This window comes from Brachionichthys hirsutus, chromosome 1 (assembly GCF_040956055.1).
Source record: "Brachionichthys hirsutus isolate HB-005 chromosome 1, CSIRO-AGI_Bhir_v1, whole genome shotgun sequence".
In the NCBI taxonomy this organism is placed as follows: domain Eukaryota; kingdom Metazoa; phylum Chordata; class Actinopteri; order Lophiiformes; family Brachionichthyidae; genus Brachionichthys; species Brachionichthys hirsutus.
This window is the reverse complement of record NC_090897.1, coordinates 13857996-13929705: the sequence shown is the minus strand read 5'-3', so window position 1 is coordinate 13929705 and position 71710 is coordinate 13857996. Positions and strand designations below refer to the sequence as shown.

The 71710-nt window shown below is 43.0% G+C and overlaps 6 protein-coding genes across 6 annotated transcripts; 2 read left to right on the top strand and 4 right to left on the bottom strand.

Moving 5' to 3' along the window:
- Positions 1 to 9104: 9104 nt before the first annotated feature.
- On the bottom strand, positions 9105 to 12670 carry LOC137900854 (COUP transcription factor 2-like). Its single transcript, XM_068745035.1, has 3 exons — positions 12181 to 12670; positions 10886 to 11410; positions 9105 to 9379 (listed from the first exon to the last, which is right to left on the bottom strand). Exons 1-3 carry the CDS (start codon positions 12668 to 12670, stop codon positions 9105 to 9107), a joined length of 1290 nt encoding a protein of 429 aa, XP_068601136.1.
- A 10763-nt stretch (positions 12671 to 23433) lies between these two features.
- Positions 23434 to 39090, bottom strand: LOC137896120 (solute carrier organic anion transporter family member 3A1-like). The gene is made up of 10 exons (XM_068741651.1): positions 38932 to 39090; positions 36468 to 36927; positions 26903 to 27001; positions 26424 to 26693; positions 26133 to 26297; positions 25756 to 25954; positions 24800 to 24935; positions 24528 to 24700; positions 24056 to 24120; positions 23434 to 23810 (listed from the first exon to the last, which is right to left on the bottom strand). Exons 1-10 carry the CDS (start codon positions 39088 to 39090, stop codon positions 23434 to 23436), a joined length of 2103 nt encoding a protein of 700 aa, XP_068597752.1.
- A 4157-nt stretch (positions 39091 to 43247) lies between these two features.
- LOC137896360 (high choriolytic enzyme 1-like) lies at positions 43248 to 44036 on the bottom strand. Its single transcript, XM_068741807.1, has one exon. It carries the CDS (start codon positions 44034 to 44036, stop codon positions 43248 to 43250), a length of 789 nt encoding a protein of 262 aa, XP_068597908.1.
- A 2686-nt stretch (positions 44037 to 46722) lies between these two features.
- On the top strand, positions 46723 to 47511 carry LOC137896344 (high choriolytic enzyme 1-like). Its single transcript, XM_068741806.1, has one exon. The coding sequence runs from the start codon at positions 46723 to 46725 to the stop codon at positions 47509 to 47511; it is 789 nt and encodes a 262-aa protein (XP_068597907.1).
- Positions 47512 to 50263: 2752 nt separating this feature from the next.
- On the top strand, positions 50264 to 54770 carry arl14ep (ADP-ribosylation factor-like 14 effector protein). Its single transcript, XM_068740565.1, has 5 exons — positions 50264 to 50390; positions 51536 to 51731; positions 51857 to 51985; positions 52404 to 52444; positions 53613 to 54770. Exons 1-5 carry the CDS (start codon positions 50320 to 50322, stop codon positions 53839 to 53841), a joined length of 666 nt encoding a protein of 221 aa, XP_068596666.1. The 5' UTR covers positions 50264 to 50319; the 3' UTR covers positions 53842 to 54770.
- Positions 54771 to 55831: 1061 nt separating this feature from the next.
- LOC137898761 (gonadotropin subunit beta-1-like) lies at positions 55832 to 56830 on the bottom strand. The gene is made up of 2 exons (XM_068742844.1): positions 56672 to 56830; positions 55832 to 56035 (listed from the first exon to the last, which is right to left on the bottom strand). Exons 1-2 carry the CDS (start codon positions 56828 to 56830, stop codon positions 55832 to 55834), a joined length of 363 nt encoding a protein of 120 aa, XP_068598945.1.
- Positions 56831 to 71710: the final 14880 nt, after the last annotated feature.

The window sequence follows — 71710 nt, the reverse complement described above, 5'->3', positions numbered from 1 at the left end:
ATGTGAAATGAATGCTGTCGTTACAGTTGATGCATCTCACAGGGTTAATGCCTGAGTTTGCTCTCAGACACATTTAGAGATGCAGAGATTCGACCCGATTTACTCATCTTACCAAAAGAGATCGTTGCATTTCATTTACCTTCTGTGGCTGCACGAAGCAATCCTTTCCTCTGCATGTCGCTGCAGCAGAGACGTTTGTCACCACTGAAAATAAAGCCGTACCGACTGTCCTAATTTTAATCCAGATAAAGAACCAGTGGGATCACTAGTGAAGAAACCATTCATAAAACTGGTTTTTCAATTCATCTGTTACCCTGACATATTTGATGAAGAGGTCTCTGAGACATTATCACAACAAACAAAATAAGAGGACCGCACTCAGGGTACGAAACTCAACCTGAGCGGCTCAGTTTGGATCAAGTTCAAAGAAGGATTTGACTGATTCTTCCTTAACAGACCCCGCCTTGCTAAAAATGTCACCAATGTTTAAGTTCCTGAGTAATGCTGGAAACACCAGAGGCATGAGGACCTTGTTGGAGGTATTGACGAGACTGACTGAACCAATTGAGGCCTTTGTGATCACTGTGATTGGGAAGCTTTGTGAATCATGACTCTGGAATAATTACGAACCGATTCCTGCGAATGTACGAAGGAGCCGTGATATCTACAAACACACTGACTGCTTATCAAGATAAAAAAAAATAAAGCACCGGAACAATCTGAACCCGCCGACTCAGAGAGCAGAACAGTGGGAATCCTTTAGGATCAAAAATCTCTGTGACTTGGCTTTAATGAAAATGAATTCCTTATGATGCTAGAAATGTCACAAGGAAAAAAGAAAACAAAAACGTTAACCTTTTTGTGCGGTTTTCGGCATTTACGTGATATTAGATGCTCCTGTGTTTTATACCTTCTTAGCTTGCTGCTAATGGTGCAGTGAACCCACACTCCCAACCCCCTCCACCGCAGGCCTCCACACCCATGTTTCATTTCATTTTCTAACCGCTTATTCCGCTACCGGGTCGCGGGACAAGCTGGAGCCAATCCCAGCAGTCAATGGGCGAGAGGCAGGGGACACCCCGGACAAGCCGCCAGTTCATCGCAGGGCAACGCAGAGACATACAACCAGCCACACACACACTCACACCTACGGACAATTTAGCGTCACCAATCAGCCTAGGCTGCACATCTTTGGTGGTGGGAGGAAGCCGGAGAACCCGGAGAGAACCCACGCAGACACGGGGAGAACATACAAACTCCTCACAGAATGGCCACAAGCCGGGGACGAACCCGCGACCATCCCGTTGTGAGGCAACAGTGCTTACCACTGCGCCACCGAGCCACCGGCCTCCACACCCGATCCTCAAAAAAAAAGAGAACATTCGAACAAACTGAAAATGTTTGAATAAAACAAGTGAAACTTGAGGATTCCTGATTGTTCCCTGATCTATTGTTATCAAATATCCTCGATCAGCAAGATTACCAGCAGCGCGCTAGTCAGGAGTTCAAAAGGCCAAAGGTCACAGCACACAGACAATATTCCCGTGACCCGTAAATGATCACAGATGATTAAGAAGTGCTAAGAAGGAAATCATAGTCTTTCTGTCTTTGTTAGAGAAAAGCTACAAACTCAGAGAACAATATAAACCAGAATTCTTCTGTGTCAACCATGCACTGCAGACTTTCGCTCATAGCCAGACAGCTAACGCAGACCGTGCTCTCTTGCCGTTGGTCAATTTATTTCATGGTTGGATATTCAACACATACACCAGATTTCTAAAGGCTTTTTCTTCAAATATCCTCAACTTCAGTCCAACTTCCAAGACAAAACCGACAGGTGGAATTTTAAGAATTTTAAAGAAAGTGGTTTAAAACATTCCTGAACCCGACCTGTAATCTGTGGCCGCTCCTTCTACCAGGATTTGAGGTAGAAGGTTCGGAATTTATGACGTTTTTGTAATTTGTAATCCTGCAAGTCACCCAACGGACACGGAAACTTGATCTCCTTGGTGGAAACAGTCAGACCATATAACCTTCACCTCAATTATCAACGTGCGAAGAAATGGCTCCTGCAACTCGCTATTTCTAAGGAACCATGAAGACATTATGGCTGATCCAGGTGGAGATAGTTGGAGCAACATGTGGCACACAGATTCCCAGGATAAAGGTCCGCTTCTTCTGAATAATCGGCAGACTACTCTGAGTGATCGTTAGATTAACGTTCGGTCAAGCGAGAGAAAACCTTTATTTGAAAATCATTTTTGGTGAAATATTAGATAATTGCAGCACTTTGGGTCTCAAAACAATTATTTAAATGCTCCTCCACAAATCTTATTGGAGTTTGGCTCCATTCCATTAAGTGCTCTTAATTATGAAAATTAGGCTGAGCTAGAAACACACTCAGCAGAACGCATGCCACTGTTCAAGCCCAGAGGCCACAGTGGAACAAAACAGCTGCCAAAAGGTTCAAAATGTGGTAAAGAAAAAAATAAATAAAAAGAGAGAGAGAGAGAGAGACACCAACAACATCAGCCCTTCTGCCAAATTTCATTAAAAACTATCACAATGTTCACAATGTGAAATAAAGAGAAATAATTCAAAAGGCTTCTGAAACAATGTTAAAGACGATTTAATGGGCCACATATTCAATAGTCCCAGCAGGTTGCAGGGAAATTATACTTTGGAGACAAATTAGTTGCTACAGCTGCCAGATGAAAATGAAAAGTACATTTGGAATTGTAATGATGTAATATACACAGTACCATAAAATCAAAATACTCAAGTAAAATACAAGAAAGTAAAAACTATACTCATATACGTCTTTCAATGGAGGGAAATATCAATGTGGTTGGGCATTCTGGGAGCTTCCTTTGATCTGCTTTACCCCAGAGACAATTTGCTGCTGCCTGTTTCCCCTCTGCTCTCATCAGATTGTGACATAACGTCTGATCTATATGTGATTTTTCATTTTAGCCCCAGCTGCCATTTCACTTTCAAAAAGCCTCCTAAAAGAAAGCTGCGCATTACTCTGTGTGTACTTCCGCAGCAACGGGCATCATTAAAACAGACACACTATTTAACATGTCAGATTACGATCCATTTCTGGAGGCCTGTTTCGGTCCTTCTTAATGAACAGATCACTGATAGCAGTGTATTAGTGGGAGGATTAACATGATTTCACCCTCCTTTCCTTGCACAATGAAGCTTTAATCTCAGCTCTGACTGGGAGGCCGTGCTGCCGGGCCGGGCCAATAGCATGCCTTGGCGTCTCTAGCATGTCCCCGCCCGTGGGTGTCTCCTGTGGTGTCGGTGTCGGTGGTGGTGCCTCGGCCGGGCCTGGCAACAGACACGGTGACAGACGTGCCCCTGGGATTCCACCTGTCAGCTGCACAGGCACTAATCGACAGGCCTCATACAAACTGAACTCTCTGTCACCTCCCTGTCAAACCATCATCTTCACATTCGGCTGACGGATTCCCTCTGCCCACCCCCCCACCTTCTTCTCATCCGTCCTAAGCTCCGCCCATCCTCCAGCTCCTCTGAAACACACTGGCATCAGCCTGATTCACTCTCTCATGCAGAAAACAGGCCAGTGTTTGTTTTAAGGAATAATCTGAAATTCTCTGCTCTGCTTCTTACAGCTGCTGAAATAAAAAACACCCCCCCCCCCTCCGCCCCCGCTTCTCCCCCCATCCACCTCCCTGCCTTTCAGCTCTAATGTGACAGAGGTAGGTTTTAATGTTCTCTAGTAATTGGGTACGAGAGGGAGAGACTACTTGGAGGGAGGAGGAGGAGGAGGAAGGGTCATGGTCAGGTTTCTCTTGGAGGTTATTCTGCATCTGTCTCTTAGCAACGGCAGAACACTCTTTGTACAGTCCTTTAGTTGATTGGTGTGTGTGTGTGTGTTTTCATTCTTGCTTGCTGAAATGTTTTGGGAGGGGGCTCCTCGGGAGACGGACCTCCTCCCAGTCTTCATAGAATTTTTTCCCCCTGAGCATCAGATGAGAAAGTTGAGGCGTGGCGTTCTCTGTAGCAGAGTCTGTGTTGCAAGCCAAATGTGCATTATCTTCAGATCAGCAGTCTTTAATAGATGATGTTTGGGGCTGTGGCTCATCCTGTCTGAGCATCTTATCAATATCATATTCCTTGTTTCGTCTCTCAAAGTAAGTAGTGTCAAGGAAAGGGCAGTTTCAAGGTCAAAGGTCAGTGGATGGAGCCAAAGAATCCTCCTGATTCACACCATCAGTTTGAAGATATCAGAGCATGGAGAGATTAGATAACTATAGATGATAAACAGATACATAGATAGTTAAATGGATCACCTGAAAGAGATTAATATGTTGGGGTTTTCAAGATGAATCACTTTAAAGGGTTAATTGAACAAAATGTTAAACTGGTTCTCAGATGTTTTTGCTTCCAGACAGGTGGAGCTTCATGTCTTCAGTGAAAAACGCTTTTTATTCTCCCAGGCGCACAATAACAAAACTGCTCAGGGACTTCAGAGCAACTGCACTTTTATTGATTTATACAATTTAATGCACTCACGTGTGTAGAGTCTTTTACTTAAAGGATCTCAGTATAGAATATGTCTGGGTGTGTTTTTGAGAAAGGATTCCACTCCGAGATGTTGAGTTGCGAACTGCATACAATTATTAAAAGAATTGAAACTGTTGTGCTTTCAAACATTTGTATTCACCACCTACCCAATAAATAAATCAATGAATAAATAAAAGCAATTAAATACATTAATTAATTGATTACTAAATAAAGTTTATGAAACTCGATCTTGGTGAATGTAATAATGACGTGCACATTTTTAAGAGCGTATTTCTCCTAGTTTAAATAAAAATATTTTGCTATATGAAAAATATTTTGTCATCCAGACTTTCCCCTACATATACTTGATAAATACGGTTTTAGAAAATTTACAAAAACTCATTAGTGACAAAAGAAACACGAGATAAAATCATAGTCTGACAAGAAATATTAAAAGTTTGACATTTTGAGGAGAAAAAAGAAGTTGCAGAAAAGCTAAAGAACCGAGAAAAAGGAACGAAAATAGTTTTACATACGACTGAGGGATAAGAGGTAAATAGTGACTGCATCATTTGACTATCTAAAGGAATAAATTAAACAATCTGAATTATTCAACCTGAAGTAGATTAAATATCAAATGTTAAACACTTTCAGCTCATTAGAGGTGAGTTTATTTAGATGTTCGACTGTGGAGATTATTTAGCGACAGAATCCTCCAGAAAAATTTAACTCACTGACACTATCAGCTCTTATAAATAATAACAACGAAAAGTGGCAACAACAAAATAAGATGTTTCCCCGTCATCGTGGAGTTACGTCACTCTAACGTGTTCGGTGCGGATAAAAGCGTCATACGTTTTAATTTATCTTATTTTACATTTTACCCGTCAGTAAACATTACAGGTTAAATTTACTCGTTCCCCCTCACCCGATTTACCGACTCCATACCTGCTTTATTTGATTTTTAATGATATTTATTTAATTGCAGATTTTTTTTGTCTGGATTAATAACAATTTTTATATTTTTATTACAGTTAAACATTAAAAAACACAGACAGTTACGACAAATGAAACTACGTTTTTTTAAGATCATTGAGAGTCAGTGAAAATTTAACACGCGTCACAGAAACGGCTTCCACGCCAGACACCAGTGACTCGATAGATAATCTGTTGAATTCAAATCTATTTATTTTATTTTATTTTATTGTATTTTGTTTTTTGTTATTGCACCGTTTTAGCCATTTATAACCTATAATATTGATAAATATCTGCCAGATTTTGGAAACTTGTATTTCTCCCGGAAAAAGAGGCAAATTATTGGCAAAAAAGGGACATATAGTCTCCATTTATTGAGGAAAACAAGACAAGAAAGTCAAATGGTTAAACGCTGCACTTAAAGACGATTTAACATGGATTAGTGTGACAACTCTATTATAAAAGCTAAAACGTATAAACGTTAAAAAACACACAACCAGAAGTCTCCGGTGCTCCAACTCAAAATTAACGGAGGACGGCAGGATAACAACGGGCCCAAAAAAGGCAATAAACATGTGAAGTGCGATATTCTGACAAAGCCTGATTATGTTGAATATACTAGTGGCATAAGGATAATATTTTTAACTAATTTTTAACCCACGCGTCTTCATTTCAAACACTTCACAGTTTTTAGCCGTTTTCCTACAAGCATCCATTAAAGGTGATTTAATGATAATATATATAATATATATATTTATATATCTCATTTGCTCTTCTCCAAAACAATTAGATTTTTGTCGTTATCAACCTAAATTAAATTGCATCAGCCCAATGTCACAGATGGACGTGATTTTTTTCAGTGAATACTATTTGCTGTTAGATTATATTTATAATACTTAAATCTATCAGCCTGATATCAAATCTCACTCAGTCTTCAGGTTGAATAATCTGGCATGATTAATATGAATATATTAGTTACATGGTTGCGAGGATCTGAAGGAGGATCTGATTGGCCGGACTCGCACGTTCCTGCACGCTGATTGGTTGGGACTAATACCCCTGCTCCAGCTTCAGTGCTGATTGGTTGGGACTAATGTCCCGGCTCCAGCTTCGGTTCCGTCCACAGACGCGGCCTCTGATCGCTGCCTCGTCCACGGGAAGCGAGCGGGACTCGGTTTGAGGCTCCTTTCTGTTGCTTCTCCTTCTTAAAATTCAGCCTCAGCTTGAAGAACACATATTTTTTCTCTCCTCCATTTCGCTCTACACCGAGTCCCCCTCCTTGGCATTTTCGTTAATGGACATGTACGTGTGTGGGAAACTCCTCCATTGTTTTACAGCGGCCCTTTGGCCCAGAACACTCGGGGGCACGTCGGGCGCCCAGCCTCACCCTCCTCAGGGTAAACTGTTGTGACAGAGCACTCGGGGGCCCCTCATTAGCTCTCTGTCGCACTAAGAAGCAGAGAAGCTGCTTTAATCCTCTCTGTCTAACTCAATCTGGCAACACAGACACGCGATTATAACTCCATTTTCATTTTGATTTCTGGTCTAATAACATTTAACCACCTTTTTGAATTTATATAATCCGCAATAACAAACAAAACAGCGTTAAACAGCATTCCAATAATAAAAACGACGCACTCATTTGATTTATCACATTTTAAAGCACTATTTTTGTTACTCTGGACACTCACTGGAAGAATAAGTTGATTAGTTTGTGTTTTACACATTTCAAATAATGATTCCGGCACAAAGAACCAATTTAGTCCAGTAACAAATGCTTCTATATATAGCATCTCTTCCTCAGTGTGAGTGTTTGCAGCCTTTTTATTATGTGACTTAACATTTCCCGTATGGAGAAAGGTTCCTTTTGTAGGTCTACAAATGAACTAGACAGCAGAGGAAGATTAGTTCGATTAAAATGTCTGATTAGTGACCAAAAATCAGCTCCAGATACTAATGTTCGGTTTCACTGTGGCTCATAAGCACGTTTGTTTCTTGGGCAGACATTAAAAAAAACAAAAAAAAAACATAGAATTGAAATGGCAAAATAAGCCAAGTACTCTTTATTTATAAATCTTGAGTTATAATTTAATATGGTACCAATATGCTTCACAGTACATCAGAGTGGTTGTCAAAAAAGAAGTAAACAACAATACCCACCCACACACGCACATGCACACACACTTTCAGTAGCGTGATACCCTGCAGTTGTTCTGTTGTGCCATCAAGCAGCATGGGTTCATAAACGCATGGAGGAATGCATGGAACAGAGTCAAAGATGACCCGTGATGTTGTGTACAGTTTGTTTATCCCATGGAGAAGCAGTAAACATGAGGCCCAGCGCTCCTAAAATCTCTCTGAGACAATCAGTGTACAGAATTCAATCACAAATCAGAAGTGGTTGGTAATACAGTAATCATTCATGTGGTAATCTCATTACTTTTTCTGTCAAAAGCTTGACTAATAAAATAAAAATAAAAAGACCAACGTGTGGCTACAGCTAATCTGTCTTTACCATACAGTCATCCATGACAGCGTCTTCTCTTCGGATGAGAAATAACACAATATTTTCAGAGACAAAACGTACTAATGTGCCCGGATGAACTCAAGCCGTTCATGAATTTCTGATTGCCAAACAAAAAAATATTTTTAGCATTGTCAAAAAAAAGAGGAGAAAAGAAGCATTGAGGCAAGAGGAAATCTTTTGATCTGCCTGGAAATGAGACATTTAAGAAAAAATGTATGTGGAAACAAATAATGAAATGATGTGTTAAAAGAGTAACGCATTACATGGTCAAAAAAAATAAATGTTTTTGACATTTACCGGTTCCATTTCATCTCAATCTTTGTTGGTAGATAATGCAAATAAAATGAGGATCCACAATCACCGACTCACAGCATTAATCTCTCTGTACAAATTGGAGCAATACGTTAAAGTCAGACAATCCTAAGATTCAAACACTTGAATTAAAACTTTCTGAAATGTTTATTTCGTCCAAAGTGCCATGTATTGATGGAATAAAACAAAAACAACCCCCCCAAAAAAAATCCAAAACAACAACAACAACAAATCAACACAAGATGGTCCCTGCAGTTTTCTCACTGTCGGGGTCAAAAGTAAGTAAAATATTTAAAAAAGGAGTCAAAACATAATTTACAATCACGATAAATATACACACACGGTCCAATAAATATTGTTTGTTATCCCATAGACTGTGAGTTGTCACCACACTGCAAGGTTGTCCACCATAACCAAGTCATTCAATTAAATACGGTTTCTCTTTCAAAACAAAAACAAAAACATTCTACCAGTTGAATCAGATGTTTACATGTCAATAAAATAATTGATTTCTAGGATCTACAGAAGCACAAATAATAATAAAAATGCTACCAAATTCAAAAATCCCCTCACGGTATGAGACAATGCTGGTTGATGCAAGAAAGATAAGAATGGTCATGTTTGTTTTTTTAATCCTGGGAAATGTAAGCGTCTAATTCCACTGGCAGTTTGCAATTTGACACAACATTGAAATGACTTGATTTGAGGTGTGGGCCTCTTCCTGATCTCAGCTGCACCTCTGCAGCACCTCTCTCTATTGAATAGGCATGTAGGGCCAGTTGAAGCTGCTTCCAGACAGCAGCATGTCCCTTATCAGAGTTTCTATGGGGGTCTTCCCCACCAGACGGATGAAGAACAGCTGCTCAATGACCGAAGAAGAGACGGTGCGGAGGGAAGGTAAGCGGAGCAGCAGCTTCCCAAACCTGTTGGGCTGGTTCGGATACTGGCTCCTCACGTACTCTTCCAAAGCACACTGGGACTTCTCCTGCAGACCTTCTACGTGAGCAACATCCGACAGACCACAGGCATCTGTAGGACGACAGGACCGACAGCCAGGAGAAGAAATGAGCAACACAATCCTAACAAAAAGTATTTTACTGGTATATTTCACTGAATAAGTTAGTACAGTGTGGCTAACAGAACGCGGCAGCATAAGGAATACAAAGCAAATCAGGAGTGTTATGTGTGAAACATACTCAAACACTCAAAAAGCTAAAATAAATAAATAATTAGAATTAAAATCAAACCCAGAAATAAAAAAGAGACAAAAAAATGTGAAACTTACTTTTCACTTTACAACTAACTATATCATGCAAGTTGGTTTATAGCCATTATGAGTGTTGTAGGATGAGAAATAATGGAATGATCAATAAATACATGCTTTATGAATGGTGAATGTGCAGTATTAAACAGTTTGCTCTGTTTTCACTGTACTGCTGCAGGCTGCATGGCAGCAACGGGTTGTGTCCCAGTTTAAAGCCACGTGTCCAGATGTACTTATGGAGACTAAAATAGACCTACTGGAGATTGTTTCTGTTTTTTGTTTTTTTTTACACTGATTCGCTTTTTGGTTCTGTTCAACCTGCCATCTAAATCACACCAAAAGGCTATGAATTAATAATATAGGTGCATTCTGAAATATGCACATTTTCACTTTTTTAAATTGTTGTAAACTCAGTCAAATTCAAACTTAAAATATTACAAGAATAAATACAATAATTTCCAGTTGTTATTATTTGTATTTATTATTTGGAGCAATGGTAAGGATCAGATTAAAATATTTATACTGCATGTTTCAGATGCAGATTTCTGTTTTTTTAAGGGCAAACATCCACATTCACTTTGCTTAATTTAACAGCTTTACATTTTGGGTTTGAAAATAATAGTATTAAAAGGTGGTCAATAAGATACAAAAATCTATGTAGCAACGCTGGAGTAAAATGATTTAACGCTGAGCATCATGTTTATTGTTTATGTGTGATTCATTTATTGGTGGTTTATATTTTAGGGAGTGCAGGATGCAGGCTGTATGCAGTTTGTGCAAACTATCAATAAATACTGATTAACAAGTTCATTTAGACTCGAGGCTGACACGAACTAGTCACATCCTGCTTTAAAAGTTGTTTAAAAAATTCAAAAGGGCACCTTTTTCTGTTTTTTTTGCTTGATTTTGACAACGGAGTTATGACATCTGGACAAAAATATTTTTTTTAACTATAAAAAAAACGTTATTTTCATTACAGCAATCAAAATGAATAGACGAAGATTTGCGATCCTTCACAGTAATTATCTACAAAATATTTATTTTAGTGTTTTTTATTAGTGTTTTTTGAGCTACATACACAGTAAAAACGGAATTTTTTTTTTTTTTTAAGTCTCAGTTTTTTATTTTTTTATCTAAATGTCACTGTTCGCTCATCTTTTGTTTTGAATCTATTTTTAAAGAAAAGGAAGATTTTTAATTTGTTTTTTTAATTAATAAAACTTCGCACTATAGCCATGCCTTCCGCGTGTTTATTGCAGGAAGAGCTTTACCTGTGGAGAACAGCGCGATGGCCTTAATGCAGCTGTACTCCGCTGAATCCACGTGCAGCACCTTGAGCTTCTCCACCTGCTCCTGAAAGACCCGGATGTGGTCCATAAACGCCACCACCCGGTCCGCGGACATCGGAGAAGCGTGAAGACCGGCGGCGGCGAGCAGCGGGGCGACGTGGACGGGCATGGAACACTGCGCGGCGTTCAGCACGAACAGTTCGCTCCAGGTGAGGCGCAGCAGGGCCACCTGGTCCGTCACCTGCAGGTCCGGGAAGAACGGGATGTTGCGCGCCCACTCCACGGCGCTGAAGAGCATCCGGGCCGCCAGCTCGCAGATGTTCTCGATGCCCATGATGCTGTTGCTCTGGAGGCACTGAGAGCCGAACCTGGAGGTCGGGTAGGGCTCGGCGCGCAGCAGCAGAGAGATGTACCCGGACAGGTAGGAATGGCACTGGAGCGGGTCTCCGTTCGTTAGGGAGAACTGGCCGTGGTAAGAGTGGGTAGGCAGTCTCCCTCTCTGGACGGCTGCAACACACACGCACACGCACACGCACACGCAACACACACACACACGCCAAAAAAGAGATGTCAACATAAATACACTTAAAAAAAACAAACCCAAAAACCCGGAAAAAGTCCTATTATGGAGATATTTATTTATCCCAAGGCAGCACGTGAAAGGTTAAAATAATTCCTTGCTTGTTTATATATATATATATATAATATTTAAATTAATGGACAGAACTTCTAAAATCAGCTTCTTTCTGGTGAGGCAAACTGGTTTTAACCAAACTGTTCATTTTGTCATTTGTCATTTTTGGTGCGCGCAACTTTACTCACGATGAGAATAAAACAGTTCAGTGACGCGGTTAGCTTCAATAGGAGGCCACACAGAACGGGCTGCGTGCGTTGGGCCTCCAGAAAGCGCAATAAACGCGTCGACGCACGCACACGGGAAGACATAATTTAACACGCGCGTAAAAACGCCACAATTTAAACGTAGAAAGTTTTCAGATAACCTAAAATGTAACAGAATTGCGTCGAACTTGAGCGCGTGACATTTAAAGGCGCGTTTCGGGCTGTTCGGGGCCGCGCAATGGGCGCGCACAATAGGCTACTAAACATGCTACAGGATGCTAGCTGGAACGCTAATATCACAGGCTGGACGATGATGACGCTGCTGCCGTCTGATAGGCACAGAGGGGAGACAAAGCGTGCGTAAATGTCGGAGCGCACGCAGATGCTATTCTTAAATGTGTGATTTCAGGATGCTCCCACGCAGCATCAGCACCAACCTTCTCTCCGCATGCCGACTTTGAGACACTTCTTGAGGCGGCAGTACTGGCACTGGTTCCGGTGGTGCTGGTCCACGGGGCAGGTCCGGTTGGCCCGGCAGGTGTAGTTCAGGTTCCTCCTGACGCTGCGCTTAAAGAAGCTCTTGCACCCCTCGCACGTGAACTGCCCGTAGTGCTTCCCGCTGGATTTATCCCCGCAGACGATGCACTCGATCTGCTGGCTCTGGTGTTTGTCCGTGGAGGAGGAGGATGAGGAGGAGGAGGAGGAAGACGTGTTGTTGTTGTTGTTGTTGGGAGCGGTGATCGCGGCGGCGGTGCTGGATGGATTGGGCGGCGGGACACCCTGAGATGCCGCCGCCGCCGCCGGTAAATCCAGAGAAGGCACCGAGTTCATGTGTCCCGTCAGTCCCCTGGACAGAGACACGGGGGAGGACAGGGTGCCCGGAGTGTCCCCGACGCCGTCGGTGTTTCTCCACGCCACCATCGCCATATCGACCGTCTCCAAAAGTTTTGCGCGCCCAACTTTCCTGTTTTTACGCTATAATTTACGCACACGGTGTCTCTACATGAACACAGGCTACGCGGTCAGGGGACCTGCGACGCAGGCATCGTCTGACTAATTACAAGTTCAGCCTCAAAACCCCGAATGGAGCAAATTAAATATCGATAATATAATAATCAGTCACCCAGAAACAGCGTCGGCGCCGCGCACATCCAAAAAGCGCGCGTCACAGACCGAGGTTTAATTACTAGAACATCCAGAAGGGGGGGAAAGACGCAAATAACGCCGAGCCGAAATCCAGAGAGGTAAAAAAGATAAAAAGGTCGTCCCATAAATATACGGCCGGATCCTTTCTGTTCTCATCAGATCCCTGCGCGCAGATCCTTCATCAAAGGAGCAAGTTTTATCAGACGCTCCGAATAACTCACAAGATGCATTAGAACGACAACGGAGGAGAGCGCGACGGAGTGATGGATGATGATTCCTGTGACGCGTTGCTCCGGGACGGAGGCGGAGAGCGCTGATTCGACACGTCATGTCTGCGGCTCGGTGACGTCAGTGTTGTGGGCGGGATTAGAGCAGCAGCAGCAGTGAGTGGCTCCAGCTGGATTTCTGTTGATTTGAGTATTTTGTGTTTTCACCTTCCCCCCTCCGCAGGATATTTTCTGGTTGCCTGCTCTCATGTGTGTGTGTGTGTGTGTGTGGGTGTGGGTGTGCGTGGGTGTGTGTGTGTGTGTGTGCGCCCGGGTTCCTTGACTTTAATATTTGCAGCTATTCTGCCCAATCATTGAGTGTCTCGCTCCAAAGCAGGAAATCCTAACCGCAGAAATCTGATGCCACCTAGTGTCACCAGTAAATTACGCATGAAATTATTACATTTCTGCTAAATTTCCAAATAATTTTCCTCAACATGACAGCAATTTTAATGTCCATCAATTAATAATATGTTTGATTCACTGCTCCCACCATCCTTTAATTTAGTAATATATGATTCTTTTTTTTTTTTTTACCATCCCTGTTGTCACAGTAGTTCAAAGTAATGCTTCTTAAATGTAAATCTCAGTCTGCTTTATTCCACCTTGCTACATGCATTGATCCCAATCACTGCGTCTGACGGCTTATAATAAACGCTCCTCTATAGTGTAACTGTTTCATGTGCTTTTCGTGTAGTTGTGTCGCATGGAGCTCTTGCCATGTGAAAGTGTCTGCATGGACGGGCGTTGATTCGTGCCCCAGGAGTCCCGAGGCAGAGTGCGCCATCGCGTTCTTCCACACATCCAGCTCCGCAGACATTTGTGTGACTCTGCTCACACAGAAAACAAGCTGCCAAAAACCAAACCTTGCTGTTAAACAGTGGAAGGTCAAGGCTAAAGTGTTTATTACACTGGATGGGAATGATGCATCCATCCACAGTTAAATAAGCACAACTCTGCCCTCGGTGCTCCGTTTAGTGACAGGTCCAGTTAGCGTTAAAGCGTTAATGCTGATCTGCCGCACTGGACGCAAACTGAGGATGGACCTGCTGTTTGCAGCACAACTAGAAGCAGCGCTAACCGGATGCTCAGACAGGCAGCATTTCTTTAAGCTTCAAGGTGGCTTCATAAACATATATTCATTTGAATTCCAGGTCATTTGAGCTCGTAATGCTTACTTACTCAATAAGATATAGAAGTATTTGAAGCTCCAAATCACTGATAAACATTATGAATTATTAAGAGCAATGTTTGCTTTTCATTGGTTTATTTTCACAGATGATCTCATTATCTCAATGTAGCTATGATACGGAAGAGGCAAACAGTTCAATGTGATACAAAGATGCAAATGTTAGAGGAAAACTGCTACATGGGCGAGACGTTTACACGATCGTGTAATTGCTGCGATTCTTCAGATTCATTTCAGTTTTATTTCTATAGTGCCCGATCACAACAGAAAGTCATCTTAAGGCACTTTACAGGAGTAGCAGGGAAAGACAGAACCCAACTTTACCCACAAGAGCAAGCACTTTGGCAATGGGTGCAAGGAAAAACTTCCCTTTAACAGGCAGAAACCTTGGACAGAACCTAAGGCTCATGGTGGACGGCCATCTGTCTGGACCGGCTGGGGAGAGCGAGAGAGAGAGAGAGGTATGCTAATGCTAATGCTAGCGATATAGGGCCACAGGTCCAGGTTCTGCAGCACCACGGACAGAAGGACCTGCAGACAGAAGCAGAAAGAGGGACAAACAGAGGGAGAGAGAGCACAAGACTACAGGGGAGAGAGAGAGATTACTGACATATATTTATAACATGAATAGATGTCACACGTCCAAGCAGGATGCTGATGTGTTCGGTGCCAGCACACCATAAGTCTGGCATGTACAGTACGAAACACACTCGCGTATCACTGGCTGATTTCTTGCAGTGTTATTGCATAGCTCAGCTGACCTGCTGCTCTTCTACTTCAACTATTACCCGTCCAAAGTCTTACAGTTTACACAAGTTTACCAGACACTAAACAGAACTAGCTGAAGTCACATGGAAGAGCTGGGTCTGCAGTGCCAGAGAGGACGCTGTAGGATATAGGGAGCGCTGAGCTTAAATGCGTTCTGGGAGACTGGCCAGATGCAGCCAGCTGGAGCAGGTGGAAGATGTTTGACTTCAGAGCTCTCTGCCAAAATGCTCTGACGCCGTAACAATCCGCATGTCTGTCTCGTGTTCTAGTTTACCGTCAGAGAGCCAAAGATATCTAAAATCAGGGGAAAGCAATCTGCTGTCTAATGGCAGAGGATCGGCGCCTCAGATGGGGCAGACTTTCACCTAGAAAGGACGTTGCACACTAGTCAGCGCATGAGAAGAACGTCACCATCCAATAATGCCAAAAAAACACGGACAGAGCTCTCACTGGGATCGTCCCATGGGGATGGGATGCTGGCTGGCAAGCTCCGCCCTCGAGGCCTGTCTCCTGCAGGCAGGGACCCAGAAGGGGCTTCTTCTGGGTAAGGTGCTGCTCAGGCTTGATTTGACACCCTTCTTAGGACGGGGGTGTTTTCATCCACAGCAGGTAGCTCGTGTCGTTGCTGCTGCTTCGTTGTCAGACACTGAAACTCAGCCGGACATTCCGGGTGGAGAGCGGCAATAACTTGCCAGTTAGATTAGCACACTTCAGCTGCTGCTGCTGCAAAGCGTTTTTCACCCTTCATAAACCCCAGACTGCTGACCTCTGACTCCTTCAGGGCCACTGCAGAACTCATCATAAGGTAGATTTCATGCTTGAGAGACGCGTGGTGCTGCATGCCAGTGCACTGTCACAATGCACCACCAATGGTTTTGAGCAGAGCCATCCTGGCAATGTGTAGGGATCCTCCTTCAGACTTGCACAGAGCCCTGCTTAACCTCTGACCTCGCGCAGACAAGAACTCATTATCTGTGCACAAGATTAACCCACATGGCCGAGCGAATGTTAAAACATGCGTGTACAACTCCATTTTGAATTGGGGGGAGGGGGGGGGGGGGGATCAACAATCAGAAGTTAGATTTTTGTCATTAGTTCATTTCGACATTGGTTCATTGGTGGACAAATAAAATAAGGGACATTGAAAATTAAGGAATGAGTGAGGAGAAATTCACCTTTTGGAATAAAAAAACCAAACAAAACTGTTTTCCTTTTGCTGGATAGAAATGGTAAACTACAGATGCAATGGCTTTACACCTTGCTGTCATGAGCATTCGAGTCAATATCACTGTTCATGCTGTAATTCCGAGAGACTAACCATTTGCATTTGTCTGTACTGGGAATCATTGTCCAGCAGAATGTATTTGTAGTCCTTAAAAAAACACGTGTGATTAATAAAAAGTTAGAGGATACTGATTTAAATGAGCTTTTACTTTTGCAGGCAGAAACACACCCTAAATGTCTCTCACAGGTTTCTTCTGCCCGACCAAATGTCATTCAAAGCAAAGGCGCTTTCTTCTTTGTCCTCAGCTATTTTGTTTGATCATATATTTGTATCTTTTCAGAGGCCAAATTCATCATTCCAATTTGTCAAGTTGCCGGAGTGCTGAGTTAATTATGTGGGAGAGCCTGAAAAAAGAGGACAACCTCCTGTTCCGACTCGTCTGAGGCTTCTCCGGCTCACCTCAGCTCCAAATGAGCATGCAGAGCTTCACTGGGCTGCAGGAGCTGCTTGGCACCATGGGTAATTAGTGTGATGAATGCGTTAGCGGTGCAAATAGTGGCAGTCGCCTGTCTCGCTCATCGTGTGGCGGCGCTGTCGTAGCTCAGGGGCTGCAGGCTCATCAGGGTAATGGATGATTCTGCAACAGGACTATCCCTCACCCAACAGCGCCATGACTGAAGAAGAAACAGTTTTGCAGATTTTGCATGAAGCTTGGGTTTTACATTTTACTACTGGCATCTTTGCTGCATATGAATGTCAGTTTTTGAAGATTTCCAACAGCCAATACCTTCAGTCTCAGAATGTGTAATCGAGAAAGCTATTTTCCTTTTATAATAAACATGTTTTGTGAATTTACTTTGCACAAAAATAACCTCTCAGGGCTGCATCCGAGGATATGCAAACAGCTAATCCTCAGTGGGATTCCCAACCATGTCTGGGGTGCGGAGCCGTCGCTGCTGAAATGATGGATCACGTTATTATTAGTTTGCAAGGACAGCATGAAGCTGCATTTGTAATTCACTGGCTCTTTTGTATGAGGACCTTTTTGGTTTTGCTTGAAAGGCATAATTGGGCCGTCACTGAGTCAAAGATTGTTTTTTTTTGTAACAATGCAGGGAACCTTGCCATAAATCAGGTCAGCTGTCAGAGTGACATCACAAGACAAGGCATTAGTCAAATATGCAGACGAATCCCTTTGCACACAATGTAAAGATGAATATATTATCATTTAGCTGAAGTGTAGCAAGTCCATATATCCCAATATATATATATATATATCTTTAGACAAATGAAGGTTATATGTTGATTTAGTCTTCTAGGTGAATCTGGTGGCAGCAGCAGCCATGAAGGTCTGGCTCCTTATGCTGTCATTTTACTACCGGCTAATGGCTTGTGCTTATTCTGTGCCTTGACTTTTCAACCCACAGTGACAGTGAATAATATGCTGCACATAAGGTTGAGTTCCCTGCCATATCATCCATGTAGCAGAAGCTTAATAGGTTGTCTGCCACAGACAGGTAATCCATGGCTGTATCAGTAAATAAAAAACACAGGTTCAGTGAAATGCTTCGATAGCAGCCAGACCCACAGCCAACAGAGCGTGAAAGACAGGCGAGGCTGTCTAAAGGTTATTTGTGGTCCGGGAGGTGAGACTTTAGGGATGTGGACACGTCAGTCCAGCAGACTCCTCGGGTCAATGTGAAGACAAGTGGAAGACAGATCTCTCTGTCAGCACGCTGAGAGCCGGCACGGGTTCAGGCTTGTCGCGAAGGCCCAAGTCATTGAGTCAATGGCCAAGGAACATGACACAACCTCTCACAGTCACTTGCCATCAAGTAGAACAGGGAATGGCATGCTTTTCCATCTCACTGCACCGCGGGTGGCCCCGGCAAGACCCCGAATGCACTCGAGAGATGAGGCGAGCCCTCCGTCCCGGATCTCACGTAAAGGCAACTTTGCTAAATGACCCCGAACACATACATCGGTCCCCCCCCCCCCCGAAAGCAGCGGAACAAGGTGATCCACTGGTCAATCCACAACCCCGGCTATTATCTCGGCTGGCTGCTGCAGCGAGGCAGCGAGGCCTGGGGATAACCAGAGGGCTTGGAAGACGAGAAATTGGATCACGGCAAAGTACATTTCAATTAAATTGATGCCAGGATTTATCTTCTGTCAGTGCGTTTTGATGAAATAAGAAAATGTGACCTTTTGCCTCATCTGGTAAATCACTGAATGCACAAGAAAGGACTCCACGTGCAAAGCTATAGGGTCTTTTCTGTGTATTAAAGATATCGAAGTCAACAAAATGAAGTATTCTTCTCATCCCATTCAGCTTGGACGAATACATATAGCATACAATGACTCATGATTTTGCATTATCATGGCTGCGTGAACAATTTATCAATGGTGTGTAAAAAACACAACGGCACAAGGCTTCCTTCTTTGGTGACGACATTTCTTAGAAAAGTAAAAGTGTTTGGCGGTTCAAGAACTGTAAGCAAAGATTTGAGAACATTCATTGTCCCAACCGCTTATTCCATTATCGGGTCGCGGGCCAAGCTGGAGCCAATCCCAGCAGTCAATGGGCGAGAGGCAGGGGACACCCTGGACAAGCCGCCAGTCCATCGCAGGGCAACACAGAGACAGACAACCAGCCACACACACACTCACACCTACGGACAATTTAGTGTAACCAATCCACCTGAGCTGCATGTTTTTGGTGGTGGGAGGAAGCCGGAGAACCCGGAGAGAACCCAGGCAAAGATGGGGAGAACATGCAAACTCCTCACAGAAGTGACCCAGGATCGATTTGAGCCTGTGTCCTTCTTGCTGAGGCAACAGTGTTAACCACTGCGCCACCCTGATGCAACTATTATATTATAAGGTGAAAGAAGTATTTCAGGTTGTTTAATGGTGCAGGTTTTTGGTGACGTGAAAATCACACTGGAGTGAAAATAAGTTTGTCAATAAGAGTCAAAGAGAAAAGGCAATATTTAAAACCAAAAATAGTATATTTAATGTATTTACAATAAAGATACATTCATGTAACCTTTTCAAGAAATATACAGAACATAAAGCTCTTAAATATAAATTCATATAATTTAAAGAAAGAAAGAAAAAAGTAAACCAAAGAAGCAATAGAGCATATCTAAAAAATCCTTAGCGATGCTTTGAAAATAGAGGTGACATTTTCCTATTTCGGTGCTCTTTTATTCACAAAGATCCCCCCCCCCCCCCCCCCCCCTGCAGTCAAGAGCCATGAAATTCACACATTGAATGCCACTCATCATGACAAGAAAAAAAAGTCAACATGCTGCCTATGGGCTCAGGCCAAAGGATCCTTTATCTACATACGAAGAGTTTGCTCGCAAAATAGCATCCATCATTCACAAAAGTAACTATCCAAGAAATAGACATTATCAATAGAAAATAGTCCATTGATGTTGAAAGGTCACAGCTGTTCTTATCCTAAAACTCTTGCATTTTGTCAGTAAACTCTTCATATATCAATTCTACCATCAAAAAAACAACAACCTGCATTTATCACAAGGCAAGGTCATCAAAAGTATTGAGAAAAAAAAAAATAGGATGTCGAATCTATGCTCCAAAAGGTATTTTCTCATCACAAGGCAAAACAGTCCTGTCGCCGCAGGTGAAGACACGGTCAAAGCGAGTGCTGGCCCGTGTGACAGAACATGAGACAGACCTAGAACATGTTGGCTTCTTCTTCTTCTTCTTCTTGAGTGTCAAATGTTACAAGTGCACAGGTTGATATGGCACGACATAGGTTTCCATAGCAACGTCTCAGAGTAGAGTTTACTGTCCAGGCCACAGGCACAGGTCTGAAGTCGGTCGAGTTTGATTCATCAACCACTGGACCATATCAGTCTATAGCTGAACACTGGTTCCACTTAGATTTCAAGCAAAGTATTTATGTATTTATGTTTATTTTTCATTTGGACCAAAGCAACAAACAGTTTATCAGCTTTGCAACTGATGGAAAGAGAGAGTAATCTAAATTCGACGACGCCTTCACTAGTAGAAAAGGCCTACATTTTGAACAGTTATTACATCCTAAAGAGTACTGATATCTATACAATATCATATAGGCAATATGTTCCGGGGGGGAGTGCTTCTATGATATGCTGAAAGTAAGTGGAGGGATATCACAGGGAGGCTACATACAGCTGACGGATCTGCTCCAACGTGGTGAGACAAGGTTCTCTGCAGGACTTTACAGAACACTTCTACAGTGTCACTTTGGCACTTGAATGGCACTACTATATACAGAGGAGTCACGATGACATGCTGGCCATTGCGCTTATCAAGGATAGCGCCACCTGTTGGCCAGCTGGAAAGCTTCTTTTGAATCAATTTCCATTTGTATCTCCTGTTAGTTCGTTCTCCCGTCAGAGACGGTTCCACTTGGAGCTTATAGATAGTGTTTCATTTAGATCAGACTCTTTTAGATGAAGCCAGACCAAGCACACACTAGTTTTAGTCTGGTCTAGTTAGGCATGGCTCTTTAGGTCCAATGTTCACCTCCAGCATCATCTAACACCAGCCGTCGTCTCCGTTTGAGTTCATTCTCTCTGTTTCACAATGCTGAGACACCACCAATGTCCGGTTCAATCTTACAGGATGATTTTTTATAAAATAAATATATATTACATGAGAGGTATAGACGACAAATAATTTAACCATTCTCAAAAAAAAAAAAAGAGCGGCAGTATGATATGAAAATGAGTCGTCCTGTGTGGCTTTGACTTAAATGCATGATTTATCATTGTCTATGCTCATTTGCATTCTTGCTGTTAGTTCCACAAGAATGAAAGTATTGCTCTCACGTTTTTTTTATAGGGCGATTTGTGCAGGATATTTCTTTGGCAAGTTAACTTCCTGTTGTGTTGCTGTCAGAGGTTGTGAGGAACTCGTGTTTCCACATTGAATTAACAAATCATATGTAAACCTGTTGTTAAATGGCCGTTAGGGGTGTCGTTAGGTGTGTTGTCTGACTTCTGGAGAAGGCCAGGCTAGCTGCTAACCAGCTGCTGGCTCCAACTTCCCTGCAGACATGAGAATGGAAATCGGGAAATATTGATTTAGCCCCACCTCCAAAACCTTTTGGAAATAAAATGTATTGGGATGTTCATTGGCTCCATTTTTTTTTTTTTGATGCAAAACATATTTAATACTTACAAAGTAAGCTAAGAAAACAATATAATTCTCCCTTTAAACTGGATTTATAAAAAATAAAAATAAATCAGAATCGCACAGAATTTCCGTTTAGACAATCACTTAGGCGGGAGATAATGCGAGTGACTTAAGTGTTGCTAAAAATGTCACCATCACAATGCAGTATGCATTATAAAGCTTTCCGTGGTGGAGGATATGTCAGAGTCTGTGCAGCTTAGCGATGCACTGAATAGTCCTCATTATCGCATGCATTACCAACATGCTGTTAAATACAATGATTGTGGCTGGACAGTGTGCTTCATGCTATGCTATCTGCTAACAAACCCACCACAATCATCATCTGCCTTCTCTACTGGCCAGACGCGCAGCCCATAGAGTCTCATTTGATTTTTTTTTTGTGTTTTTTTTTATCATGTTGCTAGGCATTGAATGCAAGTCTAATTATGCCTGACCTCTTTTTCCAATCCATTGAGAGCTGTTTTCAGAAAATACCATACTGAATCAAATCAGCGGTTGGAGACACACACACACACACACACACAAGACACTGAATGCTGCCCAGCTTCAGCTACACACTCAGTTTCTGTCTGTCCGGTTATTTGTAGGGGATCCACCTAACTCCTGTATCCTATTTGTGTTCCACTGCATATGAACCTTGTTTTTTCCCAAGGTTGCACAATTTTTTTAAAAAGACAAATACTACATATCATCAAAATGGTCCGAATAAAAAACATACTCTCTTGTTCAGAAAAGGAACTTTTGTCTTGATTCCCATCAAGTATTCAGAACAAAAGTCCATACTATGACAAAGTAAAGGGATTGCTATCACATGCCTTCACATCACATATCCTAAGATACCCAATAGAACAGGAATGGGCCGATTACACTGAAAGCTACGGAGAAAGACTTTACAGACATTACTCAACTCATTCCGAGGAGCTTGGGTTCGGAAATGGGACAAGAACCCTTTGATGCCGAGTCATGTCGACCCGCAACAAGGACATGGAACACAATATTGGGAATAATCAGCCACTACGATACTCTTAGACGGAACTGGACAAGAAACTATCAATATAACTTTCAAAACGACAACTTCCATTCGTTGTCAGTGATACGCTAACACGGTTTGGTTTCGCTGGAAGTCAGACTATAGGAAAGTCAGCGAACGCATCCTTTAACACCAGCGTTTTGGGTTTTGCATTAATGATTTTGTGTTTTGTATATACTTGTTTTGCTCATTTTAAATTGTGATTCAATTGTTCTGCCTGTTCTAAGGCTGGTTCTCCCATTTGTGGACTCTGTCATATTTCCCTACTTCCTTGCTCCTTACAGTAAATGACACAAGATCCTGCTGACCCATCTGTAGAAGGTTCGCCTGATAGCTGCAGGCTCTGTTAAGTCTTCTGCCTGGGAATGTGCTCCAACCATGTGTTATCATTTCATGTCTGACATCTGAACCTGAGAAGTTCTTCCCTCTAAAGGAAAACAGAGTGTCTCAATAAAGCTTGTCAATCTAGTCTTATAATAAATCTAAATGTAGCAGAACTGCATTTTTAATTGAGCTGTCAAACTAAAGTCGAACGTTCCAGGGACACGTGGGATTGTCCATAGAGACGTCAGCTCATCTCTACTGTTGTTTGCTGTAAATAATTGTTGTGCCTTCAAATTATAGTACATAAAGAAATGTTTCAAGTCAACTCTGGGTTTTCTCTTGTGACAAAAAAAAGTGCACTATGGATAGGGAGCCTTTGGCAATATATATTTTCATTATGTCTTGGGTGAGAAGAAGATAAGACTCTGAGAACATTCTTCTACGCTGATACGATGCCAAATACCAAAGGAATTTCTCCCACCAGTTAACAGCCTCCACGCCAGTCTGCAGTGCCAGTGCAGACCACCACTATAAAACCGACTCCATGTTGTCACACATGTCCTGGTCCTCCAGGTTGTATATGAACTTTGTCCTGCTGGCTGGGTTCTGGTTGATCTCCTTACCCAAATTGTCCAGAGTCACATTGGAGGCAAAGAGTTCGGTCGGCGTGAGATAACCCTCGCTGTTCTTGATGTATCTCCTGTAGTTCTTTCTCAAGCACTGCCATGTGGTGGCATATAGGATGAAGGCTGAGGACTTGAGCACGATGGCGATGCTGACGTACAGGTGCCTGTACGCCACGTTGTCGTACAGCATGCAGGCGCCCTTCTCACCGCAGACGGTGCTCCAGAACAAGCAGGTGGAGTCGATGCCCATGCCGAAGATCAGAGGGGGAGGGATGAAGCCTGGATGGGATTGTGGGCAGAGAAGAGGTCAAAAGGTCAAACAAACATGCCAACTTGGGGGCAGAGCACTGAAGTCCATTTCAAGGCAAAGCGAAAAATTACAGCACGAAGCAAAACTACTAGGAAATGCGATAGGACAGCAGCGTGAGTTATTGTAGTAGATCAAACAAAACTGATAATGATACCGATCGTTGATTGGCTGGATGTGTGATTGTGAAGCATATGAAGTGAGCAGCGTTGATTACCTATCAGTCTCAAGAGCAGGAAAAGAACTCCAAGGGCATAAGATTTAAGCTCCGGACTTACAGTTCTGGAAAGAAGACAGAATCAGCATGAAAGGTGTTTACTGGTGAGCCCCCATTCCCAGTTCATTCAGTTCATTTAATCATGGATCAGGTTTCTTTGTTATAATAATGACAATGCTCTGCAATTGAAGCTTAAGGAAAGATGACTATAGAGATTTAGGTAGAAAGAGATAAACCTGAAGTAAGCACAAAACAGAAATCATTTTTCCTCCTCCTTGTCTGCACACCAGATTTCTAGATTTTGAGAAATCTGACAAAAAAATAAAATTGTAGTTCAAAACTCCCCAAATAAAATGTTAAAACTAGTCTGAACAAGGCAGGTGCAATGTTTTCATGGCCATGCGGCCCTAAACTAAATAACCTGACAGCTCCCTCTAGTGGGCGCCTTATGTAGAGCAAGAGGTCGACTCACCTGATGAGAATGATGACAGAGGGCGTCTGAGCCATGGCTCCTATCATACTACACACACAGATAACACACAGGAAAATGAGGAAGGCCTGCTGACAGCCTGAACTGGGGCACTTCCCTGCTAAAGCCACTGCATCGTCGCTGGCGCTGGGTATACACGCACAGCTTGTCAGGTTCTGCAGAGAGAAGGAGGTCGAATGCAACTGTTCAAAGCATGACTGCTGTGCTTATGTGCCGGACTTGCATGTGAGAATGTCTCCTCTTTCTTCACTCACCGGCTTGGTGCAGCCAGCGAAGCAGGCTGAGAGGTAGGTGACACCATTGGAACCACAGACAGGGCTCACAGACGCGGTGTAGCAGTTACAGTTACTGATGCACGCTGCCTCAGGCTGCTTCCAGGACTGCAGTGTCCTACGGTGAAGGTGAAAGGTCATGTTAGGGATGCAAGTATACCTTCATATTGAAGTAACCACAGGAACAATTAGGCTCTATCCCAATTCTCCCGGTTAGACTTACCACTTGGTCCTATCCCCCCCTCTAGCGTGCCCCCGTATAGGGCAGTATATCCTTCTTCTTTAGGAGATGGAGGGGTATTTAAATTCAAGTCATTTTAATTCTATAATATACTTTATTAATCTGTCCCCTGGAGGGCAATTTGGTTTACAGCAGGTTGAGCTGCTGCCGGTCACGGCGTGTGCACGCGCCCGGGCGATGTGGGTTAAGTGTCATGCCTAAGGACACAACGACAGTGTAAACACGCGCCTGAGCCGGGGATCGAACCGCCAACCTCTCGATCATAGGACGACCCTCTCAACCACTGCGCCACTGTCGCCCCAGATCATAATAAAAGCATATTTTTAGAAAATTTCTTTGCATGTAGTTCATGTTTGTTCAAATTAGGTCAGATTTGTCACCAGCCAATCATAGCAACAGGCTTGTATAAGTACTATACATACATACAAGTACTATAGGGCAGAAAGGCGTCCAATATGCTCTATCGTGCAAAATGTCTACTGGATCTGATCCAGAATGAGGTCAGGAGAAAATATTAAAACACAACTGAGTCAATTTTACTTTTCATGGTCGGTGTTTAAAGACACCAAGAACAATTTAGGGCCTTTTGATGACGATGATCCGGATCTCCATTAGCATAGATTTAGAAATGATCCCGTTCGGGTACAGTAAAAAATCCCGGAAAGATTAATTCACATCAGAGGAGTTCTCTACGCACTCGTTGCTGTAGGCGACCGTGACCCCGGCCACCGGCCCGGTGTCGCAACCCAGGAAGAGAAACGAGACATAGCATGCAGTGGACACCAGGTTGACCAGCATGGCCATGCGGACGGCGCCCAGAGCTGACAGGTTCAACTTCTTCACCAACAGCCCCCCGAGGAAGATACCCAGACAGGCACAGGGGATGGCCGTCATGCCTGGGGAGGAAGAAAACAACGGAGTTCAAAGTTTTCCCTGTGGTGCATTCCTATAACTTTATACTTCTAATGTGTTTGTACTACCCTGATTCGTCAATCCTTTAATTGTAAAAATGTTTAAATTGTTGGGAACAAATAAAAATGTTCCTCCACTCAGATGACAGCACGATCCGCCTACCTAGCAGCTGATTGGCCGAGGAAGTTGTAAGATTGAACTGCTGCTCCAAGTATTTCCCCAGGAAGGCAGCAAAGCCAGCAACGACAGCGATCTCCATGCAGGCTGCCAGCGTGATGCAGGTGAACACCGGATTAGAGAGCAGGTGCCTGGTAACTCGGGGGATTACTGGATTAAAAGAAAACCAATGGTATGTGGTTTCTCAAAAAAGTTAGACAGTAAAAGAAAGAAATGTCAAATACAAAGGATGAGGGAGAACAAAACAAAATGTTCCACTCGTCTCCTCTTTCTTACCTCTCAGATGCTCGCAAACTGAAAGCCCGCTGTTCATATCAAAACCGTAAATGGCCCCGTTAGGTTTGGCGCCCTGGTACTCCAGGGTCAGTGACGAAGGCAGCATGGCCTGCTCGCTCTCACCCCCACCATCCATGTCCTGCTCGTCCAACGCCTGTGGGAAGCCGAACATGAAGAGGGCCGACAGGAAGAGTAAGGCACCGCAAAGGAGGAAGCCGCCCCACCACGCCCCGATCCAGCGTGGATCATCTGGTGTGATATCCAGCTTACCTAGACAGAAGGGGGGGGGGGGTCATTACAGTCGGTGGATAGCGAATGTTTTTTTAATGTAACATTTTACAGATCAATGTGAAGGAGACTGCAGCAGACATCCGTTTCTATTATTGCATGATATTGTTGGGTTTTCCTATCAGAGTCAATTCAAGTGGAGACAATGCAATTAAATGTCAAGGAGGCAACTCGATAAATAAAGAACTCACTAGTGTCGATGAAGGCCGCATCAACGTAGACTTTGGTACAGACAGAACCTAAGATGAAGCCACAGGCTGGGCCAAACACGAGTGTGGAAAATAAAATAGCTGCAAGAGGAAAAACAGACAGGAAAAGAAGCATTCAAGCAAAAACATGTAGCAACATGTATTTAATTCTTACCATCATAAAATTAACATTCATTTTTTGCATTATTTTTATTTGAATGTAGTATTACAGTGATGCCAATATTTTAAAAGTAAAATCAGAACTTCCTCTTGGTAGATGCGCGTTTCACCTCTTCTGCCAGTAGAGGGCAGTATTGTATCTGCGCCATTTTATTTAATACATGTGGTAATAGGGAGCTTCCAACCAAAGCATGGCGCATTCAAGAAAAGACTGAGTAGCTGTTCAATCAACTGCACAGGATTTAGAAATTCATCACCCACGACGCAACATTGATCTCAGTCTAGATTATACAGCAGGATCATAAATAGTCACATGAGCAATGGGATATTGATGAGCAGCGGGGAACGACCAATCCTCTCATTTATTTTTCATGAAAGCAACACTTTCCCTTTTGGCTCCTCAGCAGACTCTATCTGTGACTGCTAATAGCCAAGCCCAGAGCGAATGGCGGTCTCCATTCCACAATCTCTATCAGAACAATTTTTTTTATTGTTTTTACCCTTTCTAAAGCATTTCTTTAGAAAATCATTTATTTTATTACGAGAGGTTCACTTCAGAGATGAAATGAAATGGAAGATGTTTCAACCCATGAGCAACAAGCACAGTGAACAAGGAGAGCACGGAAACCAGATAAAGAGTGTCCTCTGCAACTCATTGTTGAATAGCCCGGCATCCAAAAATTAGAAACCTTGGTAAATGTAATGATGTAATTAAAATAAATAAATGCTAAAGTAGAATTGCTGACTGAAACAAATAAAAATAGGTCTCTCTAATTTGTGAATTCCAGGTTATCATGTATTTATTACTCTGATCTAGACATTCAATAGTATGTTGAGTGTGTACTTCTGCTCAGGCCTAATTTAGTCCCCTGTAAAACTCTCCCAACTGAATAATTTTCTCAGCTATATTTGGAGGCCGGTGCAGGATTCCAGCTCTATTTGTTTCCATAGGGAAGCAGAAGGTATTGGAACACAGATATCATAATGCTAAAGACAAAGAGGAAGATCATCCTGGATCTGCTTCTTCATCCAGAACATTTATCGGGGTCTATTCCGGCACACACTTCATACAGACAACACAACACTCGACCAGGGATCTGCACAGTGACCCGACATGGCCATCAAAGAGCAGACTGAGATTGAAGTTTATATATTAAGATACCCCTAAAAGAATATTTCTGACGGGATTGCCAGAGATTTTAATTGAGGATTATTTTTTCATTTTCTATAAAGACATGAATTCATTTTTAATCTCTTCTCAAAAGAAACTTAATCTCAGACTTCGATGACTAAAACTAGTTAGTCCATCATAATTTTACAAAATGCAAACAGAAACCGCAGCAATGTTGGAATTCTGATTTTAAAAAAATCTTTAATTCTAAATTTTTAAATACTTAATTTTAATTAACTTTAAAGTGGAAATCACATTCAAAAGCTTGATTGTTAGATTTGTATTTATCACAGCACTTGTATCATTCACCACCTCCGGCCTGCTTTTGTATTTATCTATTTTTCTGCAATCTTTGCAATCAGTCAAAATAATTCATTACCGACATATTTTTTCAGCAACATCTGCCCAATGATAATTATCCTTTATAAATAAGCTCTCTCAGGTAGAACATAGCCATGCTAATCACTTTAAAGTGCTGCAAGGTATCCTAATCTGTCTTTTCTAAAAACTATTTCAACATTTGTGACTACAAACATGACCCCCCCCCCCCCCCCACAGATTGTTGTGCCGTTCCTTCCTCAGAAACAAAGGCAGCGGGAACTGAAATAGATTTATGCATCTAAAATAATGAGGATCCTTTGCGAATCAATGTGTAACTTTGTCAAGCTACTGACTTATCTCAGAAAAATGTACCTAATTAAATCCAAACGAGGACTTGTCCTTTTCTCTAATTGCCGTACATTATTTAAAGACAGGCGCTCAGGAAATTGAAACACTGAAGTTTTATTTTAGGAACGTTTCTAAAATTCTCGTCATTAATTTTCATTGTCATAACTATGACTCGTGATCTTTTCTTCCCATCACATGAACAGATATGACGTACCATACGAGTCATCTATATCTGTAATAATAAACACTCACAAAACCAGGTATTAAGACCGAGTCCTAGAATACAACAATATAATAATTTCATTTCAATTCATTTTTATTTCTATATCGCCAGATCATAACAGAAAGTTATCTCAAGGCACTTTACAGGATTATCAGGGAAAGATGGACACCAAATTGTCCCACAAGAGCAAACACTTTGGCAACGGAGGCAAGGAAAAACTTCCCTTTAACAGGCAGAAACCTTGAACAGAACCTAAGACTCTTAGTTTGCGGCCATCTGTCTTTACCGGTTGCGTTGAGAAAGAGAGAGAGAGCGAGAGAGACAGCGGTAGAAAGACAGAGAGACAATGACAGAGTGAGAGAAACAGAGACAAGGACAGGTAGGAGGAGAGTCAAAAGCAAAGAGAGGGAGAGAGAGCGATAGAGAGACAGAGAGCAGGACATACATAATGCATTTATACGACATCCAGTGATGTACAACTTATAAGCTGCTGACAAACCACTGAGTAAAGAGCTGCTATATGAATCTATAAATGCTAATTCTAGCAATAAGGATGTAAACTTTTAATTTCTTTAGTTACATCAGCATTTTATTTCTTGTAATTTCTCAACAATGCGATCTACAAGCCAAGATACGCATTCAAATCCTTCCTGGCACATGGCCTGGGAGTTTGAGGGTTCAGTATCTTTACGGGTTCTCGGACTGCCGATCAGTACAGAATTATATTATAATTATCAATAAATGAATAATAGTCAACTGGTCATTTTTTTTATCGTTAATATGATTATCTTTGATTTCATAAAAACAGAAGTAATAATAAAAAGTAGAATTGCTCACTTATTTTTTGCATTGTTCAATCAGTGGCACTCTGGCATACACGCTCCTCTAAAAGCTGCCCCTATAAACCATCCTGGCTCGTTCGGAGCCGACAGTGTGTGCTGAGTCACCATCCATAGCTTCCTCCGCTGTCCTACAGCAGAGGGGCAATAACTCTACTGGAGTAAAAACATTTTGCTGCAGTGGACTCTGAGATCACAGCCTCGCAGCGCTTCATTACATGCATTAAAGCGATGAATAGACGCTAAGGTTTGGAGCCGGCCGAAAGCCGCTGACCCAGCGGCTTTTCAGCTGCACCTCCCAGCCTGCAAACTGCTCCTTTGTGGAAATGCTGTGTTCTATAGGCTGCTGTACTTTACACCCCATTACTGCAACGTAATGCACCGTCGCTGAAGAGCTTCAGCTCGCCTGCTGAGAGCCAGACTATTCTAAGGTATATTTGTGCATTCACATAAATGAATACAAATACAACGGATTCATTAATTAATTACTGAAAATAGTGTAGACAAATGGGATGTGCTGAACAACAAGTGCTAGTTACTGGATACTTAAGGATCAGCATGCCTGCATGCACACAGTAGTGGCTGCGTTTACATGGACAAACCAAAATATATTTAATCCGATCAGAGTTCGGAGTAAAATGATGTTCATGGACCCTAGAAATATTGATCCAATTAGTGTTCATGCATCACACTTTTGATCGGAATAAATTACAAGAAGCCGTAGCGACTTCCGTTGTAAACAAAACATCGCTCTGCCCTTTTTCTGCTTGAAACGTCAGCGTTATTTCTCACGTTTCCTTCTTTAATATCTCCGGCAACATGTTTGTCTCAGATACTGACCAGATACTGACGTCACAGACAACCGCAGTAAGGACGGCTTGTACCGAAACATCGGAATAAGTGTTTTCATGCACCCTGATCGGATCATCAATTGGTATAAACCACCCCTCTCGATCGGGATATCATCTTGATCGGATCGAGCTTGATCGGGTCAGACTAATCAAATTTGGGTGAGAACATGAAACATTTTTATTCCGATCAGGTTTTTAATCCGATTAAATGTGTCCATGTAAACGCATGAAATTACGTTTCCTGCATTCACCGCATTAAGTATGACAGCATGCTGATATTTTCTGATTCAACAAAGTTCTACAGTGTGTTTGGGGGTGAAAATAAATGAATGGACCAGATGTGCAGGGATCAAGAAGTTGTTGGCACATTTGAATTAAAATGCACACATTTAAATTTCATGGAGGGCTCCAGAAAAGTATTTGCACAAATGACACATTAATCTAGTAGCTGATGTAATATTTCATGCTCAACCAGAAGGATGGACTGACTGTAAGACAAGCGTCATCATCCCTTGAGACATGCTGCTAGTGTGGCTAAAAATAAATGTGATATTTGAAAGATCTTTTCTGTAGAGAATACATGAAAGCACAGATACTTCAGAGGCTATACATACACTGATCAGACACTGTAGTGTTGATATGTTGCTTATTTAGATCTCGGGCTGTGCAAATACTGGGTTGAAATGACTATCTGGTAGTTTTCATAATTTGTATAACTTCACAAAAGTTTGACAATTATTGTAGTTGTAATGACGGTAAATCTTTTTTTTAAATAGCTGATTGTTGATTATTTCCAATTGTGTAAAAGATTCTCCCATTTTTTATGTATAATATAATTTTCAATTAAATAAAAAACATTGATTTATATTTAAATATCAACCATTAATGTCAGATTTCAAAATCAAACAGACTTTTTTCAGAGTCCGAAAACACGAGTGGAGCCGAGGTGAACAAAGGCGGAGTCGACCTATCATAGGAGAAAGACGGGAAATCATCTGTTTCATGTGCGTGTTTTTTTCGCTTTGTTCTTAGTCGCACTTAGTCAGGGATCCAAAGAAGGGCAACAGTAATGCTACTGGAGAAGGAAAGAGGAATATTCAATGAGAACAACTTCTGAATTGAAGAAGGAAATAACCTCCAAATATGAAAATGGCGTCCGTGTCTCGGATCTTGCTGCACAGTGCGGTATGGAGAAATCAATGTTTCTACACCATTATGGTGAGTTTGTGTTTTTATCAACCCACAAACAGCTAAATAAACCATCCAGTCAATCCTGCGTATTTTGCGTCGGTCTGTAATCACCTCCTGAAACATGTCTGGAAGAAATCCTCGTTTATGTTACGTCGCGTTGATAAAAATATGCACAGATGTGCTTCCCTGTGTCTGCGCTCTGCGGGATTTGCCCTGCATAAAGTTTCTTTTTGGTGGTATTATTCCGGATACAATTTGATAAAGTTATTTAGTGTGTGGTAAACACTTGAGCCAGACGCTTTATGGAGCGGAACATCGACAGGATTGTCGGTGCTGCATCTGCAGCATCGCGGACGCTGCACAGATCCGTAATGGTGAAGAGGAAGCTGAGCCGAAAGGCAAAGCTCTTGATTTACCGGTCGATCTTTATTCCTACCCTCACCTGTGGTCCCGAGTTTGGGAAGAGCTGGAAGAAGCGGCCGGGGAGAGGGAAGTCTGGGCTTCCCTGCTTAGGATGTGGCCACGCGACCCGACCCTGGATAAGCGGTTTGTAGATGGATGGATGGATGATTCAAAGCGTTTTTATTCTGTTCTGAGTTTATTCGCGGATCATCGCTCCGTGTGTGTGTGTGTGTGTGTGTGTGTGCATAGTTCCTTGCCAGCTCCGGCAGAACAAGCTGAAAACACACACACGCTCTATTAGTTTAGATCTGTAAGATATTTGTCTTGATGTGACACGTAGACAAGAGAGACGTGTAAAATAAAGCCTCGATTCAAAATATTTTTATTAAGTCCGGAAATTATTTGTGTATCATCGCACCGTGTGTGTGTGTGTGAACTGAGTCTCCCCCTTTTGCTACTGTTTCTGAGAGAGATGTTTGAGACAGAGAAGAGAGACGCTGTCCTGCAGCATCTGTTTGCTATTTTGACCAAAGACTGTCACAGATATTTCATACAAGTGCCTGAGAACTGCGTTAACTCGCGGAAAAAGGGTCTAGTATGGAACCTTTAATATATCTGTAGGCATGTTAATGGGCATTTATCTGGTGCTTAGGGAACGATAAATGTATTTTTCATTATTTCTTAAGGGAAATAGCTTCAGTTTTCAAACAAATCGGTTTTTGACCAGTATTATGGAACAAATTACGTTGGAGAACTGAGGTTTCACTGCACAGAGTAGTCTCATCCTGAGGGATTTCTACCATGACAACTGTGAAGTACTTCCTGGTTAACTCCTGAGTACTCCCAGTGTCCCGGATCATCAATCACCATCATCATTTAGGCAGTATGGATCAATGTAGGGCGACGATGTGTCCCTGTCACAGTAGTGCCTCCATTCATCTGGTCTTTTAGGGAGTCTTTGCAGAGCAGCCTCTTAAATATTGAAAGATATGGTTCGACTTTTGCTAAACACACCCTGACTATTTGTCTGATATGCTACATTATTCAGGCTTTTCTTGCAGTGCTCTTGTTGCTTCACACATCAAGCATCAACATCGAGAGACTGAACAGGAAGCTGGAAACGTACTACAAAGTCGCGAATGACGAATGTGCAGAACTCTCTGCACGCAGCAAAGAAAGGTTGAGGGATGTTTTGATGATATAAGACTGTCAGTTCCATACAGAGGCACATAGAACAGTGGCCATGAAGCCAAATCAGAGTCAAGACTAGACTATACAAGACTATACAAAATACTGCAGATACTTTAAGGTTGAGTTAAGAGAAACCTTTGGCTGAATATTTTTGAAAGGCACTTTACATCATCTATAGCAAGCAAAATGGCTTGATAGCATTATCATTGTGAGGCCATTGAAGTGCTATACCAGAGACTTCACACACACACACACACACACACAAACAACCTATAATCCATCCACCAGCCATGCATCACTGTCACACTGGTGCCACCATTAATTGCACTGTTTATACTCACCGCTGCTTGTGTTATCTCACTATCCTTTTTTTCTTCTTCTAAAATTAACACGCCTATTGAAAAACCTTGATTCATTTAATTGATCACTGTGCTATTATTAAGCTAGTCATACATTTATTTTTGCATTTATATATTTGCCATGTTCATTTTTATTTCAATGACCTATTTTTGCATTTGTTCAGGACACAAAACTGAAACTGGGTTTAATTTGATATACGGTAGGTAGTTAAGGGGTGTTAAAGGTGTGGCTGTGGTAAACGAACATTGCCTTATACTGGCGGCAGTGATTAGTGTAAGATTTTCAAGTTAATAATTTTTTTCTAAAATACCAATGAAATGTCAAGTATAGTATCGAACATCAGCCATCGTGAATGGTTTGGCCTCTAGGCCAAGAGGGGGAGGGGAGGGTGCTGTGCAGGTCCTGTTTGTGCCCCCCCCCCCTTTGTCCATCCCTCATCTCCTTCATTCTCAGTGCGCACAGAACAAACCGCAGGCCTTCTCACCCTGCAAGAGGCTTGCAGTGAAACGTAAGAACGGACATGGAAAATAGCCAAGGGCTACCAATGAAGGATTTGAGGAGCTATGACTAGCCACACTGTAAGTAATAGGTTTGTGTTTTTATTCTACAATTAGAGCCTTTGAGGTTCTCATATTGGCAAACTGATTAAGCCGAGAGACGAGAAGGTTAAAGACACCACAGGGGGTTTCAGCAAGTTACAATGTTGTCATGTTGCTGCATCGGCGCTAAGGACTGATGACGATGATACACTTTATTGTACAATAATGAACGTTTCAACATTTCTCAGCAGAGTGTGAGCTGCACGAACATGGGATTTCAAGGTTGTCACTAACTTTGCATTCTTACACTTGCAAAGCTGTGAAGAGGACAATAAAGGATAAGATTAGAGATTGACCAGTGAGCTTTGTTAATAAGTAACGTAAAACTTTGCTTTGAAACCAGCAAAGGTTACAGTGAGATTATAAAAAATATCAGAGCAAAAAAATAATAATGACCACTTGGTCAAGAAAGCTGATTCTGATTTGACCCTGCAGTTCTGCTGTGTGTGAGCATTATGCTTGTCTCTCGGCCATTTTGGATTAATACGTTCATAAATACCTCCACTAAGGCATAACTTTCCTTTTAAATAAATTAAACCCTAATTCCGTTTCCTATAATTAATGTAATCTTAGTGTCAAGAAAATACACCAGTGTGACAGTGTGACATTGTTAAAGAGAGAATCTTTTAAATATTGGATCCACCTCCATGTCCATATTTACACATAAGAAACCATCAAACAATTGGATCAGAATGAATGTAAAAAACAAACACAACAAGCTAACGCGCTAATACTGGGACATAGTGGCTGCATTTTATATGCCGTTTGAATCTGACGAGCTATCTAATATCTATGGTTACATCTACCAGCACAGGTAGAGTTTGTGTGTGGGGAGGCAGGCATGTAGCTCAAAATAGCTTTAATATTCATAGAAAAAAGGTTTCATACTATCAGATTCATTTATTGCCTGTAATTGAAATAGAAATATATAAAATATGTACATTTTAACATTTGAGTTCTCTATTTTAGCAGTTATGAGAGGGTGTATCTTTTTTTTCCTCCACATATCTTCTGCCTCATTTTCTCCATCTGCCCAAACAGAGCTCAACTACAAGCTACTAAAAGACTGGAGGATACTGGAGCTCTGCGCTTGTCTCTGTACTGTTGCCGTGGCAACTTTGGTAGACAAGCTATAATGTGCATTATGAGGATGTTGTGGTTTCTGCTATCATTGTGAATCAAATCCTCTGCTGCTGTCCAATGAACATTAACTGTCGTTAGAAATACTGTAGATTGCTTTGCTCATTTGTGCAGATTCGCACTCGCAAATGAGTCGCCAACCACAACAACAATGGAAACGTTGCATCTGAATGTATTTGTCAGCGCTGGTCTAATTTAAAACACGCACTTTTATTTGTCCGCCATACTTTCTGTTCCATCATTTGTTTGGTGTGAGACAATTTGGATGCCTGGACTTTTGGATTTTTACAGATATATATATATATTTCGACATTTAATCATAATATTAACAAGTTATATCTATATTACTCCTATACTGTTGTTTCCTTGTGCCTTGTAATTTGTTTTAATGTAAATCACACTTTTTAATTTGATTAAATGCTTTGTCTGGATCTTATGTCTCTGTCCTTGAGCAAGGCATGTCACCCCTCACCGCTCAAATGCAGCTCCTCAGTATAACCACGGCCTATGAATGTGATTAGGCTGCTCCTGAAAAGGCCCAATTTCAAATAAATAAATACTTCAGGAATGACGGATCTTTCTGTTTACAACTGTGTATATAATTACTCACTTCTATATCTATGCATTGGTACATCTGTGTCAGATATGTTGATGTGTGCATAAACTGGACTGGGACTGAAACGTCTTTGCTTAATAACGATATAAAAATGTCCTTTTCATGTTTCATTTTAAAGTAGTTGAGTGTCACCCACCTATATACAGGGAGGAGTCCTTCCTGTGGACATGATCATCGATGTAGGACACTCCCAGAGGCTGGACAGGAGTGGCTCCAATGCCCAGCAGGACCTGGGCTCCGATCAGCAGAAGGTACATCATGTTGGTGTTGGCTCTGTTGCTACACTTAAACCCAGAGTCTCTGTTCTCCGACCTGGAGACGTTGGAGCAAATGTCCCTGCCGTCCTCAGTGGGCCACGAGTCACTAGGCTCGTACTCATACTGATGAGTCAGGAACTCAGGCAGGGCCGAAAGCAATGCCCCCAGTGCCATGACAATCCCGCCACAGCCAATCAGGCGAGGTCTGTGAGCCTTGGCACCAAAGTAGCTAACAAACAGAATGAGGGCCAGGTTGCCGATTTCGAAGCTGCTAGCAATGACGCCCACGTCTGCACTCTGGAGGTTGAAGCGTCCCTCCAGAGTGGTCAGAACGCTTACCTGAAAAGAAAGCAAGAGCGGGAGTGAAAATGCTATAAAATATATGTTTCCAAAAAGCAGCTAATAGGACTGCTAATGGGGTCAAAGCCAATCAAGACAACTTTACTTTTAAGCTGACACTTGATTGTATATTCGTCAATCAATGTTGCACAGTTTCAACATGAGTAATTGCCTTAAAAACATTTTTTTTTTAAATATATATCTTTCATTAAAATTTTATATCAAATGAGCTTCTGGTGTTTTTCAGTAAAAGCAGGTACGAAACAGCCATCTGTCACTTGAACAACATCAGCAACCTGTTAGTGGTGCACAGCGGTAAATGGCTCCTGGAGGATGAAGCAGCATCCAGCATCTCCCCCCCCCCCCCCCCCCCCCCCACACACACACCCAGAACACCCAGAACAGGCCTGAGGCTCGTCTGATGCCAACGTTGGGAAAAAGAATATGTGCATGCATGGCTTTAGGCAAGAGAGCTCACATCTGTTCTAATTATCTTGCAGACATGTACCAGCTGTGTTCTGTGTGTTGCTGAAGAAGTAGATAAATAAAATCTTCAACTTCTACAGTACTTCTTCTAACAGGTGAGGTGGGTTTTGAGAAATATTTTTCTCATTAAAGAGGTGACTTTATATTTCTTTATAAACAAAAATTATCTATATTAAAAAAGGTGACTTTATTTTGGCAGAACATAAAATTTCGGTGAAATCTAAATTTTTTGGAAATACCATACTGGTGTCACTGCTTTATTCCAGATTTCTTTTTTACAGAAAGGAAGAAATTGGCATGTAAATACAGTTTGAGTCAAGCATGTGCATGTTGCTGACTGTAATGATCCGCAGCCATTATAGCCTGGTTCTCCTTATATGCAAAACGGAAGTGCTACTGAAAAAAAAAAAAACGACAAAAGGAAAAAGGCGTTAAAGATGATGGCAAACAATAATTTGCACAGGACAGGATGTCCAGTGCCTCTGGTGCATTTGTCTGCAGCAGTATTTGCTTGAGGTGCACTGTTGGCTGGGATGTTGCTTTAAAAGGAGGAAGTTGAATTCCCCAAGGTCAACACGAATGCACTCTACTTTTGTGACTGGTCCAGAACACATCAAACACAAGTCAGGAATGTTTCAGACAAATAAATGTCTGCTCTGGTTTCTTTTCTCTGATGAATTAAATTAAGCCTCAACCTGCATGTGCAAGAGGGTCTATACCGTTCCTGGGTAACTGTCCGTAATCGGGCAAAAACAAATACAGATTTCACGTGAGTGTTTGGGCCAACTCTGTCTAATGAAGGTAAACACGCCACATAAACACTTTAACAACTGCTGTGGCTGTTTGTGGCATCTCCTTCAGTCATTTCAGACATAGATGTTTGGTTTCAATGGATATGCTTCACGCTGATTGTGTATAAAATCTCACATTTGTTATTTCCTTTTGGCTTCAGAACTAATTTACCAAACATTCTGTCAAGTTCTGCTTATCTAGATTGAATTGACAAGGAATTGTAATCGTCATCCTCTGTTTTGGGAATCACGATCAAACGCCCCCCCCCCCCCCCCCCCCCCAGTGATGAAGGCCTCCTGCATTCACGAAGCATACGGGCGCAGCATGTCAGAGCCGGGCAGACTCAAGCGAGTCCCTGGCCGGCGTTTCGTAACCTGCTCTCCAACAGTCCGTCTATACACGCCAAAAATAAATAAAAACAAATCCTTCAACTCCACCGAGGAGCCTCCGGCCGCCGTGACGCGCTCCGTGTCATGCGGATGGCGCATTGGCCTGATGGATCTTACCCAGCGTGTCATCGAGCGGCGGAGGCGCTGCGTCCCGTGGTCGCTGGAGGACGCGATGACGCCTAATGTCACCAGAATAACACGATTATTAACCGCAGCAGCGCGAAGCACCGCATCGTTACGCACCGTCTGACTGCGCCGGCACGAAAAGCGCTGCGTTGACCCGACGTTTACCGGAGACGCGCTGGTTCTTCGGACTAACGTTTGTGGAGAAACTCACCAGATACGCGCCCACCGTTCCCTGCGCCAACATGAGGGCGCATTCAGACACCAGGAAAATCTTAATGTTGGAAAAGCACGAGGTCTTCTTCTGGTTGTCATCCTGCTCCGGGTCGCCGGTGCTGCTCCGCTCTGTGCAGATCTGGCTTTTCACCTGCATCCTTCGCTCAGGCTCCGGTCGGACCGGACGGCATGAAACTGAGCGGGTCCGGGCCGGCGGAGAGCATCTGGTTCCGACGACGCGCTGCACTGCAGAGGAAGAGCCAATCTATTTGTCAGCAGCCGCTCTGGGCTCGAATACACTGCGAGAATTACCGTTGTCCACTCAGCATTACGCGCAGTTCGTCTGCGACCTCGCTTATACGCACCGTCCAGCAAGTGCGTATCGCCTTACGTGACATTTAAATGCGTATGCGACGCATGACGGTATGACGGCGCACGACGTAGAACTACGGGACGTCAGTTTCTCACATCCGGGGTGTCACATCTCCACCGAGGACCGGTGCGTGTGTACCGCAGACTCGCGTTCTACACGCAGCGATGATGCGCATCAACACAGGAGAGGCGACGAGGGAGGTGTCGCCTCTCTCTCTCTCTCTCTGTCCAGTCATGATATTCCCCATAAATCAAATCAATCCATGCATTTAAACATTTTCATCAAAGCACACTTGTTTTGTTATATATCATAAAAGTACACTATATATATATATGTATATATAAGGTCGCACTGAAATACATTTTTGATCAGACGATTCCCTGTTTAAGTTGAAGGATCCAATGGAACCCTACAAAAAACATCAGCGTCTCGAACGATGCAGCAAAGTCAGAGAGGGAGAAGATCAGCGCTTCAGTGAAGGAGGCAAAGGAGATGATGAAGAGTGCCACTTTCAGGTACCGGGCCCTCCATGGGACCCGGAGATTGTGTGACTGAAGCCGTGAAACCCAAAATAAACCTGGCCACCCATGCAGCCAGTCAAAAAAAATGGAAATAACAAACACTGCAAACCTGTCCCATGTAACGAAGCAAACAGAATGACAAGCTGAAAAACGTGCATGTTGTACCGATGTAGCTTGTTGGATGAACAAAAAACTTTGAGAAATGATTATTAAAAATCCCATGTTGTTGCAATCACAGAGGTGCATCCCCAAAAAACAAAACATTTCTACACAACATGCACAAATGCAACAGAGCAAGGTGCCCACGGAATATTAGCATTAAAAACCACCGCAATTCAATGGAGTTGCCCAAAATGGCCGGTATGAAGTTGCAAGAAGCAGCTGCAGCAGACGTAAACTAAACTGCCAAGACAAGCAGCTGATCCGGTGTTTACCGTAGCCCTAATAGCAATCGTAAAAATGGCGACAAACTGAATAGTATGTTTAGAGACATCCAAAAATGGGGAATCTTTTCCCCATTTTCCCCAAAATGTTGATCCTCAGTGACTTCAATTATCCTGAGATTTGCTGGAATAATGGAGGAACAATTACCAGGCCATCAGTCCCTGCTACAAAGTTATTGGGTGGAATAAATGATGCATTTTTATACCAGCACATAGAGAGGTACAGAGTAGATACAGAGCAATCTTCACACATGAGCGAGACATGGCAGAGAATGTCCAGTCATGTTATCCTCTTGGAAAAAGTGACCATCTTGAGACTTCAATGCTACCCTGACTTTCAATTACCAGATGAGTGGAAGTACCTTTGTGAGAAGGGGGGTGTAAAACATGTGTGTGAAAAATGAGTTCGGCTAATTGCCCCACTAATATAGTGGTTCGTAGCGGAGTCAGTAGTCCTTTTCCGGAGGTTTTTCCTGGGTCCCTTGATGGTATCTTTTATAGGTCCAGTCATTGGACCCAAAAATGGACTGTGTTCAATGACAAATTAAATCAACTACCGGTAGTCAAGACATGTGTACTCCAAAAGAAAGCAATATCAGCAGCAGTTATATCATCTTTGGTGAGTCCACCAAGGCCAGATTGGCTAAATCAAGGTGCCATGCGGACCATTGGGCTCAAACATAGAGCATGGATTAAACTGCAGAACACCAAGTCGTATCAAGAATATTTAAAGTGTGCAAAAACAAGCAGCAGTGCCAGGTGGGAATCATTTATTTTTATTAAATATACTGATCACCTTAAAACACAACAACAGAACACTACACATAATCGCTGATTCACCTAGGTCTTACGCAGGCTGGGGAGGGATATAGGCGGGAGTAATAAATATGTCCACCAGGAATGTCTTTGTTCGAGTCTGGAACATCCAGACGCACTGGTATACAAACCTCGGTGCTGAAATCTCCTCACTAACTTGTTGTTAAACTTTATAAATATTCTCTTCATTGATTACACACCTCTGAACGAGATAAAAGAACTGATGAGAGGCAAGTGTATGCAGGAGCGACTATTAAAAGGGGTAAAAACTAATGTCCTGTCAAACTGTATGTATGTATGTATGTACTCAGGTGGCTTAACAGCGGTAAATATTCCACTGTGTTGTACTGTTGTGGCCACATGATTGCCAGATGAAGTACGTACTATGGCATTACTTTGGACAAATAAAAAATACACACGATTTTTCAGTAAAAACGCAGTATTCGTATACGCTGGTGCAGTGCAAGGTATCCAGTTACCAGTTCAAGCCAATCTGGAAGTGATGGCTGAACTGGAATAGTTGCATCCATCAAAAAGGGTTTACGTCTGCAAAACATCAGCTTGCCTGTGATCTCGAGTTCAAGTTACAGCAGGCTATAATTTCATCCATCCATCCATTTTCTTGTAGATGAGACGATTGTCTCATCACTAACTCTGACTGCTTGCTGTATTTCATTAATGATTTTAAAACAAGGGAAGTCAAATGCAAACTGATGACTCTGATCCACACTGAACTTTGTCACACAGAGGTTTACATTTAGCATTCCAAAATGTTTGCCATTGTCGCCAACAGGTCTCCCACAGATCATTCAGATACTCCATAAAGGCCAATTCAATAGCATCTGAAGCAGCACAATATTTCAGGAAAACCGTCGACTCAGCAGGAACAGGGCCTATTTATCATGGCGTCACTCCAGCAGTCCCGGTGATTTAAGATCAGTCACAGTGCCTGTTGAGGCAATGCAAGCCGACTGACGACATTATTTTAGGATGTCTCTTAATCACCGTCCACAGAAAGGAAAATGCACCAAGTTGCATGATTGCAAAAATGAATATGATGCAATTCATGAACATATATTTAGCAGGAACCTTTTGCAGTTTTTTGTCTTTGACTTCTGAAACCAGTAGAATGCAGTTGGGGTTTTTAGAAAATTTTGTTTGAACAACAATTAAATATTCACGAATTCATCTTCTTGAAGACAAGACGATCATAATCTGGTCATCTTGAAGAAGATAATGTCTTTGACTTAAACCTCCTGCTGTTGGCTTCCTGTCGCAATGATCATTCAGGGGCTTAAAGTCATTCTACTGATGACCTCAGTGGACATTTCAGAAAAGGAAAGCATCAATAAAATCTCCGGTTGATGGAGAACGCCCATCTTCCATAGTGCATGATGGAGTTGTAGTCGTAGGGAGTGTTGAGGTTGTCGGTGGAAGTTGTGCATCTCATGGGACTTGATGTTCTTCCAGTTGATCCTGATGTATTCAGAATTTAGTAACTCTGAATCTAAATAATCTCAGCTACATCCATTGGCGGAAATATTTCGATACCCTCCAAAGAAATATTAAAATTTGAAATTTATGGTTTTATATATATTCAGTATAGAAAATAGACAAACAAGGAAATGGGGCGATCACATATCTGCCGCCACCTCTAATTGACAGACACACGGTAGTTTTAATCAGAACATTTGTTTCTGAATTATCATTTAATTTGGAAGAGGACGATTGAAATACAGAAATGTCTATCTAATGCCATTGATCTAACTGTTATCCTACAGTGCTGGCATGATGCAAATAAAATTAGTCACAGAAGATATTTATGTTGGCTTTTTTAATATTGCAGTCAACAATTGCTGCATATTTTCATCTGAACTGTTCTAATTTCTTAGAGGTTGAATAGATTCCTACTATAGTATAGTGTGTTGTTTTTGTGTTGAAATGTATCTGGATGCTAGAATAAAGCAAATTACATCGAAACTTACTGCCTTTGTCATTGTGTGGATATCTGCCTCATATAAAATATATCTCACAAATAGAGAAAAACATGGCAGAAATCAATCATTTTGCAATGCCTTTATTACTACAGATCATTTCAGCATACAGGGTTATATATGAAATGATACGGTCAGGAGAATTACTACTGTGAGTATCAGAGGTGTCAGACACATCCATAGAGGAGATTGACTCTATCAATGTCCCAGAAGGACATATCTCTCCTCTGGCCAATGTAGACTGAGCGGTTGGGGATGGGGGTGATGGTTTCCGATCTCCGGTTGATGGAGAAAGCCCATCTTCCATAGTGCATGATGGAGTTGTAGTCGTAGGGAGTGTTGAGGTTGTCGGTGGGGTGCTTGTCGAAGTTGTGCGTCTTGCCGGACTTGATGTTATTCCAGTTGATCCTGATGTGTGTGTCCCGGTCGCTCCTGCACTGTTCATGCTGGAAGCCCAGAGCGTGGTTGAGCTCATGCTGGATGACACCTTGAGCAAGGCAGCCTGTCTTCTTGAGAGAGAGCAACTGTTTGCCTCCCACTCTGCCTAGATGAGAGTAGCAGCCTCCTTTGTTCTCAATGCTGATGTAGTCAGACTCTTTCTGACGGGGGAAGAAGCGGATGCAGGTCGAGTCATGGTAGACCTGCATGGCTTTGTTAATCTTCGCCTTGTCTGAGCTGGTGAAATCACTGCTTAAGGTGAAGGGGACCATCACCGAGCCGTTGGAGGCTTTCTCCCACCGGCACTGTTGGTTCCAGCATTTGATGGCGTTTTTGGTTTTAGGGGTCAGCAGGTCTCCTTCCAGCAGCATGTCATCGATGTCGGTGTTGGAGCCCAGAATCGTGTTGGTGATGTCACCGGCATCAGGCTCTTCCTCTTCCTCACCTTCCTCCAGGAAAGGATGAGCCTGACAGAGTCCGAGCAGGAGCAGCAGCAGCAGGCTGGTAGAGAGAGTCATCTTCAGGGTCTGTCTGGAGCTGCTGTGGAGAGACTCCTTGGAGCTTGATGTTTGACTCAGTTCAGTCCAGGGTCTTTATACTCTCCTCTACAGGTGTGTCTGCAGGAGGATTATGGGCCGGGGTCCACTTTGATTGGCCTAAGCAAACCACAAAAGCTGGACACCATAGACAAGCCCTCTTCTTAAACATTGTTGTTATCTCTGGTTATTTGAGGGGGATTGTTAGTTAACATTGTAAGTACGAAAGTAAAACTTTATTTACATAGCACTTTCTGCACACATAGTTAGAAAGTGCTGTACACATAAGAAAAGACACCAATAAACAAGTGAGAGCAGAGACAAACATCCATCCATTTTCTTCCGCTTTTCCACTTTGCAGGTCACGGGAGCAGCTGCAGAATATCCCAGCTTGCTGCGGGTGAGAGGGGGGGTACACCCCAAATGCATCGCAGGACCACACTGAGACAAACAACCAACAACTGTCATGGCAACTTAGAAGCTATTTTGACCCAGATCAACAAACAAACTGGTCAAAATAATAATATAATAATCAAAATAATCGATTGAACTTTTACAGAGTCCAGTTGATATAGCTGATACACTGACTCAACCAATGCTTTGTTGAGTCAGTTGCTACCATAGCCCAGAGTTTCCCAGTCCAACATAATAATTATACACAGTCAATACTGCCACTGTCACTAGGGCCCACCCTTGAGTCCCAGACCAGTTTCTGAATCAGAGGTTATTAAAGTGATTGCATCTCAAAAGTCCTCAAGAGCAGAAGATGTTTGCGGGATGGACTCACTCATCCAACGAGAAATCAGCTCCTCAATAGTTAGTCCACTAACTCATATTATCAACACTTTATTGACTTAGGGCAGATTTCCTGACTTTTGGAAACATGCTGTTGTGGATCCTATATTCTATGCTTCTTCTTCTGCCGTATGTCCTTAGACCTTCAGCTCTGTTGCAGCATTGATTAAAACCTAAATTTCAAAATCCATATAAAAAGTCAGTAATAAAGCAAAGTTTAATTTATGCAATTTCAGGTTCATTAGAAATTCTTTATCAACTGGAGTAGCCAATATTTCTGTTTCTCTCACATATTAAATACTGCCTGATAAGTTGGTCAAGTTCAAACTCCAATGCACTGAAACCACTATAATCACTACACAAACAAGAACTCAAAACATTGAACTAGAAACCTTTAAGATTTCACCACTGCCACACCCTGGAAAACTACAAACTGCTTATCTAGGAAAATCTTCAAAAATATGTCAGGTGTACAAAACAGCTCATGATTTAGCTCCTCCACCCCCTCTGTGTTCATGCATGTTAAATCCACCTCGGACATGCACCCTCTGTGACTGGTTGGTTAAAAAAATCAGTAATCCACAAGGTGAGATGGTGATCCAAATTGAAGCGGATTACTAACCTCTCAAGGTGTGACTGCATGTTGTTAAATGCTGATGATAATTATGATGGAATTGGGGTTTTCCAGATGTGCAAGGATGGTCCAATAAGAATAATTTGGCACCATCCACTCCCCTACCGACCCTGTATGTGAACTGCAGTGGTTCCATAAAGCTATCAACAAACTTGGTGATTAAGTTTTTAACAATCCTCACCATTGCTATCATCACCAAGGATGTCAGGGCCACAGGTCTCTGGTCATTTAGCACCTTAATGGAGCCCTTCTGGGGGATGGGGATGACCGTGGAGTGCTTCCTTTTATGGGGCACTGTGACGCAGTTCATTGAGGTCTGGAACAGTTGCTGGAATACCTCCATACGGTGGCCCTGAATGCAAACCACTACAACAAATAGAAGCACTACAACAAATTAAAAACACGAGAACATTGAAGGAGACATATTATGAAAAAAAGCACTTTTCCCATGTTTCTACACGACTATTATGGTGATTTTGTGTCACTACCAACCCCAAAACAGCAAAATAAACCATCAAGTGAATCCTGCATAGTTTGTGTAGTTCTGTAATCACCTACTGAAACACGTCTGGCAGAAATCGCGCCCCCTATGATGTCACAGAGGGCGAACGTGCACGTGCATGCACATTCATTGCGCACGCAGCTGGGCACATGCACGCATTGAACTTAGTTTCAGTTTCTCCGGTTTACTCAAAAAATATGCAATTTAGTTGAATTGATTACGGCACTCCAAATTGTCCGTAGTGTAAGAGTGAGTGCGTGAGTGGTTGTTTGTCTCAGTGTGGTCCTGCGATGCATTTGGGGTGTACCCCCCCTCTCACCCGCAGCAAGCTGGGATATTCTGCAGCTGCTCCCGTGACCTGCAAAGTGGAAAAGCGGAAGAAAATGGATGGATGTTTGTCTCTGCTCTCACTTGTTTATTGGTGTCTTTTCTTATGTGTACAGCACTTTCTAACTATGTGTGCAGAAAGTGCTATGCAAATAAAGTTTTACTTTCGTACTTACATTGTTAACTAGCAATCCCCCTCAAATAACCAGAGATAACAACAATGTTTAAGAAGAGGGCTTGTCTATGGTGTCCAGCTTTTGTGGTTTGCTTAGGCCAATCAGAGTGGACCCCGGCCCATAATCCTCCTGCAGACACACCTGTAGAGGAGAGTATAAAGACCCTGGACTGAACTGAGTCAAACATCAAGCTCCAAGGAGTCTCTCCACAGCAGCTCCAGACAGACCCTGAAGATGACTCTCTCTACCAGCCTGCTGCTGCTGCTCCTGCTCGGACTCTGTCAGGCTCATCCTTTCCTGGAGGAAGGTGAGGAAGAGGAAGAGCCTGATGCCGGTGACATCACCAACACGATTCTGGGCTCCAACACCGACATCGATGACATGCTGCTGGAAGGAGACCTGCTGACCCCTAAAACCAAAAACGCCATCAAATGCTGGAACCAACAGTGCCGGTGGGAGAAAGCCTCCAACGGCTCGGTGATGGTCCCCTTCACCTTAAGCAGTGATTTCACCAGCTCAGACAAGGCGAAGATTAACAAAGCCATGCAGGTCTACCGTGACTCGACCTGCATCCGCTTCTTCCCCCGTCAGAAAGAGTCTGACTACATCAGCATTGAGAACAAAGGAGGCTGCTACTCTCATCTAGGCAGAGTGGGAGGCAAACAGTTGCTCTCTCTCAAGAAGACAGGCTGCCTTGCTCAAGGTGTCATCCAGCATGAGCTCAACCACGCTCTGGGCTTCCAGCATGAACAGTGCAGGAGCGACCGGGACACACACATCAGGATCAACTGGAATAACATCAAGTCCGGCAAGACGCACAACTTCGACAAGCACCCCACCGACAACCTCAACACTCCCTACGACTACAACTCCATCATGCACTATGGAAGATGGGCTTTCTCCATCAACCGGAGATCGGAAACCATCACCCCCATCCCCAACCGCTCAGTCTACATTGGCCAGAGGAGAGATATGTCCTTCTGGGACATTGATAGAGTCAATCTCCTCTATGGATGTGTCTGACACCTCTGATACTCACAGTAGTAATTCTCCTGACCGTATCATTTCATATATAACCCTGTATGCTGAAATGATCTGTAGTAATAAAGGCATTGCAAAATGATTGATTTCTGCCATGTTTTTCTCTATTTGTGAGATATATTTTATATGAGGCAGATATCCACACAATGACAAAGGCAGTAAGTTTCGATGTAATTTGCTTTATTCTAGCATCCAGATACATTTCAACACAAAAACAACACACTATACTATAGTAGGAATCTATTCAACCTCTAAGAAATTAGAACAGTTCAGATGAAAATATGCAGCAATTGTTGACTGCAATAACAAAAAAGCCAACATAAATATCTTCTGTGACTAATTTTATTTGCATCATGCCAGCACTGTAGGATAACAGTTAGATCAATGGCATTAGATAGACATTTCTGTATTTCACTCGTTCTCTTCCAAATTAAATGATAATTCAGAAACAAATGTTCTGATTAAAACTACTGTGTCTCTGTCAATTAGAGGTGGCGGCAGATATGTGATCGCCCCATTTCCTTGTTTGTCTATTTTCTATCCTGAATATATATAAAACCATAAATTTCAAATTTTAATATTTCTTTGGAGGGTATCGAAATATTTCCGCCAATGGATGTAGCTGAGATTATTTAGATTCAGAGTTACTAAGTTCTGAATACATCAAGATCAACTGGAAGAACATCAAGTCCCATGAGATGCACAACTTCCACCAACAACCTCAACACTCCCTACGACTACAACTCCATCATGCACTATGGAAGATGGGCGTTCTCCATCAACCGGAGATCGGAAACCATCACCCCCATCCCCAACCGCTCAGTCTACATTGGCCAGAGGAGAGATATGTCCTTCTGGGACATTGATAGAGTCAATCTCCTCTATGGATGTGTCTGACACCTCTGATACTCACAGTAGTAATTCTCCTGACCGTATCATTTCATATATAACCCTGTATGCTGAAATGATCTGTAGTAATAAAGGCATTGCAAAATGATTGATTTCTGCCATGTTTTTCTCTATTTGTGAGATATATTTTATATGAGGCAGATATCCACACAATGACAAAGGCAGTATGTTTCGATGTAATTTGCTTTATTCTAGCATCCAGATACATTTCAACACAAAAACAACACACTATACTATAGTAGGAATCTATTCAACCTCTAAGAAATTAGAACAGTTCAGATGAAAATATGCAGCAATTGTTGACTGCAATAACAAAAAAGCCAACATAAATATCTTCTGTGACTAATTTTATTTGCATCATGCCAGCACTGTAGGATAACAGTTAGATCAATGGCATTAGATAGACATTTCTGTATTTCAATCGTTCTCTTCCAAATTAAATGATAATTCAGAAACAAATGTTCTGATTAAAACTACTGTGTCTCTGTCAATTAGAGGTGGTGGCAGATATGTGATCGCCCCATTTCCTTGTTTGCCTATTTTCTATCCTGAATATATATAAAACCGTTTTAGCTGGATTTATTTATATGTGACTGGCTCGAAATTCCAATCATAAATTTCAAATTGTAATGTTTCTTTGGAGGGTATAGAAATATTTCCACCAATGGATGTCGCTGAGATTATTTAGATTCAGAGTTACTAAGTGCTGTATCAAAGAACAAATGCTTTATATCTGTACTTTGTGCAAATGACCTTTAATTTACCTGTGTTTGACGTAACATTTTCACTTTTAAGCCCTAAATTTTAACACAAGCATATGTAATTTTCACTAATTGCATTTTCAAATCAAGTTACCCCAAAGCTCATTTCTTCATTTGATTATTAAAAGTTTGCAAAATTGTTTACGAGACGTGAAGACTAATTTCTTCCTGACTGAACAACAATGCATAGAAGTGATGCTCCATCTAACTATCAAACAAAGCCTGAAACACCACTTAACTCCTAGACCTGAATATTCTGTTTAGCATTCCACTAGGAAGTTTCATTTTCTGCAAAATTCAGTTCCTCACTTTCTCCCTCCTCTCATTTTTAAAAATGGAGAAAATAAATATCTTAAATACATGGAATATAAGGTTTATTCAACAATAAGCTAAATTCAACCAACAGAAGAACCTGGCCAACACACACTATGTTTAAATTAAAATTATGCGGTGCAATCCAATGATACAGTCTTAACAAAATGTCAGAATAGTGACAAAAATTAAGTCAAGCATATTCTACAAAGACATTCTCATATAATACATACATTTGATGAAATTTGTATCTGACATTAACTTAACTAATGTGAGATCTGTGTTTGATTATATTGAAAATATATTGTTTATATGCAGGGGCATCTGGTTTTACTGGTGAAGTTGTGAGCAAGTCTGATAAAGAGCATGCCAGTAGATGAATAATGCAGACTGGTACAGGTCATGTGTAGTAAATGTTCAAAAACCTTTTAATCGATGTCCGTTAAGCGGTCAACCCTTATAAATTAGACGTAGTAAAATTAATAACTGTTTTAAGAGTGAAGCCTGCAGTCTCAGTACATACACAAAAGTAAATATCCAAAAGACAGTGCAAAGGTAAAGGAAAAAAATTGATAAAGAAAATAAAGAAAGAAAAGATGAGATAAAGAAACCCGGAACTCGTCAAAAATGATCTGAGCCTCTGTGTATTATGTTGCTGTTACTTAAGTCGTCGCTAGGGGGCAGACTCGCTAAAGACAGAATGGGAAATGCAACGAGGAAGAGGAAGAAGCCGAGGAAGAAGTCGAACGGAAGCAGTGAGATCCGGCTGATGCTACTCAAATAGCGTCGAGTCGGCTGAGAGGACGGAATGCCTGTTATTTGTGCAGCGACGGGATGCAACAATAAGTTCGTCAAAGGGTCAGAGATACGGTTTTACAGGTAAATCCTTTCTCCAGCCTCTAACCCTAACACCTTAGCTCCGGAGTTCCTCTGGCGCGTCTGTGAAACTAAACGCGTCTTCTGAACGATCTAACTTTACTCTAATAAATGATCGAACGCCTCGCTTGAGGCCACACTGATTACGTTCTGTGACTATGTAAACGCTTCGTCCCGTTCTTCAGTCGTCGAGTCGAACACAGAAACAGTTTGTTAGCGGATAAACGGAGAGATTTGTGAGAAGCTGTGTGAAGCAGCAGTGACTAGTGTCGACTCAAATATCTCAGCGTTGTTTTCCTTCTATAAAACAACAACAACAAGGGCTTTTGATGGAAAAATAACTATTTTCGAATATATAACTGTTCAATCTCTGCACTGTATGTCCCTCCCGCCCCCGGTGTCAAATTGGACTCAGCTGTGCATGATCATAAAAACGTTTAAGTAGTACTGTATATCGGACTAAAAAATAATGCTTGGCCATAATAATTAACCCGAAACACAAGGCATGGATCAGATCCAGCATTACAGTAAAGGCGCAACGATCTAATACACGAGATCTCCTTCTTATATGGGACTTGGGGTGTATTGATAAAATGTTAGTAGTCAAATATTACATAGATTTTTGTGTGTGCAGAAGGATGCATCTCAGTACTTGAATTCTAGGTTGGTTTCACCAAAAACACGTTTTTGACCAAAACGCAGAGCTTTTTGTGAAAAGCTGTGACGTTGACGCTAATGTTTTTTGTTTTGTTTTCAACACATTTCCTGGGCGTTTGATGGCAAAAGAGCAATTTAATTACGAATATATATATATATATATATATATATATTCGTAATTAAATTATATATATATATATATATATATATACTACGTTCAACAGCTACATTTGATCAAAGCGTGTGATTATTATATATATTTTCCCCCATCTATTTATTTCTCTAGTGAGGACAGCCCTCTCAAGTCCTGTCGTCTTCTCATATTTTGTAATGTATTCTAATCTCATCCCGAAGCAGCACTGCTGCCACCTACAGCGATCAGTTCGTCACTACACTAGTGTAGAAGAATGAGCGTGCTAGAAATGTAGGTCACCTACTTTGATGGACAGCTCAGTAAAAAGGACTGAGGTGGAAACTTTCCTGTGTTTCAGATTCCCACTCAGCAAGCCTCAACTAGCAGGAAAATGGGTCCACAGCCTCGGGATGAAGAACTTCATCCCGACCAGCAACACCTGCCTCTGCTCGGAGCATTTCCGGCCAGATTGTTTCAGGGACTACAACGGCAAACAGTTCCTGAGGGAGGACGCGGTGCCCACTCAGTTCAGCCATGGCCAGGATTCATCAAAGGTGTGGCGTCGCAAGCATTTTAGAGGCTGTATTTCATTAAAAAAAATTAATATATTTTTAGTCTAAACAAGCCATCCCATTTGACTTTAAAATAAGTGGCTAAATAAATGTTGAATGTTCTGCAGATTGAACTTCGTAAAAGAGGGGTGGTGCCAAAGGAGACGAATGTTGCAAATAAAATTGGACCGCAAACGGAACAAGACAGACTGAGAGACGCCGTGAATCTACGCAGAGAAAAAAGAGGGGGGCTAAGGGTGGGTTTTGGATTGCAACTGTCTTGATACAAAATATTGTGCCCGTCTTTTCATTGGGATGAATACGCTGCTCTACACATTACATACACATGAGAGGGCTGCTTTTTGAAGGACGCTTAAATTTCAAATGGTAAAACGTGTAGAAACGTCAGGAGCAAGTCAGAGAAATGGACTTCGTAAATATATGTAGAGTTTAATACATTTTTTAATAAAATACTCGTATTTTATTTATGTTTCAAGTTATCCTTGCCAGATGTGTCACTGGAAACAGTCAAACCAGCATCTGTCGGTTAAATTGCATCGCCCCGAACCAGAGCCGCCCCCGTCCGGATTGAAGAGCTCTAAACATTGTGATAAGCTTGCATCCCTTTTATTATGATCAGCTTCAACTTAAAAAAACATTTTCCGTTCATGACAGTGTGGACGAGGAGGCCGCGGAGGAAGACCGACGCCCGACAGGTGAGACAAAGTGTTGCCGTTCCGTCACCATAACCAAATCGAACATTAGAAACGTGTGTTGGTAGTTTAACCTCTTTTGTTGCTCTGAATCGGGGAATGAGTGTGTGTGGTTTTTATTTTTGGGGGGGGGGGGGGGGCAACGGGGGCCCCCTGGCAGGTGTGGTTGGGAGGGATGCTGAGCCTTGGTGGGGGACTTGATTCTTCTTCTGACTCCATTTGTTTTGTTGCCTTTAGTCATCGACATCGAGGGCTGGAACGATTGAAGCAGCTTCTGGCGACACGCCTTGCTTTATTAATGCAAACCAATCCAGCCCAAGCTTCAGGCGCCGGATTGGAGCATTTTACAGCCACACAGCGCCGACCGCGTCGTTGCAGTTCTGTAAATCCCTTGGACGACTCCTAGTCATTGACTTGTTGAGATTTGTTCCAGTTTCATCGGTTTTTAAAATGTTCAGAATGAATGAATGATGATCGGCCGGTTGGCGTTCGGACCCTCAATGTTCAGCCAGCCTGACTAATCGAACCCAGCAGATGGCTCCCGGTGCAATTCAAGACAGTTATGAACAATTGAAAGAATGTTTAGCCGAAAATGACATTTCAGCTGCATCTATTGATCCGTATTGGAGATGGGACGCTTGGTGAAGCTTCCAATCCACAAGCTCCAGTGTTGCAGCGTTTCTCTGAAGACCTGAAGAAGATGAGGATTTGAATGGAAACATTTCAAAAGACAAACCAACCCAACACGCAATCATACGTGCGTCACTAGATTAGATCAATGAGAGCTTCTGACTGTAAACTTTACAGAATGTCGGCACGCCAAACACAACAGACAACAGCTGGGAGACACGGCGGTCCCAATCCGACCGCTGTCAGGCCGCAGGGCCTGCGTTGAGCCGCTGGTCTGTTAAACCTGAGTGATGATTTCGTTGCTTCGCACAGATGTGAAAGGCAAAACCTCCCAGGTTATCTCTCTGCATTAATGATCATTGTCGCACCAGTTTGTGTCGACTTGCGTTGATTAAATATATAAATTCCTGCAGTTTATGCTCCGCTGGGATCATTTTTAGTCTGAAATCAAAACGGTAATTGAAGAAAACCACAGGCGTAAGAACTGGCTGAGGGGAAATTCAGAGACACTCGGTGTCACTTCTTCGTCTCTCTTCCGCAGGCAGACCATCGGAGCCAAGAGCAAAGTGTACGACGGCAAAGGCCGACTGCTGTCCAACAGCAAGGACATGTGCGACTGTCTGGACGTGGACTGTATGGGCTGTTTCTACCCCTGCCCTGAATGCGGCTCGCGAAGGTGTGGCGTGGAGTGCCGCTGTGACAGGAAGTGGCTTTACGAGCAGGTGGAGGTGGAGGGCGGTGAGATCATCCAGAACAAATTTGCCGTGTAGTTGGCGCTGATGCTTCTACCGTTGAATCGTCTTGTTTTGTTGCGATCTCCTGCAGAGGCGGCCTGGTGGACCGTTTGAGATTGTGGTAGGAAGTTTGTCCTATTTAATCGTCCACCATTTGCTGTGTTAAATGTTTTACATTGTTGTATCTACATTAAGAAATGTTTTGTTTTACATTTCTTAAAACAAAAAATATATCAATAAATCCTTCAGTTCCGAATCTGTGCTGTTGTTTTGTTGCATCTGCAAAAGTGGGAATAATTTAGTTTTCTTGTCTCGGTGGAAATCCCGAACCTTATTTTGTCCCGGTTAATTTATTTTTTTGGTTTGCCTTTCACCATCTGCTAGACCTGTTCACAGCACGCCTTCACAGGTGCAGAGTCCATGTGTCGGTGGTTCAGAGCTGTTTTGCCACAAATGGGAGTGACGCAACGTTATGCATCGATTAGAATTTGCAAATCAGTGCTCTTGATTTTATACAGGAGTCCTGCAGGAGCTGGTCGCCGCACCTATCGCCAACCTGTGCTGCTGAATGTCATGAATCCACGATATATGCTAGTTAGAAAAGCACAAAGAGAGCGCAGACCTCCGCCGAGCAGCTCATTCCCCTCATAATTACATTTGCACCGTCCACATGGTGATCTGGATCATCGCCAAAAGGTTCTAAATTGTTCTTGGTCTCTTTATACACCAAACATGGAAAGTGAATCGGAGTTGATGTGTATTTGTAACAGACTATTGAATACGTAAATGGCGTTTTCGATGTTAAAGTATGTTTTTTCCAAACATTGTTCTGGAACCGATCCCGATGAAATTTGGTGGTAATATACAACCACCCAGCAGGGCGGTGGTATGTGTGACAGTCTGGAGATGCTGTGGAGAACATTACACCCCCTGCAGCATCCTCCAGCCTGCGGTAATAAAGAACCAAAAGCAAATTGTCGTCTTCTTTATGGCCGTTATATAGCTTTGAGTTGGCGCAGTGACAATTCATCATTTCATTACTTAGCAGGGGTTTTTATTACCTACGCCAGCGCGAGGCAGAGGTTATGTAATCGCCAGTGTTTGTCCGTCTGTCTGTCAGCAAGATAATGTTCTGGATGGATCACGATGACATTTTGATGTCACCAGGAACAGATAATTACATTTTGGTGACGATCCAGAAGAGATGATTGATTCTGGATCACTTTGAAATCTTTATTAGCATTGCAGTCAATGGAGCTTCAAATTTTGTTCCTCAATACGTATCTCAGTTGATTACTGACCAATATTTATGGAATTTTGCATACTTGTCCTGTGGGGACCTCTATCTTGCCACCTAATTTAATCTGGATTGGATCTGGATTGCAGATACTGGATTTTCACATTTACTTATAATGGAGGCTTTTATAAAAATAAGTCTCTCATCCCGTATTGTTCTGTCTTTAATAGCCGAGGAAACGGATCCAGGTGAAATCAGGGTTAATTTTCACAATTTCTTTTAGTTTTTGGACACTTTCAATAATATATCTCTGATTACCTCCACAAAGGACGCTCTGTTTCTGCTGACCTTTACCAAGACACTCTGGAATTAGTAGTGGACAAACGGATTTGTTGCATCTTCAAGCTACGGATCGAGATCCAGAAGAATCCACCATTACTGAAAGTGTGCTTTGTGTAAAAGACTTCTAAACTAATAATGATGTCAAATTTCGAAAGGAACGTTTTCATGGTTAAGCAATCTAAAAATATAGATTTAATAAATGGAGGGCCGTTGATTTTGGTGTAAATCCCAATATAGGGAGGCTGAGGTGCTCGGCAGAGGTCTGCACTCTCAGTGCTTTTCTAGTAGTTTGGTGTGGATTCTGCCTGCAGTTGAATATAAATGCATTCCAGTGTGATTAAAATCTATGAAAGCTGAAGTTAGAACATAATTTAAGTCATGGGTAGTACATGTTTATTTTAATACCAAGTGACACAGAGGTATAAAGTAGTTGCAGGATGGGTTGCTTTAAAAGGGCAGACAGTTGGGTGTATATTCAAGAAAGTGCCCACAGTCCGTACTTCCTTCGTTACATGGTGCACAGTTGCAGTCTCTGGCCACCGGGTAGGTGACACCCCCTGGGCATCCTTTAATGTGTTTCACTTCATAGGACCAGTCCCCGTTACAGATCTTCTGTTCGGGCCAGTCGTCGTGGGCGATGTAGACTGGATCCTGAGATGGGTATGGTTGGGAAAAAACACAGATATCATGCAGCAAGTTTGCAGGCTTCTCAAGCATCGCCTCCTCTGTGATAACTGCTGGAAAATGCCAAAGCAGCACTTTTTTTTTGTCCAATGAGGCCACTGTAGTAACATGAGGGTCCAACATGGGAAACTCTGTGAACCCCCTCCGTCTCTTTAGACATTAACGGCTCACATTAACGCCGATTTGTAGTTTCAGGTAGTAATGCACAAACTAAAATACAAGTTCAATTCGATTCCATTGCTGAGAATATCATTAGATTTATATCTTAGACACCTTAAAATAGCTCAAACCTGACTCCATATTTTCAAGCTGCACAGATTTTATTTAGCAAGTAATCAGTTCTTATTATAGAAGAGCTTGTTGAAAATTGGAAACTTGTTTTTTCTCACTAAAGTTCCATGTATTTAAAATACGTTCTTTATTTGTATTGTTTTATTTAGTTCAGAAACTAGCCTCTGGTTGAATTACATTCAGCTCAGCTGGGATTGGTTAGATGGAAACTCCACTCGGGTTATATGCAGGAAAATCATGGCCTATATATGCAAACGCAGAGCTGCACACAGGAGAGTAACGGTGGGGCAGAATATTTGAATCAACCTTTACCTTATGATAACACTGGCCTACACATATGGTGGTGTGGACCGACTCGATGATGCCACAGCTCTCAACATCGATGCTGACGTTGGCTGGATGACAGCCGAGGCTGCAGCTGTGCCCCGTCCTCACCAGCAACAGCACTGCTGCCATGACAACCAACTGCATCCTCTGCTTGGTGCAGGGCAGACTCTGCCACGAGAGGGGATCAGATCTCACATCAAATGGTTTGACGTTTAAGTCACAGACCCAGCAGGTGCATTGACATTCATTCGAACGACAGGATTGGCTGGAAAGCGATGATATATTCTCCTTTAAGTGACATTTCTTCACATTCAAATACTTTCAACTTTCTAGCAGGGGTTAAAGAGAAGGTTCGCTGAGGTCATAGCTCTCCATACAGACGCAGCCACCAAGAGTCAGAGGAGAATTGATTCAAGTTCCAGGCACAAGATGCTCTTTCTGGATCACCTTTCCTTTTCTTTTTGCATTGTGAGGTAGGGCTTTAAAAAAACAATTTATATCATGAAAAAGAATACGATTTAATCAACAAACATAATAATAATAATACATACACTATGTGAAATTTGACAATTCTGACCTAGTTTCCACATCCAGGTCAGAGTGTAATTTTTCATTTTTTTAAGGATCAAATCATGAGGAGCCAATTTTTGTAATGGAGAGGGGTAACGACATCATGGCACTGGCGGCAATCTTTACCTGAGATTATGAACATTTACAGTCTGTGCTCTCTCTCCGCTTTCTAGCTTTATTTCAAATATCTGTCTTTTAGATACAAACTAGAATGTGAATGGATTTTGTGGTGCTCAAAACATTAGAAAAAGTACATTTAAAAAAACACCTCAAAAACAAACTCGCTTTTTGAAATAATAAGCTTCTTTATTCTTCCCTTTCAAAGTCTCAGAAGCGCACACATCACTCAAAATGTATTCCAATGCAAATACTGCAAAGTGCTTTTATTAATAGCCCACAGTCAATGAATTACCTTGAATGTATTAAATTTAAATACATGGATGGATGGAGTTCTCATAAAAATATTAACTTTTAAACCCACAGCTACAAGTGCAGCAAAAGAGAAAGAAAGGAAATGGCGCGTTCCCCATGTCAACGCTGTGACATATTGTTGAGATATATTTATTGAACAATGTCAGTCTTCTGTCAGCTGAAAAGTCTTTTCCAGACGGCTGCAGTTGGAAGTGGAACACTGTCATCCTAAAAAACTGTCATGCCGTGTTTGCTGAGAGAGACAGGAGTGATGTTTGTACAGAGGTAATAGCTCAGAGACTTTGTTTTATGCTGGAGGAGAACATCATGGCGAGAAATGTTGTGGACAGTGGAGTATTTTTCAGCTGCGGAATATTAAACAAATGGTGCACTGCTATTTTAAAAGAAAATACAACTTTTTGTGTCCTTGTATAGAATATTTATACATTTTTAACAGTGAACATGAGAAATTATGTAATGTTTCTTTCTGTCTTCATTTGAAATATGTAGTACAGCGTGACTGGTATAAAGGTCTGGTGGGATCATTCGTGCTCTTGTCCAACGTTGCCTTTTTAAAAAGCTGTGTCAAAAGTAGAGCAAAATTCTAACCAAACAACCGAAAACATCCACTTTTTATTGCGAGAAAAACTATCAAGGGGGCTATTTGACCTTTCACCTCAATGAAATTGAGGTATAAATATTTTCAAAATGTCTCAAATGTCCAGCTGCCCAGGTTTTAGACTTTTACGTAGCTGTCCCCCTAAAGATCTTCTGCCCTCTACTGAAAAGACAGACATGGATGCTTGGTAGGGGTTGAAACAAATTATTCAGGCTGAATATTAAAAAGCAGCAGGAATATTCATTTGTTAATGTCTACATTTGTAATTCTGATTTTGTTGAGTGGAGCATTGCTGCTGATATAATTTCCCTATGGAATTTATAAAGCATTCTGATTCTGATCACACGTCTAAGATGCTTTAAATTAACCAATACATGATGAAGACTTTTTTAAAGTAAAGTTTCATCACGCGTTTCCAAAGAGAATTTTAAATCAAAACCATTTAGCATTTACATGTAATCCGTTAACAGAAAGCATACCTGTAGTGTCCTGCTGCTGCTGCGCTCTCTTCTTCCGTCACTCTCTGAAGCATCTGCAACAGCTTTCAATCTGCAGCTGTCCTCTGTTACTTAAATAAAGGGGCTCATAAATCCCTCTAATCCATTTGACCTTGGGCTCAGTGTAATTTTTCCTACCTCGTTGCAAAGCAAATCCTTCATTCCTTCCCACGTTAGTCCAGCGGTGGGTTCAGGCTCAAGGCCTTTGCTTCGACCTTCGCGGGGGTGGGGGGGGAGTGAGATGGTATCTGCAGAAATCGTTTTTAGTCTACATGAGGCGAGGGCTTAGGTGGAACACAGAAATAGAACCAAATCAAAACATGTTTCATTAATGAAGTGCAATTCAGTTCTGGCAGCGGCAACACTGAGCAAATAATGAAGTAGATGTAACAGTTGTGTATTAAAGAACACGTAGTATACAGGATTACTATGACATACTACTGATTACTGTTGAATCATTAAAACATTTTCATGATGCATTTTTAAGATAGTTAAAGGAAATATTTTTACTTGCCTGTTATTATTATATTATTATTATACTACGGTGGCACAGTGGGTTAGCGCTGTTGCCTCACAGCAAGAAGGTCGTAGGTGTGAGTGTGTGTGTGTGTGTGTGTGTGTGTGTGGGATGGGCTCCAGCAATAACAGCGACCCGGTTACGGCTAAGAAGATGGAGGGATGGATCATGGAACTCCTTTAGCATTTTGAGTCTTTGTATGCAAAACAAATACAGCTGAAAGGATAACTTGATTAACAATTAAAGGTTGTTTGAGGTCAAAGGTTGGAAAAAATAAGAGAATTGCAGCTTTTTCTTCTGATGCCTTTAATTCTTTTCTAATAATTGAAGTTTGTACTTTTGGATGGATAAATCAAACACTGTGAAAATCTGGGCACTTTTTTTCATTTACTTTTATTAGGCCCGAGCGCCTATTCTAGGCGTAAGGGGCTATTGCTTTTGCAACGCAGAAGACAAGTTGACGAGCGTAGCGAGTCAACCCTCGACAAAGTTGACGAGCGCAGCTCGTCAACCCTCGGCATCCAACTTTGCCATGCTGTTGAGGACGACCAACACACCCATGCACACACACACCGACACTCAACAGCACACACACACCGACACTAAACAACACAAATGCACACACACAGAGATCCACAAACACGAGTTGACGAGCGCAGCGAGTCAACTCGTGTTTGTAACTGTCTTCCGATGGTTGACGAGCGCAGCGAGTCAACCATCGGGCGACCAACACACCCACGCCCACACCCACGACACTCAACAGCACACACACACACACCCCGACACTAAACAACACAGACACACAGACACACACACACACACACAAACACGAGTTGACGAGCGAAGCTCGTCAACTCGTGTTTGTGTGCCCCCACAGACGCGTAGCCCTCGTCGAGACCATTCCGAAAATGTATTTTGTGTAGAAATCGCACACTCAGAAAAAAAGTTATATTGTTTTTGCAAAAATTCTTTATTAGGCCCGAGCGCCTATTCTAGGCGTAAGGGGCTATTGCTTTTGCAACGCAGAAGACGACAAGTTGACGAGCGCAGCTCGTCAACCCTCGACAAAGTTGACGAGCGCAGCTCGTCAACCCTCGGCATCCAACACACTCACGCACACACACACCGACACTCAACAGCACACACACACACCGACACTAAACAACACAAACGCACACACACAGAGATCCACAAACACGAGTTGACGAGCGCAGCGAGTCAACTCGTGTTTGTAACTGTCTTCCGATGGTTGACGAGCGCAGCGAGTCAACCATCGGGCGACCAACACACCCACGCCCACACCCACGACACTCAACAGCACACACACACACACCCCGACACTAAACAACACAGACACACACAGACACACACAAACACGAGTTGACGAGCGAAGCTCGTCAACTCGTGTTTGTGTGCCCCCACAGGCGCGTAGCCCTCGTCGAGACCATTCCAAAAACGTATTTTGTGTAGAAATCGCACACTCAGAAAAAAAGTTATATTGTTTTTGCAAAAATTCTTTATTAGGCCCGAGCGCCTATACTAGGCGTAAGGGGCTATTGCTTTTGCAACGCAGAAGACGACAAGTTGACGAGCGCAGCTCGTCAACTCTCGACAAAGTTGACGAGCGCAGCTCGTCAACCCTCGGCATCCAACACACTCACGCACACACACACCGACACTCAACAGCACACACACCGACACTCAACAACACACACGCACACACACAGACATCGACAAACACAGTTGACGAGCGCAGCGAGTCAACTGTGTTGGTAACTGTCTTCCGATGGTTGACGAGCGCAGCGAGTCAACCATCGGGCGACCAACACACCCACGCCCACACCCACGACACTCAACAGCACACACACACACACACCGACACTAAACAACACAAATGCACACACACAGAGATCCACAAACACGAGTTGACGAGCGCAGCGAGTCAACTCGTGTTTGTAACTGTCTTCCGATGGTTGACGAGCGCAGCGAGTCAACCATCGGGCGACCAACACACCCACGCCCACACCCACGACACTCAACAGCACACACACACACACCCCGACACTAAACAACACAGACACACAGACACACACACACACACACAAACACGAGTTGACGAGCGAAGCTCGTCAACTCGTGTTTGTGTGCCCCCACAGACGCGTAGCCCTCGTCGAGACCATTCCGAAAATGTATTTTGTGTAGAAATCGCACACTCAGAAAAAAAGTTATATTGTTTTTGCAAAAATTCTTTATTAGGCCCGAGCGCCTATCCTAGGCGTAAGGGGCTATTGCTTTTGCAATGCAGAAGACGACAAGTTGACGAGCGCAGCTCGTCAACCCTCGACAAAGTTGACGAGCGCAGCTCGTCAACCCTCAGCATCCAACTTTGCCATGCTGTTGAGGACGACCAACACACTCACGCACACACACACCGACACTCAACAGCACACACACACACACCGACACTAAACAACACAAACGCACACACACAGAGATCCACAAACACGAGTTGACGAGCGCAGCGAGTCAACTCGTGTTTGTAACTGTCTTCCGATGGTTGACGAGCGCAGCGAGTCAACCATCGGGCGACCAACACACCCACGCCCACACCCACGACACTCAACAGCACACACACACACACCCCGACACTAAACAACACAGACACACAGACACACACACACACACACAAACACGAGTTGACGAGCTTCGCTCGTCAACTCGTGTTTGTGTGCCCCCACAGGCGCGTAGCCCTCGTCGAGACCATTCCAAAAACGTATTTTGTGTAGAAATCGCACACTCAGAAAAAAAGTTATATTGTTTTTGCAAAAATTCTTTATTCTTCTTTATTCTTTATTCTTTATTCTGCTGTTTAAACGGCAATTTGACCCCCTGAACATGCTCGAAAACTCACCAAACTTTGAACCAAGCTCAGAACCGGCAAAAAATTAATTATTTTATGTGTTTTAAAATTGGGCATGAAAAAGTGGCGCGCTAGCGCCACCTACAAAAATCACAATGCATTGTGCCTATGGGGGGTCCGACGCCAACTTTGTCGGACAGCCACGAAATTCGGTACACACATGCGTCAAGTCAGGGCAAAAAAAAAAAAAAAATATGGCCACGCCCCCAAACACACAGGAAGGCGGCCATATTGGATATAATTTTAAAAACTGCAGAGTCAGCGTTTGCACACACACACACTCCAATCCAAACCAAATTTTAAACACTTATTGACCCTTCCTACCTGGACACTTTAAAAGGGAAACTTTGACAATCAGCCTTACAGCGCCCCCTAGAGAACGATAACAACAATTGAATGGGAATTTAAAAAATACTTTGCCAGAAATGATTGAAACTTACCAGAAAAGTCCCTCATGTGGTCCCGATCAAAAAACACAATCGTAACCATGTTGTTTTTACGCTGTTGCCATGGCGATGGCAACCCCTCCTATGGGGAGGGGTCTGACGCCAACTTTGTCGGACAGCCACGAAATTCGGTACAGACATGCGTCATGTCAGGGCAAAAAAAAAAATGTATTGTGGCCACGCCCCCAGACACACAGGAAGGCGGCCATATTGGATTGAAACTCCTGACGGCAGATGGCCATATAATCCAAATAACGATTTGACTAAACTGTGAGCTACTCATGCAGCTAAAATCTAAACACTTGCGAAGCACTCAGGACAAAAGCGGCGTGCGTCGGCGGGTCAGCTCAACGGCCTGTCGGCCGGCGAGGGCCTACAACGCCGCTTGCGGCTTTAATTCTTTATTCTTCTTTATTCTTCTTCTTTGTTCTGCTGTTTAAACGGCAATTTGACCCCCTGAACATGCTCGAAAACTCACCAAACTTTGAACCAAGCTCAGAACCGGCGAAAAATTAATTATTTTATGTGTTTTAAAATTGGGCATGAAAAAGTGGCGCGCTAGCGCCACCTACAAAAATCACAATGCATTGTGCCTATGGGGGGTCCGACGCCAACTTTGTCGGACAGCCACGAAATTCGGTACACACATGCGTCAAGTCAAGGCAAAAAAAAAAAAGTATTATGGCCACGCCCCCAGACACACAGGAAGGCGGCCATATTGGATATAATTTTAAAAACTGCTGAGTCAGCGTTTGCACACACACACAATCCAATCCAAACCAGATTTTAAACACTTATTGACCCTTCCTACCTGGACATTTTAAAAGTGAAACTTTGACAATCAGCCTTACAGCGCCCCCTAGAGAACGATAACAAAAATTGAATGGGAATTAAAAAAATACTTTGCCAGAAATGATTGAAACTTACCAGAAAAGTCCCTCATGTGGTCCCGATCAAAAAACACAATCGTAACCATGTTGTTTTTACGCTGTTGCCATGGCGATGGCAACCCCTCCTATGGGGAGGGGTCCGACGCCAACTTTGTCGGACAGCCACGAAATTCGGTACAGACATGCGTCATGTCAGGGCAAAAAAAAAAAGTATTGTGGCCACGCCCCCAGACACACAGGAAGGCGGCCATATTGGATTGAAACTCCTGACGGCAGATGGCCATATAATCCAAATAACGATTTGACTAAACTGTGAGCTACTCATGCAGCTCAAATCTAAACACTTGCGAAGCACTCAGGACAAAAGCGGCGCGCGTCGGCGGGTCAGCTCAACGGCCTGTCGGCCGGCGAGGGCCTACAACGCCGCTTGCGGCTTTAATTCTTTATTCTTCTTTATTTCTTCTTTGTTCTGCTGTTTAAACGGCAATTTGACCCCCTGAACATGCTCGAAAACTCACCAAACTTTGAACCAAGCTCAGAACCGGCGAAAAATTAATTATTTTATGTGTTTCAAAATTGGGAATGAAAACGTGGCGCGCTAGCGCCACCTACAAAAATCACAATGCATTGTGCCTATGGGGGGTCCGACGCCAACTTTGTCGGACAGCCACGAAATTCGGTACACACATGCGTCAAGTCAGGGCAAAAAAAAAAAAAAAATATGGCCACGCCCCCAAACACACAGGAAGGCGGCCATATTGGATATAATTTTAAAAACTGCAGAGTCAGCGTTTGCACACACACACACTCCAATCCAAACCAAATTTTAAACACTTATTGACCCTTCCTACCTGGACACTTTAAAAGGGACACTTTGACAATCAGCCTTACAGCGCCCCCTAGAGAACAATAACAAAAATTGAATGGGAATTAAAAAAATACTTTGCCAGAAATGATTGAAACTTACCAGAAAAGTCCCTCATGTGGTCCCGATCAAAAAACACAATCGTAACCTTGTTGTTGTTTTTATGGTGTTGCCGTGGCGATGGCAACCCCTCCTATGGTGAGGGGTCTGACGCCAACTTTGTCGGACAGCCACGAAATTCGGTACAGACATGCGTCGTGTCAGGGCAAAAAAAAAATGTATTATGGCCACGCACCCAGACACACAGGAAGGCGGCCATATTGGATTGAAACTCCTGATGGCAGTTGCCATATAATCCAAATAACGATTTGACTAAACTGTGAGCTACTCATGCAGCTCAAATCTAAACACTTGTGAAGCACTCAGGACAAAAGCGGCGTGCGTCGGCGGGTCAGCTCAACGGCCTGTCGGCCGGCGAGGGCCTACAACGCCGCTTGCGGCTTTAATTAGGCCCGAGCGCCTATTCTAGGCGTAAGGGGCTATTGCTTTTGCAACGCAGAAGACAAGTTGACGAGCGTAGCGAGTCAACCCTCGACAAAGTTGACGAGCGCAGCTCGTCAACCCTCGCCATCCAACTTTGCCATGCTGTTGAGGACGACCAACACACTCACGCACACACACACCGACACTCAACAGCACACACACACACCCCGACACTAAACAACACAAATGCACACACACAGAGATCCACAAACACGAGTTGACGAGCGCAGCGAGTCAACTCGTGTTTGTAACTGTCTTCCGATGGTTGACGAGCGTAGCGAGTCAACCATCGGGCGACCAACACACCCACGCCCACACCCACGACACTCAACAGCACACACACACACACCCCGACACTAAACAACACAGACACACACGTCGAGACCATTCCGAAAATGTATTTTGTGTAGAAATCGCACACTCAGAAAAAAAGTTATATTGTTTTTGCAAAAATTCTTTATTCTTCTTTATTAGGCCCGAGCGCCTATACTAGGCGTAAGGGGCTATTGCTTTTGCAACGCAGAAGACGACAAGTTGACGAGCGCAGCTCGTCAACTCTCGACAAAGTTGACGAGCGCAGCTCGTCAACCCTCGACAAAGTTGACGAGCGCAGCTCGTCAACCCTCGGCATCCAACACACTCACGCACACACACCGACACTCAACAACACACACGCACACACACAGACATCGACAAACACAGTTGACGAGCGCAGCGAGTCAACTGTGTTTGTAACTGTCTTCCGATGGTTGACGAGCGCAGCGAGTCAACCATCGGGCGACCAACACACCCACGCCCACACCCACGACACTCAACAGCACACACACACACACACCGACACTCAACAACACACACGCACACACACAGACATCGACAAACACAGTTGACGAGCGCAGCGAGTCAACTGTGTTTGTAACTGTCTTCCGATGGTTGACGAGCGCAGCGAGTCAACCATCGGGCGACCAACACACCCACGCCCACACCCACGACACTCAACAGCACACACACACACCCCGACACTAAACAACACACACATACAGACACACACAAACACGAGTTGACGAGCGCAGCGAGTCAACTCGTGTTTGTGTGTGTCTGTGTGCCCCCACAGACGCGTAGCCCTCGTCGAGACCATTCCGAAAATGTATTTTTTGTAAAAATCGCATACTCAGAAAAAAAGTTATATTGTTTTTGCAAAAAATTCTTTATTCTTCTTTATTCTTTATTAGGCCCGAGCGCCTATTCTAGGCGTAATGTATTATGGCCACGCACCCAGACACACAGGAAGGCGGCCATATTGGATTGAAACTCCTGATGGCAGATGGCCATATAATCCAAATAACGATTTGACTAAACTGTGAGCTACCAATACAGCTAAAATCGAAACACTTGCGAAGCACTCAGGACAAAAGCGGCGTGCGTCGGCGGGTCAGCTCAACGGCCTGTCGGCCGGCGAGGGCCTACAACGCCGCTTGCGGCTTTAATTCTTCTTTGTTCTGCTGTTTAAACGGCAATTTGACCCCCTGAACATGCTCGAAAACTCACCAAACTTTGAACCAAGCTCAGAACCGGCGAAAAATTAATTATTTTATGTGTTTTAAAATTGGGCATGAAAAAGTGGCGCGCTAGCGCCACCTACAAAAATCACAATGCATTGTGCCTATGGGGGGTCCGACACCAACTTTGTCGGACAGCCACGAAATTCGGTACACACATGCGTCAAGTCAAGGCAAAAAAAAAAAAGTATTATGGCCACGCCCCCAGACACACAGGAAGGCGGCCATATTGGATATAATTTTAAAAACTGCAGAGTCAGCGTTTGCACACACACACAATCCAATCCAAACCAGATTTTAAACACTTATTGACCCTTCCTACCTGGACATTTTAAAAGTGAAACTTTGACAATCAGCCTTACAGCGCCCCCTAGAGAACAATAACAAAAATTGAATGGGAATTAAAAAAATACTTTGCCAGAAATGATTGAAACTTACCAGAAAAGTCCCTCATGTGGTCCCGATCAAAAAACACAATCGTAACCACGTTGTTGTTTTTACGCTGTTGCCATGGCGATGGCAACCCCTCCTATGGGGAGGGGTCCGACGCCAACTTTGTCGGACAGCCACGAAATTCGGTACAGACATGCGTCATGTCAGGGCAAAAAAAAAATGTATTGTGGCCACGCTCCCAGACACACAGTAAGGCGGCCATATTGGATTGAAACTCCTGATGGCAGATAATCCAAATAACGATTTGACTAAACTGTAAGCTACTAATGCAGCTCAAATCTAAACACTTGCGAAGCACTCAGGACAAAAGCGGCGTGCGTCGGCGGGTCAGCTCAACGGCCTGTCGGCCGGCGAGGGCCTACAACGCCGCTTGCGGCTTTAATTATTCTTTATTCTTTATTCTTTATTCTTTATTCTTTATTCTTTATTCTGCTGTTTAAACGGCAATTTGACCCCCTGAACATGCTCGAAAACTCACCAAACTTTGAACCAAGGTCAGAACCGGCGAAAAATTAATTATTTTATGTGTTTTAAAATTGGGCATGAAAAAGTGGCGCGCTAGCGCCACCTACAAAAATCACAATGCATTGTGCCTATGGGGGGTCCGACGCCAACTTTGTCGGACAGCCACGAAATTCGGTACACACATGCGTCAAGTCAGGGCAAAAAAAAAAAAAATGTATGGCCACGCCCCCAAACACACAGGAAGGCGGCCATATTGGATATAATTTTAAAAACTTTAGAGTCAGCGTTTGCACACACACACTCCAATCCAAACCAAATTTTAAACACTTATTGACCCTTTCTACCTGGACACTTTAAAAGGGAAACTTTGACAATCAGCCTTACAGCGCCCCCTAGAGAACGATAACAAAAATTGAATGGGAATTAAAAAAATACTTTGCCAGAAATGATTGAAACTTACCAGAAAAGTCCCTCATGTGGTCCCGATCAAAAAACACAATCGTAACCATGTTGTTGTTTTTACGCTGTTGCCATGGCGATGGCAACCCCTCCTATGGGGAGGGGTCCGACGCCAACTTTGTCGGACAGCCACGAAATTCGGTACAGACATGCGTCATGTCAGGGCAAAAAAAAAAGTATTATGGCCACGCCCCCAGACACACAGGAAGGCGGCCATATTGGATTGAAACTCCTGATGGCAGATGGCCATATAATCCAAATAACGATTTGACTGAACTGTGAGCTACTCATGCAGCTCAAATCTAAACACTTGCGAAGCACTCAGGACAAAAGCGGCGTGCGTCGGCGGGTCAGCTCAACGGCCTGTCGGCCGGCGAGGGCCTACAACGCCGCTTGCGGCTTTAATTCTTTTTCTTTTTCTTTTTCTTTTTCTTTTTCTTTTTCTTTTTCTTTGTTCTGCTGTTTAAACGGCAATTTGACCCCCTGAACATGCTCGAAAACTCACCAAACTTTGAACCAAGCTCAGAACCGGCGAAAAATTAATTATTTTATGTGTTTTAAAATTGGGCATGAAAAAGTGGCGCGCTAGCGCCACCTACAAAAATCACAATGCATTGTGCCTATGGGGGGTCCGACGCCAACTTTGTCGGACAGCCACGAAATTCGGTACACACATGCGTCAAGTCAGGGCAAAAAAAAAAGAAAATTATGGCCACGCCCCCAAACACACAGGAAGGCGGCCATATTGGATTGAAACTTAAAAACTGCTGAGTCAGCGTTTGCACACACACACACTCCAATCCAAACCAAATTTTAAACACTTATTGACCCTTCCTACCTGGACACTTTAAAAGGGAAACTTTGACAATCAGCCTTACAGCGCCCCCTAGAGAACAATAACAAAAATTGAATGGGAATTAAAAGAATACTTTGCCAGAAATGATTGAAACTTACCAGAAAAGTCCCTCATGTGGTCCCGATCAAAAAACACAATCGTAACCATGTTGTTGTTTTTACGGTGTTGCCGTGGCGATGGCAACCCCTCCTATGGGGAGGGGTGCGACGCCAACTTTGTCGGACATCCACGAAATTCGGTACAGACATGCGTCATGTCAGGGCAAAAAAAAAAAAGTATTATGACCACGCCCCCAGACACACAGGAAGGCGGCCATATTGGATTGAAACTCCTGATGGCAGATGGCCATATAATCCAAATAACGATTTGACTAAACTGTGAGCTACTAATGCAGCTAAAATCTAAACACTTGCGAAGCACTCAGGACAAAAGCGGCGTGCGTCGGCGGGTCAGCTCAACGGCCTGTCGGTCGGCGAGGGCCTACAACGCCGCTTGCGGCTTTAATTCTTTTTTAGGCCCGAGCGCCTATTCTAGGCGTAAGGGGCTATTGCTTTTGCAACGCAGAAGACGACAAGTTGACGAGCGCAGCTCGTCAACCCTCGACAAAGTTGACGAGCGCAGCTCGTCAACCCTCGGCATCCAACACACTCACGCACACACACACCGACACTCAACAGCACACACACACACACACCGACACTCAACAACACACACGCACACACACAGACATCGACAAACACAGTTGACGAGCGCAGCGAGTCAACTGTGTTTGTAACTGTCTTCCGATGGTTGACGAGCGCAGCGAGTCAACCATCGGGCGACCAACACACCCACGCCCACACCCACGACACTTAACAGCACACACACACACCCCGACACTAAACAACACACACATACAGACACACACAAACACGAGTTGACGAGCGCAGCGAGTCAACTCGTGTTTGTGTGTGTCTGTGTGCCCCCACAGACGCGTGGCCTTCGTCGAGACCATTCCGAAAATGTATTTTGTGTAAAAATCGCATACTCAGAAAAAAAGTTATATTGTTTTTGCAAAAATTCTTTATTCTTCTTTATTCTTTATTTAGGCCCGAGCGCCTATTCTAGGCGTAAGGGGCTATTGCTTTTGCAACGCAGAAGACGACAAGTTGACGAGCGCAGCTCGTCAACTCTCGACAAAGTTGACGAGCGCAGCTCGTCAACCCTCGACAAAGTTGACGAGCGCAGCTCGTCAACCCTCGGCATCCAACACACTCACGCACACACACACCGACACTCAACAGCACACACACACACACCGACACTAAACAACACACACGCACACACACAGACATCGACAAACACAGTTGACGAGCGCAGCGAGTCAACTGTGTTTGTAACTGTCTTCCGATGGTTGACGAGCGCAGCGAGTCAACCATCGGGCGACCAACACACCCACGCCCACACCCACGACACTAAACAGCACACACACACACACCCCGACACTGAACAACACAGACACACAGACACACACACACACACACAAACACGAGTTGACGAGCGAAGCTCGTCAACTCGTGTTTGTGTGCCCCCACAGACGCGTGGCCTTCGTCGAGACCATTCCGAAAATGTATTTTGTGTAAAAATCGCATACTCAGAAAAAAAGTTATATTGTTTTTGCAAAAATTCTTTATTCTTCTTTATTAGGCCCGAGCGCCTATTCTAGGCGTAAGGGGCTATTGCTTTTGCAACGCAGAAGACGACAAGTTGACGAGCGCAGCTCGTCAACTCTTGACAAAGTTGACGAGCGCAGCTCGTCAACCCTCGACAAAGTTGACGAGCGCAGCTCGTCAACCCTCGGCATCCAACACACTCACGCACACACACACCGACACTCAACAGCACACACACACACACACCGACACTCAACAACACACACGCACACACACAGAGATCCACAAACACGAGTTGACGAGCGCAGCGAGTCAACTCGTGTTTGTAACTGTCTTCCGATGGTTGACGAGCGCAGCGAGTCAACCATCGGGCGACCAACACACCCACGCCCACACCCACGACACTCAACAGCACACACACACACACCCCGACACTAAACAACACAGACACACAGACACACACAAACACGAGTTGACGAGCGAAGCTCGTCAACTCGTGTTTGTGTGCCCCCACAGGCGCGTAGCCCTCGTCGAGACCATTCCAAAAACGTATTTTGTGTAGAAATCGCACACTCAGAAAAAAAGTTATATTGTTTTTGCAAAAATTCTTTATTCTTCTTTATTCTTCTTCTTTGTTCTGCTGTTTAAACGGCAATTTGACCCCCTGAACATGCTCGAAAACTCACCAAACTTTGAACCAAGCTCAGAACCGGCGAAAAATTAATTATTTTATGTGTTTTAAAATTGGGCATGAAAAAGTGGCGCGCTAGCGCCACCTACAAAAATCACAATGCATTGTGCCTATGGGGGGTCCGACGCCAACTTTGTCGGACAGCCACGAAATTCGGTACACACATGCGTCAAGTCAAGGCAAAAAAAAAAAAGTATTATGGCCACGCCCCCAGACACACAGGAAGGCGGCCATATTGGATATAATTTTAAAAACTGCAGAGTCAGCGTTTGCACACACACACAATCCAATCCAAACCAGATTTTAAACACTTATTGACCCTTCCTACCTGGACATTTTAAAAGTGAAACTTTGACAATCAGCCTTACAGCGCCCCCTAGAGAACAATAACAAAAATTGAATGGGAATTAAAAAAATACTTTGCCAGAAATGATTGAAACTTCCCAGAAAAGTCCCTCATGTGGTCCCGATCAAAAAACACAATCGTAACCACGTTGTTGTTTTTACGGTGTTGCCGTGGCGATGGCAACCCCTCCTATGGGGAGGGATCCGACGCCAACTTTGTCGGACAGCCACGAAATTCGGTACAGACATGCGTCATGTCAGGGCAAAAA

Excerpts from the sequence above, each read along its gene's own strand:
- LOC137900854 (XM_068745035.1), bottom strand. The coding sequence starts at position 12,670 with ATGGCGATGGTGGCGTGGAGAAACACCGACGGCGTCGGGGACACTCCG. Across the intron at positions 11,411-12,180 it reads AGTCGGCATGCGGAGAGAAG|CCGTCCAGAGAGGGAGACTG; the intron begins GTTGGTGCTGAT and ends TGTGTGTTGCAG. Across the intron at positions 9,380-10,885 it reads CATCGCGCTGTTCTCCACAG|ATGCCTGTGGTCTGTCGGAT; the intron begins GTAAAGCTCTTC and ends GTCGTCCTACAG.
- LOC137896120 (XM_068741651.1), bottom strand. The coding sequence starts at position 39,090 with ATGCAGGTGAAAAGCCAGATCTGCACAGAGCGGAGCAGCACCGGCGAC. Across the intron at positions 26,694-26,902 it reads TGCGGCCTTCATCGACACTA|GTAAGCTGGATATCACACCA; the intron begins GTGAGTTCTTTA and ends CCTTCTGTCTAG. Across the intron at positions 24,701-24,799 it reads TCGCTGGCTGCACCAAGCCG|AACCTGACAAGCTGTGCGTG; the intron begins GTGAGTGAAGAA and ends TTCTCTCTGCAG.
- LOC137896360 (XM_068741807.1), bottom strand. The coding sequence starts at position 44,036 with ATGACTCTCTCTACCAGCCTGCTGCTGCTGCTCCTGCTCGGACTCTGT.
- LOC137896344 (XM_068741806.1), top strand. The coding sequence starts at position 46,723 with ATGACTCTCTCTACCAGCCTGCTGCTGCTGCTCCTGCTCGGACTCTGT.
- arl14ep (XM_068740565.1), top strand. The coding sequence starts at position 50,320 with ATGCCTGTTATTTGTGCAGCGACGGGATGCAACAATAAGTTCGTCAAA. Across the intron at positions 51,732-51,856 it reads ATGGCCAGGATTCATCAAAG|ATTGAACTTCGTAAAAGAGG; the intron begins GTGTGGCGTCGC and ends AATGTTCTGCAG. Across the intron at positions 52,445-53,612 it reads GGAAGACCGACGCCCGACAG|GCAGACCATCGGAGCCAAGA; the intron begins GTGAGACAAAGT and ends TCTCTTCCGCAG.
- LOC137898761 (XM_068742844.1), bottom strand. The coding sequence starts at position 56,830 with ATGCAGTTGGTTGTCATGGCAGCAGTGCTGTTGCTGGTGAGGACGGGG. Across the intron at positions 56,036-56,671 it reads TAGGCCAGTGTTATCATAAG|GATCCAGTCTACATCGCCCA; the intron begins GTAAAGGTTGAT and ends TACCCATCTCAG.